Raw genomic sequence first — 67,714 nt, 5'->3', positions numbered from 1 at the left:
GTATGTGTATGTATATATGTGTATATGTGTGTATATGTGTATGTATGTATGTATGTATATATGTGTATATGTCACGGACGAGACTCGGGGGTGGACCCAAATGCACGACTCAGGTGAGAGGTAAGCAGTGCGGAATAAGCCTTTATTCGTTCCAATGTCGGTTACCAGGGAGTCAGTCCAAACAAGCAGCAAGATCAGTCACGGCAGGCTTACGGGGTAGGTCGGGAGACAGGCGTGTTGGTCGGTACACGGGAGGTAGACGTCAGGAGTACACGGTAGTGCGGGAACGAGGCATGAGAGGCAACGATCTAGCAGAGTCTCTGTCGTCCCCCGGGTCCTATATGTACTGGGTCTAATCGGAGGTCATGAGGCGCAGGTGTGACCCTTCCGATTAGACGGCCACGCCCAGCCCTGGCTGGAATCCAGGATCATGACAGTATATATGTATGTATATATGTGTGTAAATATACATATATATATATGTATATGCATATATATATATACACACATATATATATGTGTGTATATATGTTTATGTGTATATATAAATGTGTGTGGTGTGTGTATATATATATATGTGTGTATATATATATACATATGTGTTGTGTATATATGTGTATATATATGTGTATATATGTGTATATGTATATATGTGTATCTACATATATTTATGTATGTATTGTAAAGTATATATATATATGAGCTGGCTAAGAATGTCTTGGAAGTGAAAAGACTATCAGATCGAGTGATGAGACTAAAATTTGAAATTGAGGGTGTTATGTATAATGTGGTTAGCGGCTATGCCCCACAAGTAGGATATGACCTAGAGTTGAAAGAGAAATTCTGGAAGGAAAGAGATGAAGTAGTTCTGAGCATCCCAGACAGCGAGAGAGTTGTGATTGGTGCAATTTGTAATGGACATATTGGTAAAGGAAACAGGGACGATGAAGAAGTGATGGGTAAGTACGGCATCCAGGAAAGGAACTTTGAGGGACAGATGTTGGTGGACTTTGCAAAAAGGATGGAGATGGCTGTAGTGAACACTTATTTTCATAAGAGGGAGGAAGATATAGTGACCTACAAGAGCGGAGGCAGAAGCACGCAGGTGGGTTAAATTTTGTGCAGACGATGTAATCTGAAGGAGGTTACTGACTGTAAAGTAGTGGTAGGGGAGAGTGTAGCTCGACAGCATAGGATGGTAGTGTGTAGGATGACTCTGGTGGTGGGTAGGAAGATTAAGAAGACAAAGGTAGAGCAGAGATCCATGTGGTGGAATCTGAGAAAGGAAGAATGTTGTGCGGCCTTTCGGAAAGAGGTAAGACAGGCTCTCGATGGACAGCAGAAGCTCCTGGAAGACTGGACAACGACAGCCAAGGTAATCAGAGAGACAGGCAGGAGAGTACTTGGTGTGTCTTTTGGTACGAAAGGGGAGAAGGAGACTTGGTGGTGGAACCCCAAAATACAGGGAGTCATACAAGGAAAGAGATTCGCAAAGAAGAAGTAGGATACTGAGAGGACTGAGGAGAGGCAAAAGGAGTACATCGAGATGCGACGTAGGGCAAAGGTAGAGGTGGCAAAGGCTAAACAAGAGGCATATGAAGACATGTACACCAGGTTGGACACGAAACAAGGAGAAAAGGATCTCTACAGGTTGGCCAGACAGAGGGATAGAGATGGGAAGGATGTGCAGCAGATAGGTGATTAAGGATAGAGATGGAAATGTGTTGACTGGTGCCGGTAGTGTGCTAAATAGATGGAAAGAATACTTTGAGAAGTTGATGAATGAAGAAAATGAGAGAGAAGGAAGAATTGAAGAGGCAAGTGTGAAGGACCAGGAAGTGGCAATGATTACTAAGGGGGAAGTCAGAAAAGCACTACAAAGGATGAAAAATGGAAAGGCAGTTGATCCTGATGACATACCGGTAGAGGTATGGAAGCAATTTGGAGAGATGGCCATGGAGTTTTTGACCAACTTATTCAACAGAATACTAGCGGGCGAAAAGATGCCTGAAGAATTGAGGAAAAGTGTTCCATTTCCCATTTTTAAGAACAAAGGGGATGTTCAGAGCTGTGGGAACTATAGAGGAATAAAGTTGATGAGCCACACAAGGAAGTTATGGGAAAGAGTAGTGGAGGCTAGACTCAGGACAGAAGTAAGTATCTGCGAGCAACAGTATGGTTTCATGCCTAGAAAGAGTACCACAGATGCATTATTTGCCTTGAGGATGCTAGTGGAAAAGTACAGAGAAGTTCAGAAGGAGCTACATTGTGTCTTTGTGGATCTAGAGAAAGCCTATGACAGAGTTCCAAGAGAGGTACTGCCTGCGTAAGTCTGGTGTGGCAGAGAAGTATATTAAAATAGTACAGGACCTGTATGATGGCAGCAGAACAATGGTGAGGTGTGTCTTGGGTGTGACAGAGGAATTTAAGGTGGAGGTGGGACTGCATCAGGGATCAGCTCTGAGCCACTTCCTGTTTGCAGTGGTAATGGATAGGCTGAAAGATGAGGTTAGACTGGAATCCTCTAGGACCATGATGTTTGCAGATGATATTGTGATATGCAGTGAAACCAGGGAGCATCCAGAGGAACAATTAGAAAGATGGAGACATGCACTGGAAAGGAGAGGAATGAAGATTAGCCGAAGTAAAACAGAATATATGTGCGTGAATGAGAAAAGTGGCGGGGGAAGAGTGAGGCTACAGGGAGAAGAGATAGCGAGGGTGGAGGACTTCAAATATTTAGGGATGTACGGATTAGAGACGGTGGCACTGAAGAAACAACAGGAAGCAGAACTGGAGGTGGCAGAAATGAAGATGTTGAGGTTCTCGCTCGAAGTGAGCAGGTTGGGTAGGATTAGAAATGAGCTCATTAGAGGGACAGCCAAAGTTGGAACGCTTTGCTGACAAGGTTCGAGAGAGCAGACTTCGATGGTTTGGACATATTCAGAGGCGAGAGAGTGAGTATATTGGTGGTAGGGTGCTGAGGATGGAGCTGCCAGGCAAAAGGGTGAGAGGAAGACCAAAGAGAAGGTTTATGGATGTGGTGAGCGAAGACATGAGGGAAGTTGGGGTTAGAGAGGAAGAAGCAGGAGATAGGCTAAGATGGCTAAAGATGACACGCTGTGGCGACCCCTAACGGGACGAGCCGAAAGGAAAAGAAGAAGAATCACTTCAGATCGTGCTTGTCTCCATTACACGTTCCCCAGCCACAGAAAAGCACCATATTTCTGAATCGGATCTAAGCAGGGCTATACACTTGCCATTCAGAGGCTTAAAGCAACCACGCGCTCTCTTTGTTTGTCGGTAAAAGATTGCAGCTGTGGACAGCATGACCGGAGTTCAGAAAATAACGCTCACTGATTGGTTAAAAGGGAGCTGTCAATCATTCTCACCGATCCATCCATACCTGAGCCGAAACTCCAGAAACTTCATGATGGCCTTCCTTGGGTGACCAATTTTCTGGTTGACTCTTCAATACAGTCACCAGCTAATTACAAGCGCCAGATGTGCGAAGTGTTTAAGGATGCAAATGGTCCACTTCTTTCAGAAGTAGGTTATCATCTTTTATCCTATCTAACAAGTCAAGGGCTTGATCTTAACGTTGTACTCAGGCACAACAATTTGTCTTTTGACATCCACATATCTTTAGGGTTTTTCTTTCTTGGACCTGCATTGGCAACTGTCTAGTCTGCTCACCATGAACAGTGCAGAATGACAAAAGTGATTTACTGTCATAGCACTTGACAATGCATACTTTCACCATCTTTGCTGGTTACTGGGGCTGCAAAACACCTTTCTGTTTCAGGGTTTTTTCATTGATAGATTTTTCAATGCCTGAGGTAACCTGGTTTTTCCTCACTATACCAATAAAGTACAGCCCATTTCTTAGCATAGCTTGTATGCTGGTGAAGAAGTGATCACAATAGACTTTAATGGGACCAGTCACCGTTTCAGACAGACAATTTTATGACCAATGATCCTAAACTCAATCCTTCTTTGTCTTGCACCTCCAAACTGAGTGTCTTTGAATCTCGGTAGACTTCATAAAATTGAGCACTATTCAATCCGCTGATGCCAGCACAAAATTCTTCATACCCACTGGAATCCAGCTTTAGTGGTACAAGCTACTGGAATGGATTTAATCCATCCAACCATTTTCTTAGCCACTTATCCTCACGAGGGTCGCGGGGCATGCTGGAGCCTATCCTAGCTGTCCACAGGCAGGAGGCGGGGTACGCCCTGAACTGGTTGCCAGCCAATTGCAGGGCACATGGGAGACAAACATCCTCACTCACAATCACACCTAGGGGCAATTTAGAGTGTCCAATTAATGTTTCATGTTTTTGGGATGTGGGAGGAAACCGGAGTACCCAGAGGAACCCCATGCAGGCACGGGGAGAAGGTTATTTGGTATATAATTATTATATAATTATAAATGGCCACAAAATGTCTTTGACACCCCTGGATTATTCATTCATTCATTTTCAGGCATGCTGGAGCCTATCCCAGCTATCTTCAGACAAAAGGTTGGGTACACTCTAAACTGGTCACGCCAATCACATGGCACATATAAACAAACAACCATTTACACTAACATTCACACCTACGGACAACTTAGTCTTCAATTAACCTACCATGGATAATTTGGGGATGTGGAATGAAACCGGAGTATCCGAGAAAACGCATGGATGCATGGGGAGAACATCCAAATTTGACACAGACGAGGCCGGATTTGAACCCGGGTCCGCAGAACTGTGAGAAAGATGTGCTAGTCAGTCATCCACAATATCGTCTAGCCCTGAAATTGTTTAAATAAATTAAAAAAATATATATCCATCCATCCATCCATCCATCCATTTTCTTAGCCGTTTATTCTCACAAGGGTCGCGGGAGTGCTGGAGCCTATCCCAGCTGTCATCAGGCAGGAGGCAGGGTACACCCTAAACTGGTTGCCAGCCAATTGCAGGGCACACGGAGACAGACAACAGCATTCACAATCACACATAGGGGCAATTTAAAGTGTCCAATGAATGGATGTTTTGGGATGTGGGAGGAAACTAGAGTGCCCAGAGGAAACCGAAGCAGGCACAGGGAGAACATGCAAACTCCACACAGGCAGGCCTTGGTCCTCAGAACTGTAAAGTGAAGAAAATAAGTATTTGAACACCCTGCTATATTCCACTTTGAAATCATGGACGGGTCTGAAATTGTCATCGTAGGTGCATGTCCGCTTTGAGATAATCTAAAAAGAAATTCATTGTAATGGGAAAATGTGCTTCACTATATATATATATATGTACACATACAGTATATTACTGAGGCCCTGTAGCTCAGTGGTTAGAGCACTGGTTTGGTAAACCGGGGGTTGTGGGCTCGTATCCCACTGGGGCCTCCACTCCCTGAGAAGGGTTGGGTCAGGAAGGGCATCCGGCGTAAAAATTGTGCCAAACATATATATGCGTTCATCTGAGATGACACGCTGTGGCGACCCCGAAAGGGACAAGCCGAAAGAAACACACACACTATATTACTAATATTGATTGGACCAGCAGGATGTGAGTGAGTGTGCTAACATGGCAGAAAACAATAGGTTTGCTGGTTAAGAATATAATGACTTACAGTGAAGAAAATAAGTATTTGAACACACTGCAGTATTGCAAGTTATCGCACTTAGAAATCATGGAGGGGTCTGAAATTGTCACCGTAGGTGCATGTCCACTGTGATAGATGTAATCTAAAAAGAAAATCCAGAAATCCCAATGTATGATTTATTTGTGTGATACAGTTGCAAATAAGTATTTGAACACCTGAGAAAACCAATGTTAATATTTGGTACAGTAGCCTTTGTTTCCAATTACAGAGGTCAAATATTTCCTGTAGTTGTTCACCAGGTTTACACACACTGCAGGAGGGATTTTGGCCCACTCCTCCACAGACAGGTTACTGGGCTGTCGCTGAGAAACACAGAGTTTCAGATCCCTCCAAAGATTTTCTATTGGGTTCAGGTCTGGAGACTGGCTCGGTCACGCCAGTACCTTGATATGCTTCTCACAGAGCCACTCCTTGGTTTTGACGGACTGTGTGCTTCGGGTCATTGTCATGTTGAAAGACCCAGCCACGACCCATCTTCAATGCTCTGACTGCGGGAAAGAGGTTGTTCCCCAAAATCTCACAATACATGGCCGCGGTCATCCTTTCCTTAATAGAGTGCAGTCGTCTTGTCCCATGTCCCTTTCCAGCCGTGTAGAGTTGTACAATTATGTCTCTGGTGACTTTGGACAGCTCTTTGGTCTTGGCCATGTTACAAGTTTGAGTCTTACTGAGTCTTTATGCAGCTAACGACCTCACACTGGTCCATCTGATTCAGGATAATACATGGAGTGGAGGTGAACTTTTAAAGGCAGACTAGCAGGTCTTTGAGGGTCAGAATTCTGATAGACAGGTGTTCAAATACGTAGCTGTATCACACACACAAAAAAATCATTAAAAATCATACATTGTGATTTCTGGATTTTTCATTTCAGATTATCTGTCTCACAGTGGACATGCACATGCACCTACGATGAAACTTTCAGACCCCACCATGATTTCTAAGTGGGAGAACTTGCAATATAGCAGGGTGTTCAAATACTTATTTTCCTCACTGTGTATATATATATATCCATCCCTCCCATCCATTTTCTATGCTGCTTATACTCACTAGGGACGTGAGGAGTGCGGGAGCCTATCTCAGCTGTCATGGGCAGGAGGCAGGGTACACCCTGAACTGGTTGCAAGCCAATCGCAGGGCACAGTGAGACAAACAGCCACACGCAAAATCACACCTAGGGCAATTTAGAGTGTCCAATTAAATGTTGCATGTTTTTGGGATGTGGGAGGAAACCCACGCAGGCACGGGAAGAACATCCAAACTCCACACAGGCGAGGCTGGGATCAAACTCAGGTCCTCAGAACTATGAAGCCAACGCTTTACCAGCTGATCCACCATGCCGCCCATATATATATATATATATATATATATATATATATATAATATATAAACCTGCAATGTCATGGAATTGAGAATAAAATTTACAATCTGGTCATAACTAAATGTATTGTTTCAAATGATAAACATTCAAAACAAGTCGCACCCGTAAAGTAATAGTTCAGGAACTTGATTAGAGTGATTCTTTGAGTCTCTTTCAAATACTCAATTTATTCGGTGTTACAGCCATCTGTGATCAAGGCAGGTACTAATGAGCTCTGTTCATCTATGATCAATGCTTTGGTCTGATTGTCAGGTGGGAGCGGTTTCCCAAGATGGTGTCCTGTAGTGATCCCGTAGGCATTGGACATCTGTTCCTCCTTCACCTTTGGTTGGAGCAAGAACCCCTTTTCAAAGCTGAGGTCAAACCATTCACATCGGGCAAAAGTCAGAGACTTCTCAGCCAGCAATCCTTTGAGCCGCACACTCCACTCTTCGAGCATTGCAGCTCGAACTGCAGCAGGGCAATGAGCCGGACCCCAGAAAATCTGAGGAGCAAGGACCTGGAATCCACAGAAGTGCAAAGTGCCATTCTGGGGGGTGGGGGGTGGGGCGGGGGTATGGGGTTGAGAGACTTAAAATCAAGTGAAGCAGAAAAAGTTCAGTATATCATCAAACAGAATAATAGCTTGAAAGTTATTTTGAATTACATTTTCAATCAGCAATTGAATCTTAGATTGAACGGGGTGCATAGAGATTGAAAACAGCTAAACTGGAGAATAAACACACAGGTGCTGAAATAAGTATTATTTAAGTATTTAATTTATAAATACAAAGGAAGTTCAACAAAACTCACAAATTAAGTTGTGTGTAATGTGAAATGACACGGGCAAAAAATATTGAACACACTAACCGATTTTTATTTTATACTTTGTACAAAAGCCTTTGTTTGCAATGACCTCTTCAAATCCCTCCATTGTATGGAGAAACTAGTTGCACACATTTTAGTCTATTCCTCCACACAAGCAGTCTTCAAATCTTGAAGAATCCATGGGCTTCTTTTATGGACCTTGAGTTTCACTTCTTTTCATAGATTTTCATTTGGATTCAAGTCAAACGATTGGCTTTATTTTTTGTCTTTGAAACCAAATGAGAGTTTACTTGGGAGTATGTTTTGGATATTTGTCCTGGTTAAATAGGTGTTTCATTTTCATCATCCTTGTAGAAGCCAGTAGATTTTGCTCAGGAATGTTTTGCTCTTTCGTTCTTCCTTCAGTAAGGTAAAGTTTGCAAACTATTTGCTGAAAGCAGCTCCACATCATCATGTTCCCACTTTTGCATTTCACTGTGGGTATGGTGCTAAGCAAATTTATTTAGATTTAGATTTAGTGCATTTCATACACAAGGTAATGCAATGTGGTTTACATGATTAAAAGGACTTGAATACAAAGAAATAAAACATTTTAAAAGGGGGAAAAACAATAAAAAAACAACAAAATATATATACATTAAAAATAAAAAATAAAAGTATGATTAAAAACAGCCTAAAGTTCAAGAAATATTAAAAATGGAAATACTCTAAAAATCATGAGGAAAAAAGAAGAGTTTCCAACCTGGATTTAAAAATATTCATATCTAGGGCTGACATTACATCTGTCGGCAATTTATTAAATTTATAACTAAGTGCTGCTTCACCATATTTGCCTTAGACTCTGTGCTCCACTATTTGACTGTCGATTTGTGGAATTGTATTGCGGGAGCATTACTTTCATGTATTCAGGACCTAAACCATTTAATTATTTATAGCCCAGTCGCAGAACTTTTAAAGCTATTTTAAAGCTGACTGGAACCCACTGTAAGAACTAAAGAATTGGTTATATGCTCTGACCACTTTGTTCTTGTCAGAATCCGAGCTGGTTTTTAATGCTCTTTTTAGGGAGTCCAGTCAGAAGACCATTACCAGTCACTCACATTTGACGAGCTCGAACGCGCTCTCAACCCTCCGTGCTCGCAAATCTGCACAGTCGAGCACGAAAAATCACGCGCGAAAAATTAGTCACGAGTAGAAAAAATAGATATTGAAAGACGTCGCTTATTTTGTGTAGTCTTGACATTAATTTACGTGTTTATTTCATAGACGTTGTTTACTAAACAAGCTGCTCCAAAACAACCAGTATTCACATGGAAACAGGAAATGCAAGTTAACCGTACTGAGCATGTACGGAAGTTGGGGCGAAAATGCATGTTCAGAGCTGCTTCATGTACTGCGAGCGCATTTACGTCGAAAGTCATCAACATAATGAGCCATGTCAAAGGAAATTCAGTTACACCAGAGGTGCTCATCGAGAGGCAGTGTGACAGTGTGCCCTCCCCCTCCAAAAAAACGTTAGACTATCATCCACCTAGTCGCTTGATTCAACTGTGGCCAATACGTCGAGCGCACACACGTAAAGGCGCGTTCTAGCAAGCCAGCCTCCTTTTTATGGCAATCCCACGATGCGTGCCCCCCCACCCCCCACAATAATACGTCATGATTGCCGACAGGAATGTTTGTTACAATGTACAATGCAATCATTTAGCACTTTGAGTATCGCTTGCTTGTTGCTACTAACGCTGATTATGTTGAACTAAACCTTCAGCATCTTCATTACATTGCGGATATAGAGCGTTCATGTTTATTCCTTGACAGGCCAGTGAATTTAACTTTTCTTCTGATAAAGTTTGTCAGATCAAGAATTTTCATTGATGAAAAATTTTAAATACCTTTTTATATCATGTTCTACTAATGTCAGTTAAAGTTGGAAATGATCATTTCAGTTTAAAATTTTAGTTTTCTATTTTAGTTATTTGTTTATTTTATTTTTAATTTACAGTTATGCTATATGAATACAGTAAGTTATTTTAAGGTCTTGAGATTCCATCCCGAATCACACCCCCAACTTTATCTGTGAGCATGACTGACCACAACTGTACATTTTTCAAATGTGAGTGCCTGCATTACAGTAGTCTAGTCTACTTGAGACAAAAGCATGGCTGAGCTTTACCTGGTCTACATGACATACAAGCCTTCACTCTAGATTTATTCTTCAGATGTTAAAAGGCAGTTTTTGTGATTGATTTGATATGACTGTTGAAAATCAAGTCGGAATCTATCACAACACCAAAGTTTCAGACTTGGTCTTTCTTTTTTAAAGATAGTGAGTCCAGGTATTTACCATCAACAATTCTCTATTCTTTGTTGCCAAAAACAATTGTGACAGTTTTGTTGTAGTTTCGTTGAAGAACAGTTTGGCTCATTCAGTTATTTGTCTGCTTTAAACAGTGGGACTACACTTCAGTTGAACTGTAGTCATCTGGAGACACTGCCAAATATAACTGTGTGTCATTTTCATACCTAGGATAGTCAAAATTAAAGTTTTGAAGAATTTGACCCAAGGGTGGCATATACAGGCTGAACGAGGGGGTCAAAGAGCTGACTCCATAGGTCATTGCTATTTGTTGAGATTGAGCACTTCCAATGGTTACAAAGTAGCTCCTTTCCTCCAGGTATGACCTAAATCATTTAAGAACATTTTCATTTGCTCCTCCCCACATTTATAACCTGTTCAGCAGTGTATTGTCATTGACCATATCAAAAGCCGCCTTGAGATCCAACAAAACCAAAATTGACACCTTTGCTGTGTCAGTATTCAACCTTATATCATTGAGCACTTTGATAAGAGCAGATTCTGTACTATGATGATTTCGGAAACCTGATTGAAATTTGTCAAAAAGTAAATATAAATTAGAGAAATTGCTGAGTAAAAAATAAAATAAAATAAATAAAAAAATACTTTCTTAACAATCTTAGCTATGAAATGGAGATTTGAGATGGGTCTATAACTTTCTAACTTGGAATCGTCCAGCGCTCTGTTTTTTTTTTTTTGTTTTTTTTTCAGAAGAAGCTTAATGGCAGCTACTTTAAGAGCTTTAGAAAACTCACCAGACCGAAGTGAGCAATTGATTTTTTGCTGCAAATCACCAATCACTGACTTCACAATAGTTTTGAAAAAGTCAGATGGTATTGAGTCAAGACAGCTTGTTCATGTTTTCAACTGCTGAACAGTTTTCACTACAGTTTAATGCTCAACTGTGTAAAATTCTGACAAGGTAATACAGTTTTCCCTGGGTCGCTTCAGATGTAGAATCATTTTAACATTTTGTTGAGTTGTGCTGACATTTGACTTGATAAATTGTATTTTTTTTTAACAAAAATGAAAGGCAAATTCATTGCATTTATTGACTGTTACGAGTTCTGGAGCTTTCTGATTTGAGGGTTTTGTGAGCATGTCAGCCACAGCAAACAGAGTGTGAGTATTGTTGAGGTTCTTACTAATGATTTCAGAAAGGTGTTGTTGCGTTGCCCTGACTAACTGTTGGTTAAAATGACAAAGACCGTGTCTGTAGAGGTCATAGTCAATTTGGACTAGTTTTTCTCCACTTGTGCTCTGCTTTCCTACACTTTGATTTAGAGCTCTTGACCATCATTGTGGTTCTCCATGGCATTTAAGGTCACTTAAGGTTGGTCTTACTTTTAACAGGAGCTGTTATGACAAAATAGTTGTACTCAGTACAAATAACTGACAGCGGTTCTTAAAAATCCTAAATTTTCCATTGTATCTTGGGGGTTAATAAATTATTAAAACAATAACCTTGGTGTCACCTTCACCTAAAAAAATACATTCAAAATAGCAAAAATTAACAAGTATAATTTCTTTACATTGAAATAATAACTAATAATAGTAAATAATCATACAATAACACCAATACCACCGGCTTTTCCCCCTGTTCAGCATTTATTCATTGCTGGTATTGCCCCATTTCAAATGATGCTACAGCTACTATCTGTTAACCACGTTTCATTTAATTAAAAAAAAATACAGATCATAGGTTGTACTGATGTCATTAATCAGCACTGTTTTGTTACCCAGTGATCTGATATTAAAAATAACTAGTCTCACAGAGATAACTGGAGACAATGGTTTGAAGGAGCCACAATTTATCCTCACTAAATTAGTAGTTCTAGTTTTTTGTGCCATATCTCTTTGAGCAGCTTTCCCTCCCTTGTAATTACAGAGATGAAAAATGCCTGATCTCCATTAGGGTCTGAGTTACTCCGGAAAAGAAAATATAAGTCAGATCTATAGATAAGAGTTTTCATGGGTGGTGGAGGGGCCTTTTGCATCTTAGGGGACAGTGGTTTCAGGCGAGGGGGGATGCTAGGAAGATTTTGGCATGGTGTGGGCTGGACACCAACCTTGACAAGGCTATCCATCGGACTTAACATTGCATTTCTAGGAGAGGGGCAGCCAACATCTACTGCAGATTGTTTGGTTGTCTTAGTTGTAAAGGGGAAATTCTGTGGTGTGGATGGCTCCAATGGGGCAGGAAGAGGTGTGGGAGTGCTGGCTCATTATATTTGTCATTTGCTCTTCTGATTGTTTGGATCACCCAAATGAGTCTGTCTGCACCCTGTCTCGCCTTGTGTCTTGTTCCTCCATTTGTTTGGGAACAACTGCATCGTTTCGTCCTTGATTTTTGTGAACATTTTCTTTTTGGGGCGCTGAATGATCTACACTGTAAAACTTAACTCCTTGTCTATTTAGACAGAAACGGTCAGCTTTGCAAATACATCTAACCTCCCAAAAAATGCAGAAATTGTCAATGAAACTCACGGATAATGCAGTACACGCTTCGCTTAACCACTTCTTCAATTGACAGAGCCTCTAGAAGCATTCATCTCCAAATCGTGGAATTGGGAGATGTCCGCATATAAAAATCTCAGCGTTCAAACATTGCACTTTTGTTAGAACATCAATGAAATTTAGCTTCAGTACTTCTGAATGCTGTAGGGAACATCCAGGGCCCCTTTGTGTATAATGACAGATTTCACATCTGGGTGCTGATCAGTGATCGCTAGGATTCTTTGAGACAAATCAGACAAAACACAGTACTTTGGTGTTCTTGTCACTGCAAAAGCGTTTCACATCCTTGACGGCACCATCACCAACTATTAATGTTTGGGGTCGCAATTTTTTCTTAGTTGATTTAATTTCATACCTTTCAGTGGTGGTGGGGATGAGAATTCTTGGCCAGGGTCTTGTAAAAGTTGCTATCTATTTGTAATTTTGATGTCAATATTTTGCATGTTTCTTTTTTCTTGCGCTTCATTGTAACGGCTGTCCATGACTGCTCACTTGGGGTTGAGGCAGCTCGCAACGTACGCCAGCCGGATTCCTTGGTAATCTGCTGGTGTTGTTGTGTCCAAGGAGAACTTTTGGAGTATCCATTGTTGTTTCCACAGTCCACATCTGTCCTGGTTGTTGAGCTGAGTGGCTGCTGTTAGCAAATTTCTGCTCACCATTTTGAACTATCGGGAGAGTGGTTTCATTCCCCGACTGTCCATTCACATCCACATAGACTTCAAGACGGCAGATTTTCAATTTCAAAATAGACATCCTCTGCAGTAGTCAGTGTTAGTCTTCATTGGAGAAGGGAGGCATCTTGATGGCTGGTCTTGTTGCTAACACCAGGCTTGTGCTAATTTGTCAGCCATGCTAACGTAATGACAGATTTTCCACAAAACAGAAAAATACAGTCCCACACGTTTAAAAGTATCCAGGAGCAGCATCGCTGCTTCTAAAAGTTTTTTTTTTTTTTTTTTAACAAAAATGAACTTATTAGCAAGAAAACATGTCAACAGAAGCAATGCAAGCAGAGCAAGGAAAAAAGCATCTGCACTGTATGAGAAGGGTGATGTGCAGTGGCAATCTCCTCCAAATGTCTTTTATGACATCTAAACAGTTACATTTTGCTCCGATCAGATCAGACTTAAGATTGAGACCTTTTTGTAGGCCATCAATGAGGAGTGAGCCAGCTATGTAGTCATTTGCACTGAGAAGAGCCTGGATTGCTGTTTAATTTGGTACATCTGAAGTGTTGTCTTGGCTTTCTATGCGTTTTTGTGCCTCTATTTTTTCATGTGTGCTATACATTTTCTGTCAATTCACATTATTCCACACAACTTAATCCCTGATCTCATTTGCTGTACTTTCTTTGTATGTATGGATTACTTGGATTGTTCCCAACATCTGGTGAAATTTTCATGTCAATGGCTCTTTGGAAGTATATTCCGTGAAAAGAATAACATGTTAAATACTTACTTCAGCTTCTGAATACAGATAAATATTGACAATTTGATTCTGATAACATTTACAAATACTTTATTATTTCCTATTAACATAATTTATTGCATCTTCCAACATAGATATGGATATATAAACCAATACAATTAATATAACAACAAATGAAGTCCTTTGTGAAAGGTTTCAAGTAGTTTTGGTGACTATTTATTCATCTTCAGAGCATACAAGCTATTTGGATGCTTTCCAGAATATGTAGGGAATGGGAGGAGCATTATTACACAGGTGTTACTTACTTTGTAGGATTGCAGTGGATAATAATTGAGAGGACTCATGAAACATTTGTGTTTCTTGATTTCCTTCCTGGTGAATACACACTGTCAGGCTGCTCTGATCTCATACAAATTACAGCGCTACAGCATTTGCTATATGGCTCAGCTGTTAACTACAGACTTGCAATGTAGAGGCGTAACAATCAAATCAAGGTGTATTATACCCATGTCAACCCAATGGAATTGAACTGCTTTGGGGAAACACGACATTAAACATAAAATAAATTACATTTTGGGCAGAAGCATTTATTTTTTCAAGTGGACAAGGTGACATCTCCTTCAGTTCAGAGTTTCTTAACGTTTATTGAAACAAGACACCCATTAGAAATAGAAAAATATATGTTCATCACTAATATGGAATACTACTGCCAAGGTGATCAGAGAGACAGGCAGGAGAGTACTTGGGGTGTTTTCTGGGAGGAAAGGGGAGAAGGAGACTTGGTGGTGGAACCCCAAAATACAAGAAGTCATCCAAGGTAAAAGATTAGCGAAGAAGAAATGGGACACGAAGAGGACTGAGGAGAGGCATAAGGAATACATTGAGATACATCGTAGGGCAAAGGTAGAGGTGGCGAAGGCTAAACAGGAGGCGTATGACGACATGTACTCCAGGTTGGATATGAGAGAAGGAGAAAAGGAGCTCTACAGGTTGGCCAGATAGAGGGATAGGGATGGGAAGGATGTGCAGCAAGTAAAGGTAATTAAGGGTAGCGATGGAAATATGTTGACTGGTGGCAGTAGTGTGCCAAGTAGTTGGAAAGAGTACCTTGAGAAGTTAATGAATGAAATAAATGGGAGAGAAGGTAGAGTAGAAGAGGCAAGCGTGAATGACCGGGAAGTGGCTTTGATTAGTAAGGGAGAAGTTAAAAAGGCACTGAACAGAATGAAAAACGGAAAGACAGTTGCTCCCAATGACATACAAGTGGAGGTATGAAAGCAATTTGATGAGATGGCTATGGAGTTTTTGACCAACTTATTCAATAGAATACTAGCGGGAGAGAAAATGCCAGAAGAATGGAGGAAAAGTGTGCTAGCCCCCTGTTTAAGAACAAAGGCGATGTTCAGAACTGTGGAAACGACAGAGGAATAAAGATGATGAGCCACACAATTAAGTTATGGGAAAGAGTAGTGGAGGCTAGACTCAGGATTGAAGTAAGTATCTGCGAGCAACAGTATGGTTTCATGCCTAGAAAGAGTACCACAGATGCACTATTTGCCTTGAGGATGCTCGTGGAAAAGTACAAAGAAGGTCAGAAGGAGCTACATTGTATCTTTGTAAACCTAGAGAAAGCCTATGACTCAGTACCTAGAGAGGAACTGTGGTACTGCATACGCAAGTCTGGTGTGGCGTAGAAATATGTTAGAATAGTACAGGACATGTATGAGGCCAGTGGAACAGCGGTGAGATGTGCCGTAGGTATGTCAGAAGAATTTAAGATGGAGGTGGGGCTGCATCAGGGTTCCACGGTGAGCCCCTTCCTGTTTGTGGTAGTAATGGACTGACTGACGAGGTTATACTGGATTCCCCTTGGACTATGATGTTCGCAGATGATATTGTGATCTGCAGCGAAAGCAGGGAAGAGGCGGAGGAACAGTTAGAAAGATGGATGTACACTCTGGAAAGGAGAGGAATAAAGATTATCCAAAATAAAACAGAATATATGTGCGTGAGGAAGAGTGAAGCTCCAGGTACAAGAGATAGCGAAGGTCGATGACTTTAAATTCTTGGGGTCAACAATACAGAGCAATGGAGAATGTGGTAAGGAAGTGAAGAAACGGGTCCAAGTGGGGTGGAACAGTTGGCGGAAGGTGTCTGGTGTTCTATGTGACAGAGTATCCGCCAGGATGAAGGGCAAAGTTTATAAAACAGGGGTGAGGCCGGCCATGATGTACGGTTTAGAGACGGTGGCTCAGAAGAAACAACAGGAAGCAGAACTTGAGGTAGCAGAAATGAAAATGCTGAGGTTTTCGCTTTGTGTGAACAGGTTGGATAGGAATAGAAATGAGCTCATTCGAGGGACAGCCAAAGTTGGATATTTTGGAGACAAGGTTAGAGAGAGCAGACTTTGATGGTTTGGACATGTTCAGAGGCAAGAGAGTGAGTATGTCGGTAGAAGGGTGGTGAGGATGGAGCTGCCAGGGAAAAGAGCAAGAGCAAGAGGAAGACCAAAGAAAAGGTTGATTGATGTTGTGAGGGAGGAGAAGAGGACAGTGCGTGTTGAAGAGGAGGATGCACGAGATAGGCTTAGATGGAATAAGATGACACGCTGTGGCGACCCCTAACAGGACAAGACGAAAGGGGGAAAAAAAATGTTCATCACTAATAGTACATTTCAGAAAAATGTAATGAAATTTGCTAATTTTACTGTATGATGGCTTCTAAAGAGCAAACTACAACATTTACTATGTTGCGACGTGAGTAGCTTTACCAGCAATCCATCCTCACCTGTAGAGGCCACAGTGCGACATTAATGTCTCCGTTGATACCATCAGGGCGGAACATTGATTCTGTAGCTCCAGTTGTAAATGATAACATTGCTTTCTTGTTCTGAATGGAAACATCAAAACATATAGTATTTTAATCCTGGTAATTGTGCTAATGGCAAAGACTTTACATGGAATTTACATGTAAATAATTGTTTAGAATTTATAATATTAAACATGAACAAGTGGAGTACACGGATTTACAGATAATTAAATTTTTAGGCTTGAAAATCTGATCAAGATTGTATTGATCCTTAACATAAAGTTGACCACAGATTTTATAATGCATCATGTGATAAAAATAAGTATATACAGTATATTTAAGATACTGTTATGTGTTAACGTAGTATATTTGGTGCAATACTGCGCTATCAATGAGTTGCCCTGTATAAAAACTAATGCATTTTAAAGTCATTGTCAAAATTCAAAACACAGTAGTGAAGTAGCTCCTCCAAGACAGACCTTGAAAATACCGTTATTGTACATCTTTTCCAGTGAGAATGCAAAGCCCTGAGTCAGCACTCGGTCCATCCATCCCTTCATGATGGCAGGTACGCTAAACCAGTATAAAGGAAACTGCAGGAAGACATTAAAATATTTATTTTTAACTGAATAATTTCCCATTTATCCTGTTTTATGTATAATGCCCAAAGATGGATTTTTTTTCACTTTTTTACAACTCCAAAGTGTCTTAATAACATCTACTATATGTGACATGCTTTTGTTTCTGTTTTGAGTATGACCTGAAATAAACCTGTTTTTGTTTTTTTGTCAAATGTGTTGAATTGAAATATATTGAACAGCATGTAATAGCAACTCACAATTTACATTTTAATTTTACAAAAAGCAACATTTCAACAGTAATAAACACATTGTAAGCCCTCACATTTCCTCCCTCCCTTCTGCACAGTATAGTCTATAAAGGACGAAGAAGACATCGAGTATAGCTATAATGATGAGAAGTCACAAAACAAATATCTACTACAGGTTGTTTCACACGTAGCAGATGAGTGGCGAGCAAAGGTTGTCAAAATTCAATTTGCAGCTCCTCAGAGCAAACCTTATCTTTACAAGATGTAGAGTGTCAGTCATTTCAATAAGCAATAATATAAAGTTGCGGACCTCATTCTTTTTCCACAACAACAATATAAATTTCTAGGCTGTTGTTATCAAGCCATAGGAAATTTACTTGTGTTTTTTTCTAAAGTAGAAAGCGATTCTGGGATATTAAACACAATTAAGGTAGGATGAGGTTCCAGGTCAATTTTTAGAACATCAGAGAATGTTTTAAATCTACTCCTCTAAAATGCCTCTATCTTGAGAATCTATGCGAGAGATTGACCTCTGTTCGGCTGCATTTGTCACACTGTGGTGTTCTATCTGAAAATATGAAGTTTTGAGTTTGAGAAGTGGAGTCAATTAATCATACAAAATTGAATGAGACAATGCCTTGAGTTAATTGAACAAGTTTTGCCCTGTTTCAGGCTATACTCCAAGATCTTGTCCAAGATTTGTATCACGAGTTCATCTTCCTATGCTGCTTTGATTACAATCATAGAAGAAGGATTAATAGATAGCAAAGATTCATAAAGGTGCAGCACCATTCTTTCAAAACTTGCTGATTGGAGAAAGCTACTAACTACCAGGGGGTTTTATGCCTCCTGTCGCTCAGCAAAGGAAGCAAAGTTACCATTCAGAGAGAGGTGTAAATACCTGTCTCCCTATTTCATGAAGTAATTGACCCCTCCGTGGATATTGCGCAATCCGCGTCACTGACAAATCAGAGGCCAGAGATCTGCATAGACCAAAGCCTGTTTTTGCTCCCGCCATTTTCTCAGACAACATTGAATGGTCCAGTATAGGTTTAGTTAGCGTTTTATCGCGTATTTGGGTTATTTAACAAAAAATATGGTTAAGAGGTGTAGTCACGGACTTTGTAATAATGACGACAGGTATCCTGAAAGGCTAGTTGGTGGAGTTCGATTCGTACCCTTTCCAAAACCGAAGACCCAGTACGAAAAATGCCTTCGATGGATCAAACTTTGTGGAAGACCGCATCATCAACTAAATCCATCTAATATCAACCGGAACACATATGTTTGCACGAAGGTATGCCCTATATTTGATTTTTTAATAGATGTCTCGTATAAATGAATTAGAAGTTCTTCGCTAGCATAACACTGCTGCGTGTGAATGATTGACACACTTATTCTTTGTTGAGCGATATTTAGCGATTATCGGACTGCACAAACATGTCGCTTTCTTGCTGGCTCGCGGCCAGAAGCTTAACCAGACTGTGTTTACACGAAGATATGCCCTAAATTTGATTTTTAATACACGTCTCGTATAAATGAATGAGACGTTCTCCGCTAGCATAACACTGCTGCGTGTGAACGATTGACACACTTATTCTTTGTTGAGCGATATTTAGCGATGATCGGACTGCACAAACGTATTGATTTCTTGCTGGCTCGCGGCCAGAAGCTTAACCAGACTGTGTTTGCACGAAGATATGCCCTAAATTTGATTTTTAATACACGTCTCGTATAAATGAATGAGACGTTCTCCGCTAGCATAACATTGCTACGTGTGAATGATTGAATGAAATCAGAAGCATGGCATCTCTCTCAGTTAAGAATGTTTGTATTTAGCATCTATAATATATCGTTGATTTGAATGAAATCAGAAGTCTGTCTCAGTTCAGAATGTATTGTATTGTATTTGCCATTTTTACTGTTTGTCTTACGTGAGCGCACGTGGCGTGACATCACTTCAGTAGGCGTGGTTAAGTGCCCTGTACGGAGGGGTCAATTATCAAAGTGAGATGGTTGAAAGGAGGGGTTCCCAGCAATTGTAAAAAGGAAGGAGAGCGAGATGGTCCAGAAGTGCATTATTATTTGCTTCCAAATTTGTACCATGCTATGTATGACAGTGCTTTCACCATATACAGAACTATCTAAACTGACTTGGGACAGGATCATAGCACCCAAACAATATGGATGACATTGCGCCGCCTCTCCAGTTGAAGCCAACATGGTGGTTTAGCAGAGTGATTCAGGAAAATTGAAAATACCTTTAAAAAAAAAAAAAACATGACCTGAAAAGAGCTGGGACCACCGTTTCCAAGGTGACTGTTGGTAATACACTAAGACGTCATGGTTTGAAATCCTCCATGGCACGGAAGGTTCCCCTGCCTAACCCAGTCAAGGCCCGTTGAAAGTTTGCCAATGACCATTTGGATGATATAGAGGAGTCATAGGAGAAGGTTTTGTGGTCAGATGAGACCAAAATGGACGAATTTGACGAATGATGAGTTCCATCCCAAGAACACCATACCTTAAGTGAAGCATGGGGGTGGTAACATCATGCTTTGGGGGTGTTTTTCTGCACGTGGGACAGAACGACTGCACTGTATTAAGGAGAGGATGACCGCGGCCATGTATTGTGAGATTTTGGGGAACAACCTCTTTCCCTCAGTGAGAGCATTGAAGCTGGGCCGTGGCTGGGTCAGCCTAGCCAGTCTCCAGACCTAAACCCAATAGAAAATCTTTCGAGGGAGCTGAAACTCCGTGTTTCTCAGCGACAGACCAGAAACCTGTCTGATCTACAGATCTGTGTGGAGGAGTTGGTCAAAATCCCTCCTGCAGTGTGTGCAAACCTGGTGAACAAATATACAGGAAACGTTTGACTTCTGTAATTGCAAACAAAGGCTACTGGACCAAATTTTAATATTGGTTTTCTCAGGTGTTCAAATACTTATTTGCAACTGTATGACACAAATAAAGCGTGGAAAAAAAATCATACATTGTGATCTGTGGTTTTTTCTTTTTAGATTATCTCTCTCACAGTGGACATGCACCTATGATGAAAATTTCAGACCCTTCCATGATTTCTACGTGGGAAAACTTGCAATACAGCAGGGTGTTCAAATACGTATTTTCTTCAGTGTGTGTGTGTGTGTGTGTGTGTGTGTGTGGTGTGTGTGTGTGTGTATGTGTGTATATATATATATATATATATATATATATATATATATATATATATATATAGAGAGAGAGAGAGAGAGAGAGATAGATAATATACATACACACAAAAGTCACGGAGACCAAGCCCGCCAGCATGTTTCAGTTTACAAAGGGGTGCTTTGCCCCACAAGGTGGATGTCTTTCGAAAAAGTGATAGAGGGAACTTTAAGTGAGCACAATACATTCAAAAATTATTTAACAATCCATGCAGATGTCAAAAAGTCTGGCAAAGTACAAAGTACTGTGGAACCTTGGAATTCGTATATAATTCATTCTTGTGAAATGTTTAAAGTCTGAGTTGTTCAACGTCCGAAACATATTTTCCCATAGGAAATAATGTAAATGAGTTTTATCCGTTACTAACATCCGAATAGTAAATTTCCATTTTAATTCCTACTTATGTAAAAACATCTCAACCCTAAATTTAAATGGTAAAAATATGGAAAAATAACAAAAAAAAAAAAACAATCTTGGGAAGTACTCATGAAGGTGCATGCACATGCTATGACCATGAACCCGTGACCTATGAGCACCCACTAGTTTGAACATTAGTGACTGCTTGAATCGAAATGGGCAGCGGCTTGTCTCGGCTCCACCCCATGTGCATTCGCCAACACTTGTCTCGAGTTGGCTATCCAGTCAACATGGAGTTAGGTTTGCCCGCTGTTCCAACACATAGAATTGGGTCGGAAACCAAGGGATTTTTTTTAATGTAGATGTTTTGGTCGAAAACCAATTTGTACAACCACCAAGACGTTCAAATTCCAAGGTTCCACTGACTGACCAAAAGACTAAAGATCCAATAACAGAGCTGGTGCTGAACTTTCTTGACTTCATTATACCGCACCTGGATGCATTTAGCACAATTTTCCAGGGTGAGAAGTGCATGATGGGAGAACTAGTTCCAGAAATGAACAGGATTTTCAAACTAGTCCATGTGAAGTTTGTTCAGATGAAAGACATAGTGGAAGTAAAGGACAGGTTTTGAGAGAGTACACAAGCAGAGAGTATCAACATGACAATAACAATCTTGGTGTGGGAATGGCTACAAGAAGAGTTTTAACTGAAGACAGTTAGTCCAGCTCTAGAGGAGAAATTTTCCAAATCAGTAAGAGATTTCTATCAAGCAGAAGTATAAAAAATAGTGGCTGAGTTTCTTTTTCAACATCTTGGATTGGAGTATTTGATAGTTTTAGATTGAAGTAACCAGCTGGATTACACACATGCTGTAAATGTAACATAAATTTGAGGCAGAAATTGATGAGAAACTAAAAGAACAATGGGGACCAATTCCACCAAACATCTTGGTGGTTGTACAAATTGGTGTTTGATCCAAAAATCTGCGTAAAACATGCCTCGGTTTTTAACCCAAATCTCGGTGTCCGAACACCCAAGCAAAGCTAAATCCACGTCGATTAGGTAACCGACTCAAGAGGAGCAATGTGGTGTCAAGACGAGCTGCTGCGCACTTCGAGTCAAGCAAACACTCATACACAAGCCACAGTGTGCTCATAGTATGACCATGCACATTCGCGAGTACTTCTCAACATTGTTTTATTTTTACAATATTTTTCCATCCCATGGGCCCAAAGAAAGACAGGGGCTACAAGTTACAAGCAGCAAAGGAAAGGGAAGTTGAGCAAACCACAGTGGATCTAAGGAAGGTGATAATCGCTAAGTATGAAAATGGACTGCGCGTTTGTTATGGATCTTGCTAGCATTATATGGCAAAGTTGACTATTTAAACTTTCCTAAATAATAAAAATGTAATAAAAGGCAGAAGGTGTTCACAAAAGAGTGACTAGAAATACAAAACAAAGGCCACAGATAATAGAAGAAATGGAGACACTACTGGAGAATTACACAGTCATATCATGATGATGTGATGATTAAGAGAAAGGCTGATATATTGTGCATCCAAGACAACAGGTGGAACAGAACAAAGTTGAAAGATTTGTGTTCATGGAATTCGTGGAAATTCTTTGAATTACTTGATATAGACACTGATTTTCTTCATGAAGATCCTGAACAATGGCAGTCAATGGAAAACTACTGAAAACATCAATCTGTCGTCCGAAACCTGAGGGTGACTAACGACAATGACGACAGAGGTGTAAAACTAGCTGCCGAATTTCTAAAATCCACTAAAATAGAAAAGAAATACCAAAATATTTTGCAAGTTGTGGAAATGACAGGAAAGGTGTACCAAACCAACAGAAGAAAATGAAAACCGAAATTGAAAAAGGGTTCATTTGTAGACTGTAGACAAACTGAGAAAAATGTAACATTTTACTTTTGGAGCGTTCTGTCGGTACATTTCAGGATGTATGTTTTGAATGATGGATGTTCCTTTGAATGAATATTTTACAAATACATTTGAATCTTTCCTTTTGGGTATTTTTTTTATGAAATCAGAGATATTTTATTGGTTGCAGTCCACTGATGCGAGTAGAAATATAGGCTTTAATGTGTCCATTTGACTGATGCAATGGTGAGATTTCCATCGCGATGAGGAACCCCTAAACATTGAAATATTTCATCTCGAATTTCACCATTTTACTTTTAATGTCTAGCCTCACGCTACAAAAATAGTTAAGTTCAAAAGACTCAAGTTTTCAAAATCGAGGGGGACCAGATTCACACTATCGTACACGTTATGAAGTTATTCACGTTCGATGTTTCTTCAACAGCACGGTTTGATCACAAACGTGACTCGCCAGCTAAGCTAAGGTGGCCTGGGCCTATAAGCAAGTTTAAATTGACGTTTCCACTCACCCCACTTCCTACTAAGTACCCACGGTCCTCGTTGTATACAAAACATAGGTTTTGCAAGTCGTGTAAGTACTCACGATTGATGTTTACTTCCTCAGTAAATATTTGATTACATAAGTTACTTGATGTTCCCGAGTTAGGCTAGGCTAAGCCGCGCAGCTTCAACGCAAACGAATATGGTTCCAATATGGGTACTAAGAATATACAGATGATGATTTTAGTCCACTGAAGTGTTCACCAGGGGCGTCCCACATTGAGTATTCACAGCATTGGGCCCAAATTCAGCAGGATTTAGTTATTGAATGGTCGTGCAGGTCGGAGCCTACTCGATTTGTTGTTACCACTTCGGGAACCGGAAATGTGGTTATTGTAAGTGTACTGAGTGTTTTGAATAAAACTGAATGATTGGTTCAAACGAAAAACATAGGGAGACCAATAGTCGCACCATACATATCCAAAATGATTGGCATAACACTCGTAACTTATATCTTCATGTTTTGACCTAGTTTTTTTTTTTTCCCCTGTTCTGTGAAGCACTAGTGTTCCACGACTGGTGGATTGTTTTGGGGGAACATATTCAAAGGTGTCGGTGGCGAGCAGTGATCTAATCTTGGAACATTGCTTTCAAGGATATCCAGAATTAGCAATGTGCGAAGATTGGAAAATAAAGTCTCATTTGGAGGGTAAAATTAGGTTTAATTTAGGGCGATGTGTGTCAAGCGGGAAAGCTGGGGAAATGACGGAATACATGAAGTCCCACAAGCATGTCCCATTCTACCCGTTGACAGCTGGGATAGGCTCCAGCACTCCCCGCGACCCTCGGGAGGATATGTGGCAAAGAAAATTGATGGATGGATCGATAAATATCTAAACGTGATGGCACGGTGGAGCAGCTGGAAAGCGTTGTTCTTGCAGTTCTGAGGACTCGGGTTCAATCCCAGCCCTCCTGGTGTGGAGCTTGCATGTTCTCCCCGCGTGCGTAGGTTTTCTCCGGGCACTCCGGTTTCCTCCCACATCCCAAAAACATGCAGTATTAATTGGACACTCTAAATTGCCGCTAGGTGTGATTGTGAGTGCGTCTGTTTATCTCGATGTGCCCTGCGATTGGCTGGGAACCAGTTCAGGATATACCCTGCTTCCTGCCTGTTGACAGGTGGGATAGGCTCCAGCACTCCCATGACACTTTTGAGGATAAGTGGCTAAGAAAATGGATGGATATCTAAACATCACTCAATCCATTTTCCTATAAAGGTTTTCCTTTAAAAACAAAAATATTATATATTTTTTAAATAACACCTTTTTATTTTAATAGTCACTCTATGAGGTTGGACACACACACAAAAAATATTAATAGCAACTGGCCATTGCCTTTTCCCCATCTGCTGTAGTCTTTTTCCACTGAAACACCTTGTTGCAGGTGTGCGGCTGTGAGTGAAAAACAACTCTGGGTTGTTGGTGGTGATCTTTTCTCTTCTGAGAGAGAATATTCTCATTAACTCTCTCGCAGCCCCGGTACATGGAAGTTAAAATAGTAAGTTTCTTTCGGCGTCGCCACAGCGTGTCATCTCGGATGAACGCACACATTTGTCTGGCACAAGTTTTACGCCGGATACCCTTCCTGACCCTTCCTGACGCAACCCTTCTCAGGGAGTGGATACAAACCCACAACCCTTGGTTTACCAAACCAATGCTCTAACCACTGAGCTTCAGGGCCTCCTATATGGAAGTTATAATAAGTAGATAAAAGCAACATGTTTTGATGCAAGATTTGTACAACTTATCAAAATTCTGCAGCCTTAGTCAACATGTCCAATGGCTGCATATATATGACGATAGTAATACGCAATGCTATATTTTATGGAATGTCAACACACGTGCATCATGTACTGTACGCTGTCACATTTGTATTTGCATTTTTGGGCAAATGCTTCCGTAATACCAAGCTGATGTGAAACGTGAAATGTCCCACAATGTTTTATTTATTTTTTGTTTGTTCTCAACTGAGAATATTGGATGATTAGGTTTAAAATTGATTTATTTACATTGAGGTTTGAAGTTTTCAACCAACTGGTCTTTGCTGCGATCTAAAAAAACAATTTGACTCGTCATCTTGCATCATCAGCGTGAACAGGAGGGCTGCGTTCATCAGGCATTAAACCAAAATGTTCCTACATCATGGTGGCATTACGCTTTGGAACTAATTCCATTAATGTCACAAAAAAATGCTTGCCCAAACACACACACATATACATTCATGTGGATTTTTTTTCCCTCAAGGGCACCCTCTTTTATTTTTATTTTATTTTTTAAGTTTTTTTTTTTTTTTTTGCCTCGATCGGACAATCTGACGAAGGGTCCGTGCCCGTTCACTGACTCTGCTTGTCTTATGGACAATAATGTGTTTCATACGTGCTTTTACCATTGCGCACGTTTTTTTGTTCTGCGATAGTGGTTCACCAGCCATCTTTATTCTGCAACTATATGCGTGTATTATTTGTAACCTAACCTAACCTAACCTAACCTAACCTAACCTAACCCTGTGTATGTGTTGTGAGGAAATGTTATATTAGTATCAATATGAACTGTTCACATTGATAGTTCTGGAGGGTGATGGGCAAGGTTAATTATTTGATGTTTCATTCATATTACCTCTTTAATGACCCCTACTGCACAGTAAACAGTGTTTCAGATGTAGTATTTGAGAGTAAATCTTGTAAAGTCGCTTTCAAGGATATCCAGTCGTATCAAAAAATGTTTATAACAGTTAATATTGCGACATCCCCCATCTCCCTAAACAATACACACATATAGTTGCACAATAAAGATAGTTGGTGCAATACTGTCATATTTTGTTGGTATTTGTTTGATAAAAAAAATTCTCAAATGCTGTGGGACAGACAATGTATACCATATTCAACAAGGTCAGTTTGGATCAACTAGTAAAAGCGGGATAACATTAGACATTTTCAATCAAGAAGATTAAAATCTTCACAATGAGCGATAGTCATATTGTAAAAGTGTCATGATGTCATCATGACATTATAAAGTCAGCATGAAGTTAGTCTCATCCCAACATTAAATCAACCAGGATGACATTGGTTACGACACCAGGACTCACTTAAACATCAAGTCACAAGTCAACATAGGGCGATTTATGATTGGGAAGGTACACTTGTTTGTTTTTCTAAATTGCCATTTTGTTCAAGTTTATTCTAAATACTATTCTATATATATATATATGTATTTTTGTATGTCTTGAGAAGTACTACATAAGTTTAATAAGACTGAAAAATGCTCTATTTCTTTCTTTCTTTCTTTCTTTTTCTTTCTTTCTTTATTTATTTTTAAAGCTCTTTCAGCAATAACTGTGCCTTGATTGTGAGTATTTTTTTATCTGTTATTTTACCTCATATCGAAGATGTTCGTCTAATTTTATCCTATTTTATTTGAGGAAGGATCTTTTGGAGAAGTGCTTGTTATTTTGTTGAATCCACAGTCAAATAATGACAAAGGTGTTTGATTTTACCTTGATTTTGAAGTTTAATGTATTATCATTAATATGAACTAAAAAAACTTGAATAATCCCATTGGATAGATAGAGATGATATGTATATGCACAGATATACATTTATTATTAACTTACATTTTAGTTGTGTAACGAATTAATCACTTGTCTAATTGATCGTGAACAATAAATTCTATGAATGAATCACTCTGCAGTTCTTCAGTTCCTTATTACAGCAGTACTGAAGAAATCACTGAGTTCACTTCGGTCCCTCCCCGCACCTACAATGTGCTCCGTGATGCTGGCTGCTCATTGGTCATTTGACGAAGATTCAGAAGTGAGTGACAGAAAGTTACAGCAGTTCTGTTCCCGATGTGGCGGGTGATGACGAAGATAAAAGAATGAACCTTTTCATACAGTTCTGTTCATTCACTAATAAAATACATTCTTCCGAATGAAACATTGTCAAAGGAAAGACTATATTATCAATTTTGTAAAAACAAAAATAACTGTAGTCTCCTCTAATATAAAAAGTAATACATTAGATTACTTGTGTCATCATTGGACCACATATTTTGAGTAACCCGTGCATTACCGGCACCACTGTTTAAGATTACAGATTTTTGAATAAATCTGCAAACAGAAACACAACAACGTTAACCTGAATCAAGCAACCACAATTCCTCCTTGATCAGTATTTTACATTAACTTTGACGTAGTTTGTTGATGAGTCATCGGGGTTTCTGTGTTAATACATTGTAGATAACACATGCCATTACAAGTGGCCTCTGACCTGGAAGATGATGAGCTCAGCCTCTTCAACTTTCCGTTGTTCAGCCACAATGTCTTCACTTAGGCGACCCTCCTTCCAGGCGTGCATTGTCTCCTCTCCATACTGGAAAAGCTCTGGATTCTTTAAATCACCTGGACAATACCCACATTGTCAGCACTGAAGAGATACTTTGATGAAGGTGCCAGTTTTCATTTTTAATTACTGGAATTATTGTATTCCAATATCTATGTACAATTTTTACAGGCAGTTTCATTTAGGGTGGAAATGGAACAGGGTAGGTGTTGCTCAATTTGTAAGAACTTTCTCTTTGAGACCAGAGGGTCATTTTTTAAATCTTGCTACAGAATTATTAGTTGTTGGGCAGATGGACTTCCAGACTTCCTGGTTTCTGTCGAGGTACTGTCAAGCAAGGATCGGAAGCCCCCTGCCCCACAACCTCATCTCAATGATGCAGAAAAATTTCAGTCACTTTGACATCACACAATGCATGTGTGTGCTGCTTTTTTTGTGTGGTGTAAAACAGTGTAATGCTACACAATATATTGGTTATGCTCACATAATTTGAGCAATTTGTTTTGTACTGGCTTGGTTTTATAAGGGAATGTGAAACAGCTACACTAAAAGTACTGCGCAAACGGTAGGTAACTTCAGAAATTTGTGTGTGTGTGTGTGTGTGTGTGTGTGTGTGAGTGTGAGCACGCACGGTGCATGAGTAAGACATAGCACATACCCCAAAAATGCATGTTTTACAGTTACTTATGACCATAAAATAAGGCTAATATATTTTCTCACGTTGGAGTGGGCTGTAATATCAACATTTGTACAGACAATGCAAGACAAATACAATAGAGGACAGATTTTGTTTTTCATCATCTGAAATGTAAGCGCAGTTATGCGCCGTTGCCTTCAATGGGATCGACAACCTTTCCAACATGGCTACCGTGTAGGGACGTTGCCCCTCCGGCATATGTAGTTTTTATATTTATGTTGCCAACGCCCAATAGAAAACATTGTATGTGGTCATGCCTTGTGTCGTTTGACACAAACGTCAGTCGCAGTTAGGTTGGATTGGAGCTCACAGGACCCAATTTGGAAACAGTAATCTAAAAAACGTGAAAAAAATATAAATATAAACTGGAATTAATAAATGAAAGTAGCACTCAGGATTGAAGTCAATAGAGTAAAAGCAGCATTTCTTCCAAATATAAATACTGGAGTAAAAGTCAAATGTATATTGCATTAAAATGACTCCCAGGAGTACAATTTATTCAAAATACTACTTGATTAAATGCAACAGTAGAATATAATATGTTCCAACCTACCCCTGCCCATTTCACCCTTGTCCTTATATAATACTAATAAAGGTGAAGACGTGCAATTATGCAGAAATTTTCACAAAATAATACATATTCATCCATATCTCAGAAATAACATTTATTTTGGCGTCTACTACTACAAAAATCCAAACTGGCTGCCACATCCTGGCACTTCAGATCACAAATCCCTCTTATGTATTGCAACAACATAATCAGGCGCTATCCAGTGGCATTAAGGGTAAAGACAGCTTGAGTAAAAAAGATGGGCAATTACAAAAGACTTTATTGAAAACATACCAATGAAATTAAATACTTGTCAACAAGGGAATTTACTGGGTCATGTCTTTAACCTTATAAACTAAATGAAAATGATACTAATACTGTGTTTGTGCGATAGAAATTAATATGATAAAAATAGAAAAATCACCAATTATGTCATCTTGTGTGGAGTTGGCTTTGAAGTTCATAGCATAAAGGTCTGACACGATGATCCGATATCCTTGCATTGATAGCTCCTTAGCAGCAATATCCCGGAGTGCTTCATTGAATGAGCCCATGCTCTGGTGGGCATACACAATCAGAACTGTTTTCTGAGCTGTGACACACAAAAACAGGTTTTAATTGTAAACATCCTTCCAACCATCTATTTTGTAAAACACTTTTCCTGTTCATGTTGAGCTGGAGTCTTTGCCAGCTGATCCGGAGTGAAAAACTACACCCTGCACTGGTAGCCTTTCAATCACAGAGGACATTACAGATGGACAACCATTCACTCCCACATTCAGATTGACAACTGAACCAACACCGCCTCCACAGAGGTCTAGTGGGACCACCATTACACCATCAGTGAACTATAGTAAGCCATCCAACAAATGTCAAGAAAAATGAAAAATGAAAAACACTGGTGGGAATCTATTAATGTAATTCTGCATGTTGTTTGTGGTGCTCCTTGTGGCAGAACTGCAGTTTATGGAGAAGTATTTAAAAATGGCTAAATATTTTTTGAAGACCCCTTATTATATATACCATTATACCATTTCAATTGTGCGCCACTGCAAAGTACAACCTCAATAATAAATATATTGTTACATCCTAACTGTCTCTAAATTTGCAGGTAACATTTTGGTGACCATTAAGTTTACAAGAATGAAAACTACAGTAACTAAGCCACATTTCCAAGGTAGTAACCCTTGCAGTCCATTTTTATCTTGAGTGCTTCCATATCATGACGTACACCAAAAGTATAGTTCTATAATATCAATTTCATCATTTTAAAAAGGTCATTTAAGTAAGATATTTTAAAATATCAGTGCTTGGAAGAAAAAGTTCACATACTGAAAAGACTTTATTCCAAACAATTATGGGCTAATGTAGACTTACATTCAACATCTTCTGTTTCAAAGAGCTGAGAGTCTTCAGCTACTTGGTGCTGTTCATCCCCCGAATTCTCCTCCTTAGGCGCCGCTTCCATGTTCTGTCTGCTGAATTAGTGTGCGTTGTCGGTCAGATTATTGTGCCTTTTATACACCCTGTAGCCCTCCTCGCATGAGGAACACTGTTAGATTGGACATGAGATGGGGCAAACGTATTGCAGGCTTATTGAACTGCACACAAGCGGAAGAAAAAAAAAGTGTTGGCACACTGCAGAACCGGTTTAGTGTAGGATTTTTTTTTTCAAAGGGAGCAGGCTAAAGTGTGTATATGTGTGTGTGCAATTAGTTTGTCTGTAGAGCCACAGAGGCAGGTGAATAAGATTGGTTTCACTTGGCCTGGAAAAGAATGTATGACACTTTCAAGGGATTATCCGGCAGGCATCATGTGGCCCAAAACACTTTAATCCAACTTTATTTCTCTTTGTTAGAAGTAAGAGTGAACGAAGGCGTTCATTTGCTAAAGTTTAGGTAATTCAATCAAGTCCCTTCTACAATGTCACCTGTCATCAGTTTCTGTGAATAGACGAGTGACAGCTTTTAGTTAAGCCATACTTCAGCTTCCTATTGTATCAAGTGTTTGCTGTTATCCGTATTCTAAAGGTCCACATTTCATATTTCTGAGGATTTCATGTCCTCTATTTCACCCCAAGCTAATTTGCTCTTGGAACCCCTTGACCGACAATCCTGTATATCGTCATAAATACATTGGGCACACCCAAAAGCCCCTGACTTGCACTATGGGACTGCTCAATCAACTAATTTGTTGCACTTCTCTCAGGCAGCGCTGCCCAATCTTTTTTTCACCACAATTCAATTTCAGAAATAGACCTGTTTTGATGGACTGGCGTAGCTGCTGTGCATCAAGACCGAGACACCCATGCTCGCTGGTGGCCCTGTCGCGACGTGTGCGCGAAATTTCTTGTGCACTTCAGGGTCACAGCTGAGCTCAAGTAAACTGAGAAAGGAATTAATCTATTTATGAAGAGATTCTGTTCAGTATGTCCACTCAAATTATTTGTTCATTCGAATGACTTGTTCGTAAATGGCAACATGTACTACTCGAGGGCCATTGACTGCTGCGGCTCCAGTGCATGCTGAACGTGAACTAGGTCCAGAGCAGGCAGGATCCTTTCTGACCCTCCACATCCTGGCCATTCTTTGAGGTCCTTCTGTCGGGAAAGCGCTCCAGATCAATGAAAGTCAAAAGTAACAGGCATTGGAACAGTTTTTTTCCCTCTGGCAATTAAGTCATTAAATTCTTGATCAGTGAACCTACTATTTTTCTGCCTTGTCCCATGTGAGGACACTCCCTCACATCCATATACAAATATATATAAAACATTTAAAAATATTTTAATATATGTATACAGTACAGCCTCGGTTCTCGAATGTCCCCGTTCTCGAACAAAGAAATTTTCAAACGAAAATGTAGAAATTTTTTTGCTTGTTTTCGAATGAAAATCGGTACTCGAACGTCCCCAACAAAACCAATAAATAACAACACGCGCAGCCAGACCAGCTGACCCACGACGCGCTTAATTGTGCATTCCCACAGCGCCGAAAAAAAACAGAAATATAACGCACACGGCCCGACCAGCTTACTCACCCACGACACGCTTTGTTATTGTGAATTCGAACGAACCCCTGAGAAAAACCTGGAAATAACATAACGCGCGAAGTGCAACCAGCTGACCCACCCACGACCCGCTTTGTTATTCTGTATAACGCAGGCTCTGTACAAATGTCCCGGTAGAGACACTTTTTTTGTCTTTCGTTTGAGGACTATTAACCCCAATTATGGGTCCAAAGAAGGCAAGTGGAAACTCACTCCTGCACCCTCAAGTGGAGCAGAAAAATATGGAGGAGGAGATGTTGTCTGAGGAGGCTGAAGGGAGGAAGGATGTCCCAAGTACTGATATCAAAACTATCTATGCCAAATGGAACGAAATACACAATTTTGGAGAACATCATCACCCCAAAAAAGCCCAATGTAGCACAGTACTGCAAAATTCTAATGATGTTGTAATGAACCACTTCAGAAAAGTGCTTAAAAGTTGGCAGAAACAAGTGACACTAGATTCATTCTTTGTGAAAAGGAGGCGAGTCAGTTAATAGTTTTGCATTGCTTTTTTCTTGTGAACTTTAATAATGCTCTGTTCCATGAGCATTTCTGCATTTTTTTTTTTTGCTTTGTTTCAAAGATTCCGTTAACTGGAGTTACGAGTTAAAGTTTTTGGGTGTTACTTTTTGTAAAAATAAATTTTAAAAATTGTTTACTCCCTCCTTCTCAATATTGCTTGTTTAAAGTTATTCTGCACTTTTGTTGTAAAAAAAAAAAAAGTTTACAAGGCTGAGGGCCGAGTCGCTACAGATACGGCAATGCCCTCCCAGCCGAGCCTACTCTACTTCTAAAGCATACATTTTAAGGAAAAAATAAATATTTTTATTAAATTAATTTAGTATTTAAACTATACATTGAAAACTATTTTACTTTTATTGTACTTTCATTATCTGCTTAAATATGACCTTATATATTTAATCAACAGATTAACTATTGTCCATTTGCTAGTCAGACAAGGATGTGTTGTTGAGCGAGATGGGTGTCTTTGATCTTTGTATGCACAAAACCAGCTGGTGGCACCCTCCTCTCCCAGGCGTTGCCATGGAGACGAACGACGCCAGTTAAGGAGCAGAAAGTTACTATCCCGGCCCAGGACCAGACTGCGGGGGCTTTATCCACTTTTACCATGGACCCATACATATAAAAATGTGTTACTGGGCAGCTCTTGTCTTATTCTTTGGGTTATTCGGCCAGACAACACGTCTCGTGTGCAGCAGATATCTAGATAAGAAGATAAAACCGGATATCTGTATTGCACATTCCTTTGTAATAAATCCATTTGCTGTTAACTTTGTGTAATCATTGGTCATCTCTTCCTCAATTATTGAACACATGTAGGGTCCAAACTCGTAAATCCCTACAACATGTATTCCTACTATAAAGTTTATTATCAGCAAAAGTTGAAAAAAAGCCTTTTCTTAGGCTTGGAATGCATTATTTCTTTTTCAATTCCTTGTAATGGGAAATATCAATTCAGTTTTCGAACAAATCAGTTCTCGAACCGCCTTCTAGAATGGATTGTCGTCGAAAACCAAGGCTGTGCTGTATATTTTTTTAATATATTTTGTAGACCGCACAATACGTTACTTAAAATGCTCTATTTGCACAAGTGACATTGTTAACACACTTATCTATATAGATTTTATATCTTGCACATCTTATAAGGAATAGGTCCTATAAATACAAAAGTTTCTTGATCTTTGTTCTTGTTGCTATGTTGTTCCTTGTTCTTTGTTCTGAATGTCGTACCAGGGCAGCACCGACTCCCAGAGAAAAATTCCTCGTGTCTTTTTACACACTTGGCCATTGAAGCTGATTCTGATTCTGATATAATCGAATTAGGTTCACATTTAACATTTTCAATCTGCACATGCTAGAAAGTAAACCATATAAACCATGACATCTATGCTTTTATATTTATGTATTAATGTATATTCATAACCATCCATTTTCTGATCCGCTTATCCTCATGAGGGTCGCAGGAGTGCTGGAGCTAATCTCACCTGTCATCTGTCAGGAGGCAGGTTACAGCCTGAACTGGTTGCCAGCCAATCACAGGGCACATGGAAACAGACAACAGTCACTCTCACAATCACATCTAGGGGCAATTGTGTGTGAATGTGAACCACCTTCACTCTCCTGTGCGCTCATTCATTCCTCCAATCAACTGGGCAGAGGAGGAGCCGTGAATCCGCTGACTCTGATTATCTGTGCAGACACCTGTGAACACTGAAACTTGAACACGGCACTGACTCCAAGTGGAATTATTACACAGCCCCAAACATGTCTTTTTCAAAGCCCGCAGTGAAGAGAAAGGTGGGTGATGAGCGCAGACAATTTCAGGAAAAGTGCGGAGTGCAATATTTCTTTGTTGAGCACAGGGGCACCTCTACGTGTCTTGTTTGGACTGAGAAAGTCATTACACAACTAGACATGCTGAGGAGGATGAAAAATACCAGTGTGATGAGAGAGCCAACCAGGTTGACAATCTTAAAATTGGTATACTGAGGTAACAAGATTTCTTTAAGAAAGCAATGAAAGAGATTAATGCAGCAGTTGAAGCAAGCTACGTCGTCAGTGAGATGACTGCTAAAGCAGGAAAGGCATTTACAGAAGGTAAATTTGTCAAAAAGTGCATGTTACAGGCTGCAAATATTGTCTGTCCAGAAAAGAATGGACAGTTTAGTAACATCAGCCTTTCTGCCAACATTGTGGCAGAGCATATTTCTGACATGTCAAGTGACATTCATGATCAATTGTGTGAGAAAGCAAGATGTTTCAGTGTATATTCAGTTGCAGTCACTGATGGTGTACTGGTATACATGCCTGACTTTGGTGTGGGCAGCTTGGGATCGATTGCTGTTCAGTGATGGTGTCAATATCTGCCCTGTGACTGATTGGCGACCAGTTCAGGGTGTAGTCTGCCTTTTGCCCGAAGCAAGCTGGGATAGGCTCCGGCTCTCCCGTGACCCTTGTTAGGATAAGTGGCTTGGATAATGGATGGATGGATATTCAGTTGCTCTTGATGAAATCACAGACACTGCCCAGCTCGCTATACAGTATATGTCCAGGGAGTTGATAACAATTTTGAAGCAATGGAGGAGTTACTCACAGTAATTCCAATGCATGGTCAGACCACCGCTCAGGAGATATTTCACCGGCTGTGTGATGCCATTGAGGATGCCGGTTTTCCATGGAAGAGTTTTGTTAGAATAACAACTGATGACAGGGAAGAAAAATGGACTGGTGGCATGTGTTGAAAAGAAAGTGGAAGAGGAGGATGTGGAGGAGGCCATAGCTATGCACTGCATTATCCATCAGCAGGCCCTTTGCAGCAGATGCCTGAAGTTTGACAATGTGATGTCTGTCGCTATGATATGCATCAACTGTATCAGATCCAGGGGCTTAAAGCACAGAAGGTTCTGTACTTTTTTCAAGGAAATTGAGTCAGAATATAGCAATGTGGTTTACTTCGCCGAGGTACGTTGGCTCATCAGCGAAAATGTACTGAAGAGATTTTTTGAGTTGAGAGCAGAAGTGAAAGCCTCCATGTAGAAGGATGGGGTGGCTGTTCCTGTGCTAAGTGGAACCGGCACATGGACTTAGCTTTTCTCGTTGATATCACATATGAGCTGAATTCGTGGGCAGAGTCCCATTTTTGGGACATCATGATTTTCAAGGATTATATCCTTCAGTATATCAAAATATTTAAGTGTTTTAATCTGAAGCCATAATTTGGTATCAGGAGAGGATAACTCATCAAAGTTAGCACAGAGTTAGTTCCCTTTCCTTCCTGAACCAACATGGCTGCCTCAAGTACACATGGAGATTCCAAGATAAGAAAGGGAGGAAGGTCAGTATGCAACTAAGTTTGTCTTCAAAATGCTAATCCATCAGTATTATTAATGCGTAAGTGTCGTTTGAGACTAAGAATTAATTAATAAACATATCTCTAGTATGTACCACATTACAGAACTGACAACATACCCGTCCTACTTTTGGGACACTGCCCGGGAGTGGGTACATCTTTTTTGCCCTTTGTTATATGTGTTAAATGAAAAAAAAGTGTTATTTCCTTGATTGTGTTCTGTTAGGAGATTTTTATCTCAATAAGGCAAAACATTGCCACCATGCCCATGAATGGGTTAAATTAATGTACTGAACAAGAAGTTAGAATGCCAAGGGAAACTTGTCAGCGCTGCCGATGACAATGTGAGGGTGTTCTGCACAAAACTTTCGTTATTATAAGACCAGTTCTCTCAGAGAGACTTTGCAATTTCTCAGCATGCAAGGCACTCGTGGGTGCAGGCAGACTATTCAGTACTGAGAAGTATGTTGAGGCCATTTTGAAGCTGCAGGGGGAATTTGATAACAGATTTGCAGACTTCAAAATGCACTGAGCTACATTTCAAATTTTTGCAGACCCCTTCTCCTTCGATGTGCAAGATCCCCCTTCTGTTCTTCAATGGAGCTCGTTGACCTGCACTGCAACTGTGAACTCAAAGCCAAGTTCAGGAAGGGGAGTGGAGAAACAGACAAACTTGGGCAATTTTTAAGAGAACAGATACTTTTCACAATTTTTTCACAATGGTGAGTGTGGGAAGGAAGTGAAGATACGGGTCCAAGCAGGTTGGAACAGCTGGCGAAAGGTGTCTGGTGTTCTATATGACAGAAGAGTATCCACTCGGATGAAGGGTAAAGTCAGTGGTGAGGCCGGCCATGATGTACGGATGAGAGATGGTCGCTCTGTAGAAACAACAGGAAGCAGAACTGGAGGTAGCAGATATCAAGGTGCTGAGGTTCTTGCTTGGTGTGAACAGGGTGGATAGGATTTGAAATGAGCTCATGAGAGGGACAGCCAAAGTTGAATGTTTTGGAGACAAGGTTAGAGAGAGCAGACTACGATGGTTTTGACATGTTCAGAGGTGAGAGTGAGTATATTGGTGGAAGGGTGCTGAGGATGGAGTTCCCAGGGAAAAGAGCGAGAGGAATACCAAAGAAAAGGTTGATGGATGTTGTGACAGAGGACATGAGGACAGTGGGTGTTAGAGAGGAGGATGCACGAGATATGCTTAGATGGAAAAAGATGACATGCTGTGGCGACCCCTAATTGGGACAAGCCAAAAGAAAAAGAAGAAGAAGACAGCCCATGAAAGAATGCATCAAGGAACGCCTTGTTGTTACTCTGGCTTTCGGCTGAAAGAATGCGGAAGTCAATGGCGTAGTTGGACACCCGGTGCTTGTCTTTCCGCAGCGTGATCAAGGAGTTGGCCACTTCGCATTCAGGGGATGCAAACTGGAACACACATATCTAACAAGTGTGGAGGATACCACAGTAAATTAGCTGAATGCCCAGTAAAATTTAAACAAAACCTGAAGTGTCAGACCCCTTTTTCTGTCTGTTCTTACAACCATAAGCTACACAATGAAATACCATGATGGAAAGGCCATAACACGCTTAGAACCAAGTAAATATTCACAAAAAGAGCACTAAAAAACACGAGTTGTATTGTAGTTTTAGCGTCCAGTGGACGTCATATACAAAAATCATGTGACTCCTGACGTCACATGAAAAGTATCTTCTTCTTCTTTTCCTTTTGGCTTGTCCCGTTAGGGGTCGCCACAGCATGTCATCTTTTGCCATCTTAGCCTATCTTCTGCATCTTCCTCTCTAACCCCAACTGCCCTCATGTCTTCCCTCACCACATCCATAAACCTTCTCTTTGGTCTTCCTCTCGCTCTTTTGCCTGGCAGCTCCATCCTATGTCGAGCCATTCATCACACAGTGTGAGCTCCACTTCGCGCTACAGCCAGCCGCCTTTCCCTTTGACACAGCCAAGATCACGTTCGTTATTTCCCACCTGACGGGATGCACGGAAGCATGGGCGACTACTGAGTGGACACGCAGCGTGGACATGTGTCGGACGTAGGCGTCCTTCGAGAAGTCTATGGCGTAAGTGTTCCAGTTTGCATCCCCTGAATGCGAAGTGGCCAACTCCTTGATCACGCTGCGGAAAGACAAGCGTCGGGTGTTCAACTACACCATTGACTTCCGCATTCTTGCAGCCGAAAGCCAGAATAACAACAAGGCGCTCCTTGATGCATTCTTTCATGGGCTGTCTTCTTCTTCTTTTTCTTTTGGCTTGTCCCAATTAGGGGTCGCCACAGCATGTCTTCGTTTTCCATCTAAGCATATCTCGTGCATCCTCCTCTCTAACACCCACTGTCCTCATGTCCTCCGTCACAACATCCATCAACCTTTTCTTTGGTATTCCTCTCGCTCTTTTCCCTGGGAACTCCATCCTCAGCACCCTTCCACCAATATACTCACTCTCACCTCTGAACATGTCAAAACCATCGTAGTCTGCTCTCTCTAACCTTGTCTCCAAAACATTCAACTTTGGCTGTCCCTCTCATGAGCTCATTTCAAATCCTATCCACCCTGTTCACACCAAGCAAGAACCTCAGCACCTTGATATCTGCTACCTCCAGTTCTGCTTCCTGTTGTTTCTACAGAGCGACCATCTCTCATCCGTACATCATGGCCGGCCTCACCACTGACTTTACCCTTCATCCGAGTGGATACTCTTCTGTCATATAGAACACCAGACACCTTCCGTCAACTGTTCCATCCTGCTTGGACCCCTTTCTTCACTTCCTTACCATACTCATGAATTCTCTGTATTGTTGACCCCAAGTATTAGGTAAGTAAGTCGTCCACCCTCGCTATCTCTTCTCCCTGTAGCTTCACCCTTCCTTCTCTGCCCCTCTCATTCACGCACATATATTCTGTTTTACTTCAGCTAATCTTCATTCCTCTCCGTTCCTCCATCCGTCTCATTGTTCCTGCGCCTGTTCCCTGCTTTCACTACAGATCACAATATCATCTGCGAACATCATGGTCCAAGGGGATTCCAGTCTAACCTCATCTCTCAGCCTATCCATTACTACTGCAAACAGGAAGGGTCTCAACGCGGAACCCTGATGCAGTCCTATCTCCTCCTTAAATTCTTCTGACACACCAACGGCACATCTCACCACTGTTCTGCTGCCCTCATACATGTCCTGTACTATTCTAACATATTTCTCCGCCACACCAGATTTGTGCATACAGTACCACAGTTCCTCTCTTGGTATTATGTCATAGGCTTTCCCTAGGTCTACAAAGATACAATGGAGCTCCTACTGACCTTGTCTGTACTTAGGGTTAGGGTAACCCTAACCCTAACCACGAGCATCCTCAAGACAAATAATGCATCTGTGGTACTCTTTCTAGGCATGAAACCATACTGTTGATTGCAGATACTTACTTCTGTCCTGAGTCTAGCTTCCACTACTCTTTCCCATAACTTCATTGTGTGGCTCATCATCTTTATTCTTCTTTAGTTTCCACATTTTTCCTCCATTCTTCTGGAATCTTCTCTCCCGCTAGTATTCTATTAAATAAGTTAGTCAAAAACCTCACAGCCACCTCACCAAATTGCTTTCATACCTCCACTTGTATGTCATTGAGACCAACTGTCTTTCCATTTTTCATTCTGTTCAGTGCCTTTTTAACTTCACCCTTACTAATCATTGCCACTTCCCGGTCATTCACACTTATCTCTTCTACTCTACCTTCTCTCCCATTTTCTTCATTCATTAACTTCTCAAAGTCCTCTTTCCATCTATTCTGCACACTACTGGCACCGGTCAAAACATTTCCATCGCTATCCTTAGTCACCATTACTTGGTGCACATCCTTCCCATCTCTATCCCTCTGTCTGGTCAACCTGTATAGGTCCTTTTCTCCTTATTTCGTATCCAACCTGGAGTACATATCGTCATAAGCCACTTGTTTAGCCTTCGCCACCTCTATCTTTGCCCTACGACGTATCTCAATGTATTCCTTTCGCCTCTCCTCAGTCTCTCTGTGTCCCACTTCTTCGGTAATCTCTTTTGTTAGAATAACAACTGATGACAGGGAAGAAAAATGGACTGGTGGCATGTGTTGAAAAGAAAGTGGAAGAGGAGGACTTCCTGTATTTTGGGGTTCCACCGTCAAGTCTCCTTCTCCCCTTTCCTACCAGAACACACCCCAAGTACTCTCTTGCCTGCCTCTCTGAATACCTTGGCACTAGTATTCCAGTCTTATGGGAGTTCTTCCTGACCATCTACAGACTGTCTCACCTCTTTTTGAAAGGCAACATTCTTCCTTTCTCAACTTCCACCACCTGATTCTCTGCTCTACCTTTGTCTGCTTAATCTTCCTACCCGCTACCAGATTCATCCTACACACCACCATCCTATGCTGTTGAGCCACACTTTTCCCCACCACCACCTTACAGTCGGTAACCTCCTTCAGATTACATCGTCTGCACAAAATATAATCCACCTGCGTGGTTCTCGCTCCACTCTTGTAGGTCACTCTATGTTCCTGTCTCTTCTGGAAAAAAGTGTTCACCACTGCCAATTCCATCCTTTTTGCGAAGTCCACCACCATCTGCCCTCAAAGTTCCTTTACTGAATGCCGTACTTACCCATCACATCTTCATCTCCCCTGTTTCCTTCCCCAACATGTCCATTGCAATCTGCACCAATCTGTCCCCCGTGGTAAGGGACCATCTGATCCTGCTGGACTTACTGACAGACCTGGACGCACTCTTTGCTCTCATTTTAAAGATAGACAAGAAACTAATGGATCAGGACCTGGACAACGGCGGGTGGAGGAACACACCTGCACGTATCAAGGACACTGACACTCTTCAAGGTGTGGCAGAGAAGCCCAGGCAGCTGGGCCGCCACCGCCAGTCACCCAAGGAACACCTACGCTGGCAGAGGGAGGGCCTCTGGTCATACTGTGGGCAGTCAGGGCACACAGTGACCTACTGCCCAGTCAAAACAGCTTGTACCTCACCCCGAACCCTGACTCGGGTGCATTGCAACCTCATTCAGTACACTCCAGGCTAAGCACCCTATATTCAGGAGGATAGCCACTCAGGACAACTGCGTTCATAGACATGGGTTCGGACGCCAATCTTTTAAAATCACAGCTGGTCAAAAGCGTGGGTTAAAGGACCGTCAAAGTAGAGCACCCCCGTAATGCATACGTGGCAAATGGCAGTTTCCTCTGCAAAATAACCCACCACACTCAGTCACTACCCTGACATTCCGGATTCACATTCGGAACACATCAGCTCTCATGTTTTTGACACCAAGGCCCATAACATAATCCTGGTGGGTCCCTGGCTGAGATTACATAAACCCCATTTTGACTGGTTGGCCGGACAAATCAGGTCCCACAAGGCGGAGAGGGAGGAAGCCGCTCAAACCCCGCGAGATGATCCAGACCTGTCCTCAGTCCCCTCCTGTTACCATGACATGAAGGAAGTATTTTCCAAGTGTAAGGCCAAGTCGCTTCCTCCTCACAGGCCATACGACTACACCACTGACCTGCTGCCTGGCTCCTCACCCCCTCGCGGGAGACTATACTCTCTTTCAGGTTTGAAGCATCAAGCCATGAAGACATATGGAGTCGTTGGCTGCGGTAGAGCGTTGGCCTCACAGTTCTGAGGACCAGACCATATCCCAAAAACATGCATTAATTGGAGACTCTAAATTGCCCCTAGGTACTATTGTGAGTGTGACTGTTGTCTGTCTCCATCTACCCTGCAATTTGCTGGCAACCAGGTGCTTGTCTCCTGACTGCTGACAGCTGGGCCAGTCTGCAGCACTTCCGTGATGGGGAAAGAAAATGGATAGATGGATGGATGGATTTATTATTGTTATAACATAATACATGCATCCCTATGGGACACAAACCACTGCAATCTGGAGGCCGGTTCCAAGCCCAGATGAATGCAGAGGTTTGCGTCACGAAGGGCGTCCGGTTTGAAACTTTGCCAAACAAATATAAGCATTCATCTAAAGAATCTCATACAGCAGGGTTCCGGAACCTATGGGTCGTGAGCCACGACTGGCTCTTTTGGTGATTGCATATGGCTTCCATAGCCCTCATAAAGACATACTATATACAGCAGGGCTGCTCAATGTGTGTCGATCGTGAGGAAGTTCTGGTAGATCGCGTAACTGCATGGCCCAAAACAAACAAACAAACAAAAAAAAAACGTCAGCCTGATGTCTTTTTTTTTCTTTTGAACATTTTGGCAGCACTTTCTCTCATGGCCACACCATTGAGCCACACAGTTTACCTTGCACCGCCCCCTTCTTGGCTCTTAAAGGGGTACCTTCATAATTACAAATGTTACAGTCCTTACACAACCTATCAATGTGGCTTATGACAGAGTGCTTATGAGCCCACCACCGGATTTTTTTTTTTTTTTTACATAAAGACATGTCTCTGTCGGCAAGCATTGTTAGCAACAGTCTGATTTTATTTAAATGAATTTAGAGATTTATTGTACTCTTAAAGTGTTGGTCTTACATAAAATGCACGGATACACTTGTATTGAGTTTTAAAAATACTGGATGGCTCTTTTGGAATTACATTTTAAAATATTTTCTGTTTATGGCTCTCTCAGGTTCCCGACCCCTTTCATACGGCATTTGTCATGGCCTGGGTTAACAGTGCCCACCCCCAGCACCGTTAACCTGCAGGAGGTTAGTAGAAATTCAGCTACTGTGTGTCAAAGAAGAGGAGGACAGCGGATGTGGTTTTTGGTATTCCCTGGCTCCAAATTCACAACCCCACAATAGACTGGACTCATTTATGTGTCGCTGGATGGAGTCCTCATTTTCATTCCCACTGCCTGCTTTCTACGTTACACCCTTCAAAGACGCTGTACCTACTTCTGCTTTAATAGACCTCTCACTCTTTCCACAAGATTATCATGACCTCTCACCAGTATTCAGTAAGGATTTTGCAAATTCTCTATCCCCACATCGCCCGTATGACTGTGCCATCTTGCTAGGGGGCACACTTCCCTTCAACCGACTGTACAATCTCATCCGTCCTGAAAAGAACGCATCCGTGACTCTGGCAGCTGGCCTCATACAGCCTTCCAGCCATGACGCACATCCTGTCTCTTGGTATGTGTGGTGGAATAGAGCAGCTCCCCTATTGGCTATCACGTAGCGTCTTCCTGGCATCACATCCCTCCATTGGAGCGACGTCATTTTTTTGGGGGGGATGTCCATCTTTACCTGTGACGTACTTCCTGTATCTTCGTCACTGAATCGATTGTCATACACTTAAACACACTCACACTGCACAACTTCTTTGCGGATTTATTCTTTTTTTTCAACATGGGCCCCAAGGAATTGATGTCCAGTGCCAGTGAGAAAAAGAAGTTATTTTGTCCATCAAAACAAAACAAGAAATTGTCGTGAAATATGAATACGACAGGCATGCATGTTGCCTATTGCTGCTCTTTGATGGGGTTTTGAGAAGATTAAAGTGGAGGTTGAACCTGTAGTTTGAGGAAATTGTTTCGCTGGGAAAGACTGAGGACATCAACAAGTTGATTCAGTAGCATCACAAGGATCTTTTGATGGATAACCTTAAGGCTGGAGGCGATGCAAGGATGCAATTCGGGAGCAGTTTGCGACATTGAGCTGACTAGCTCGGGCTATCACTCACTTTGATGATGTTTGCCTTGCACACTTTCCCAAGATTATTAAAAGCCGTCAAAGGCAAACATTCTTTGATTGGTACTTAATGAAATATTGAAAGTCACTTTGTTTGTTTTTAAGTCATAGTTTCTGGAATTTATTCATTTTAATGGAATTATGTTGTGTGCGTGCCTCCTCCCCACGGTGCTTTGTTACTCACCCTTCTCTTCGCATCGTTGCTCAACGTGAAAGGTAAATTAACAGAATTTTTTACTATTCTTTACATTATGTAGACTTTGAATGCTTATTTTCAAGGTAAATTAACATCCTTTTGTTTTAGTCTTTACATTATGTAAACTTTGAATGGTTATTTTTGGCACCGGGTGTGGGGTGTGCTGGGGTCAGGAGGCTTAGAACGGATGAGCCTATTTACATGTAAAATGCATTTCTACTTATGAAAGTTTCAAGTAACAAAACAACTTCCGGTACGGATTAATTTCATAAGTAGAGGTACCACTGTACTTTCCTTCTGTGGATTGAGTCCACAGAAGCCCATGAGCCTGCTCATGGGTTTCTGTGGATTGAGTCCACAGAAGCACATGAGCCTGCTCATGGGTTCTGCTTCTGTGGTTTCTGTGGTGCTTGTGTGGTTTGTTGATGAAATAATAATAACATTGACAATAATCAACTGGTATAAATTATATTGCAGTAGATGGGTGTTTAAAATATGATTTCCTTTTCATCACAAAACTACTTTGTTGATGTAGACACAGTTAAGCCACTTTGGCTTACTGTCACTGCCTTTGACCTGACAAGCTGGAATGTGGCAGGAATGTTGCTTGGCAGGCCAATACCTTCTGTCCCTATCATGCTTCAAAGTCTGCACAGACCAGCTCACTCATGAGGTACCATCCTATTTCAAACACTCCACCATCAATCCAGTTCCCAAGAAACCTGCAATGTCGGGTCTGAATGACGACAGGCCTGTCACACCCACATCTGTGGTCATGATCACCCTTCCCAACAAAATAGGCAAGCTTCATCTCCTGATAACTACCAGCAAAGACTTAAAACATTCCACTGCCTTGTGCTTCACCAAGACTTGGCTGTGGAAACGCATTCTCGATGGAGCTATAGCACTCACCGGCTTCCATATTCACCTGAGGGATTGTATTGCAATAGTGACTGGAAAAGGCCGTGGGATATCATTCTACATCAATGAGAAATGGTGGATGGACTTCACATGGCTCATCACACACTACAGCCCGTTTTTGGAGTCGTTGTTCTTGAACTAAGCATTTTACTTGCTGCATGAGTGGCATCCTTGTTGTTGTCTACATTCTGTATCAGGCTAGCATGAACGGAACACTGCTAACATTCAAGTAAGTCACCAGATAAGTAAACGAGATTGACAAACAACACCTAGACTTACCCTTCCTTATCCGAGTACATTTTTACAAAGCTAAATTTAACCACAAACTCCCAAAATACAAACAGCACCTAAGCAGGGGTTTCAAACTGGTGGACCGGGGGACATTTCAGCCCACAAAACGATAATTTTTGCCTCCCACCTTAATATGAAAGTTTAATGTTCATGCAACCCTCGAGTTTTTTTTTATGAATGGCACTTTTACAGTGTTGTGTGTCGAGCTGACAAACCTACCAATCACGGTGGGGCATATGGCTCTCGGGGATGAGACATAGACCGGTGGCTTGATACAAGCAGAGAAACATTTTTCAGTGAGTTAAATTTACAACAATGATCCCATGGAGAGTTGTAATAGTAGTTTTTCACACGTTTACACCAGTGTCCTTTTTCTTTTTCTCATTTTGTGTTAAAAAAATAAGATATGTTTAAGATTAATTGTGTGCACCTGCATGTGCATCTGTGACCCAGCCTCTGCCAGATTCTGCCTCCAGCAGCTCCAAGGTAAACTGAATTTGAGACCCCTGATGTAGACTGTCCAATGAGGTAAAATAACACATTGGACCACTGCTATGCGACAATAAAAAAATGCATTGTATCACTGCTTAATCCACTTGATACCTACAGTTGTGTTCAAAATAATAGCACTCCAATGTGACAAGCTAAATCCACCTTTTCAGTATATTTTGATTGTTACATGTCAAATAAATACCAGTAGATGCAATAGATTCTCAGAAAAACAACAACTCCCAGCAGAAATGATATACATACTCTTAAGGCTGGGCATTTGGGCAATTTGTTGAAAGAGGTGTTTTCATAACTCTATAGACTCAAAAACTATTTTGTAAAAAAAATTTCTTATATGATTTACCAATCCTTTGAATCTCTAAACTTAAACTTGAAAATGTTTAGTTGTATTAACACTGTTTTTTCTGCTTTACATTTGTTTTGGATGGAGTTAACCAACTTGTGGCACCTTTCAGCTGTTATTCCACTGCAAGATTCCTGAACGACATTCCACAATCCACTTACATCTTTTGGTTTTGCTTCAGAATCAGCATTTTTGATGTAACCCCTCAACTTCTCAAGGAAGGGCTAGCCATCCATGACATGAAATTTGTTGGTTGGGAACTAAGACTTTGCATGTTTACGCGTACATTTGGGATCATTGTCTTGTTGAAAGGGTATGCCCTCTTTAAACTAAGTTAACATGACCTCTTCAAGTATTTTGACATATACAAAACGATTTATGCGCTCTGGTATGCAATAAATAGGAGGAGAAACATGCTCATATCATGATACTTGCACATCACCATGCTCCATTGTCTTCACTGTGTACTCTGGCTTGAGTTCAGAGTTTGGGGGTCCTCTCACAAATTCTTGGCGGCCCCTGGACAATTTTTTTTTTTTTTTTACTCTCAGCGGCCCATTTTTCTTAAGGCCCAATGATATGAACTGTAGCCTCATCTTCGCATCCTTTTTTCCATTTTATTATTTGTGGAGAGTGAATTGCGGGGGATTATTGTGAAGAGATTAGCTTCACCTGGACGTCTTCTCACTGTCACAGTAATTACAGGTAACTCCAGACTGTCTTTGGTCAACCTGGACCTGATCATTGCCTAAGCCTTTGTCCTTCTGGTTATTCTGCAATCCATTTTGATGGTTGTCTTCCATTTTCTTCCACGTCTCTGGTTTTGCTCTCCATCTTAAGGCATTCGAGATCATTTTAGCTGAACAGCCTATAACGTTTTGCACTTCTTTATAAAGTTTCCCATCTACAATCAAACTTTTAATCAATGTACGCTGTTATTGTTCTGCCCCAAGTGTTTAATATGTCAAGAAGATCGATTTTATTAGAAAAGATCTGTTTGTGTTGTTAATTTGAGAGTGCATTGCTGAGCTTTTATTTTGAAACTGTAGAATACAGGAAGTAGGAAGCGCTGAGCAGAGCGAAAAACGGTAAAAAAGCATGTCAACAGTTGAAAGATGTAGCACGTTGAAATCAGCTTATTCCTGTGCATGAATCCGTCAGAAAGCAATGGCTGTGAGTAATTTATGTTCTTTACATGTTTCAGAAGTATTGTTAGTAACTTTAACAGTATCTTCATGCATATTTGTGAGCTGCACTGATTTAGTAACTTTACATGTTGTGTTCATTGTCATGAGATAGCTAGCAGCAGTATGTGTATCTGCTACTCACTTCACTAGAATGCTGTTGCTGTTTGTGCTTAGACTTACTGAATGTGAATGTTTAATTCATATACTAATGGAAGATGTTTATACTCCATACTGATTTGACATTGCAGTCTATTTAGTATGTTTTGTATTTCTTTTTCTAGTTTCACTCCATTTTCATTGTGTCACCCGACTTGACCTGTTAAGAAGTCAAAGGAGCAAGCACGCTCATTTCCTGGCTCTTGAAAAGGAGTTTGGCTGGCTGTTTATTCATGTTAGCACTTTGGAAGTAAAACACATGAAGAGAACAGTACAGTTATGCTGAACAGTGTGTTGAGCGACTCATTTTCCTCAAGCTTTCAAGGAGAAATGCATGTTCAATAGGTGCTGGATTCATCCTTAATTAATGGCCACCTGATTCACACCTGTTTTTCACCAAATTGATTACCTCACTGATTGAATGCCACACAGTAGTTTTTTAACACACCCCTTTCAAAAAATTGCCCAATTGCACTGTCATGGCCCTGCCATTCCAGCCCTGGCTGGGGGGGTCCCAGCAGACTGGCGCTAATTAGGAGGCGCACACCTGCACCTCATCCCCGCTGATTAACTCCTCTTCTTATAGGACCCTGGGGACGACTGGTCTTCACTAGATCGTCGCCTCGCATGCCTCGTTCCCGCACTTCCGCATTCCTGACACCAACCCCCAGTGGACCGACCAACGCCTGTCTTCCGACCTACCCTGTAAGCCTGTCGCTACTGTTCCTGCTGTTTGTGCTGACTGACTCCCCAGTTACCGACTCTGGAACGAATAAAGACCTTCTCCTTACTACTTGCCTGTCGCCCGAGTCATGCATTTGGGTCCGCCCACAAGTCCTGGTTATGACATGCACAGAATCATGAATGCTGAGTCTTGTTGGTTTTCTGAGAAACTACTGTACCTACTGGTAACTTGTTTGACATATAGCAATAAAACATATCCTCAAAACATGGCTTAATTCGGTTTGTCACATTGGAGTGCTATTATTTTGAACACGACTGTAGATACAGGCAAGAATTTAGGTGTGCTAAGCCTTTATTAAAATCAGTGAAGACGTGGACCAACGAGGGAAAAGAAGAACTTCAAAATTGTTTTGACTGTACAGACTTGAGTGTCATTGAAAATTCAGCAAGCAGCTTAGATGAATATATAGATGCTATTGTGTCGTATTTCAATTTCTGCGAGGAGGTGTGTGTACCAACAAAATGTTTACGCATGTTCAATAACAACAAGCCGTGGTTTGCAGCCAAACTTAGGCAAGCCAAAGAAGCCACACAATGTAGTGGGGATAGGCCCCTGTACAATCGCACTAGAAATCAGTTTATTAAAGAAATTTACATTACAAAGTCTGATCATCCAGCCATGCTGGAAATACAGTTTGGTGCTAACGACTCCAAATCTGGCATCTGGCATGCATTACAATTGCGAGCTAATCACAAATGGCGATCCCCCCTTCCCACAGTTAACAATGACAGAGGGGCTAGCCGATGACCTGAACAGCTTTTACTGGAGATTTGAAAAGGACACTTTCACTCCACAAACCCACCACATTGTATCGTCAACCACATCAACATCTCCGACTCCTCTGTTGACTGTCCAGGAGCAGAATGTGAGACACATCTTCAAACAACAAAAGATTAACAAATTGGTTGGCCCAGCCCTTGTGAACCAATCCTGCCTCAAAATCTGCACAGATCAACTTGCTCCGGTTTTCACAATGATCAGCAGGTCTCTAGAAGTGTGTGAAGTACCAACCTGCTTCAAATGCTCCACCATCATCCCGGTCCCCAAGAAACCTACAATCTTGCGTCTAAATGACCACAGGCCTGTTGCCTAGACATCTATGGTCATGAAGTCCCTTGAACGCCTCGTGCTGGGCCAACCCCAAGAATATTGCGAGTCCACAGCTGGATCCACTGCAATTTGCCCACCAAGCTAACAGGTCAGCAGAATGATGCAGTGAACGTGTACTTCATTTCATTTCAAACATTTTAATTTATTTATTTTTATGTTTTTTTTCTTTATTCTAGTGGGTTGGGAGAGAGATAGAGAGATAAAGAGAAATGACAAGGACAAAGCACCAAACTGTAAACAGAACGAGGGAAAAAAAACATTCAAGAGTCCACAACAAAGAAACAAATATGGATGTTACGTGCAACTGTACCACTACACCATGTGAAAGAAGAACAACAAGATAGGAAAAGACAAGGAAAGGAGAAGAAGCATGCAAGACAATGATCATGAACTCTGCTTTACAACTGGAATGTGGTGCGACTCACAGTGAATTACAGAGGTCTACAGAACAAGAATATGACTGGGGTGATACATATGGACTTCGTGTATTATATTTTGCAATAATGAGTTGACCCACAGCCCATGAAAGAAACCCAGTGGTGTGTGCCTATGGACACATGTATGTGAATTCACACCATTGTCCATGCAAAAAAACCTGACAGAAATGTTCAATAATTGCCGTGTCCATATAATGCAGAGCCGATGGACCTCACCCAATCAATCGAGGACGGAAACCAGGACCTGAGGTCCACCCGAGAGCAACCGTGTGGACAGGACACGTCCCACACCCAGGGAGCCAGGGGGGCCTGCCGCCCCCCTGAGGAACCATGACAACTGGCCAGTGGCTGCAGGAACACAATGCCACCTCCGAGCCCCTCCCCCTATCACCGCCACCACACATGCCTCCACAGGAGAACAGGAAGCTCCCCACAAATTGCAGGGACCGAGATGCAGCCTATCCCAGCCCAGCCCGAAGATGGGAGAAAGTTCCTTATGTGTTGAAAAGAGGGGGTTGGGGGCAGATAGGGACACCTGACATAAGGACGATGAAGGCAGGAACCCTGGGAAGGGAGCCCACACACCAAGCAGCCATCCAGCCCAGTGGGCCCAGCATCATGAGCACTGTAATGTAGCCAGATATAAACCTGTTACTCTGACTGCCTGGTCCCCGACTAGGAGTCATTGGCCGCAGGAGTTCTTGAGGCATTTCTACACAGCAGTCGTAAAATCAGTGCTATGTTCATCCAATGCTGGTTTGGTGCTGCCACAAAAAAGGATACAATCGGATTGCAACACTCAAAACTGCTGAAATAAATTGTTGGTTTCCCCCTACCCACCCTTGAAGACACTACCAGAACTACTATGAAACAATGCAAACTAAAAGAATAAGATAGTCCAACAGCTCGTTGCCTCTTGCCATTAACGTCTTCAACAATTAAGTTACAATTACTTCGAAACAAAGTGTGAATTTTGTCTTGAGATTGTTGTCACATCTCTCTTGCGCTAATTATATATGATTTATGCCCTGACTTTAGTAGTCTTGCCACTCTGCACGACTTGCATATCTGTTGATCATACTGGCCAATCATGTACTTGAGTTGAGTATTTGCACCATTTGCACAATTGACATTGTTCCAGATGACTGCGCTACTACTCATTTTAAACTACATACATTTTTGAAGACCATTTGCACAATGGTCACCGCACCAGACTATTGTTCCTTTAGTCATTTCAATCTGCTGTAATTGCTCAAGGACTGGGCATCATTTTGCACAATTGTAAAAGAAAAACAAAAGAAATATTGGCATTACCACATTCCTGACAAAGCGGAAAATGGAAGAATGGGATGTATTGAATATAAGAAAATTCAAATCTATCCTCGCCTGTGGGGAGTTTGCATGTGCTTTTTGTACCTGCGTGAGATTTCTCTGGGTTCTCTGGTTTCCTCCCACATCCGAATAACATGCATGCTAGGTTCGTTGAAGACTCTAAATTGCCCGTACTAAATGTGAGTGTGTTTGGCAGTTTGTTTAAATGGGAACCCTGTCAATTTTCCAAGCCGCTAATCCTCCCGAAGATCACGGGAGTGCTGAAAGTTATCCCAGCTAACTTTGGGCAAAAGGGAGGACAGCATCACTGTGAGGTAATCAATCCCATGCTGCCTGCACCAAAGTCAGGCATGTGTACCACTACAACATCAGTGATGCTTTGTGGTTATGTAGTGTATTTTGGCATTATATAAGATAAAACCTGAGTGAGGAAAATTAAGGTCTGAGCTTAGAAAGTAAGATGGACAAACTCCCTGAGTAAGTTTAATTCAAAGGAACTCCAAAGTCTACTTCAAAGGAATTATATGGCCCCTTTGGTGCTGACACAGTCTTATGAGACCTTACGGGTGACCACCTGGGGTTATCATCAGGTATTCTGGTTCCAAATTTTCACTCATTTGTTTTTTGCACCCAAGTATGCAAGGGCCACACACATCCCAGGGCCAGGAAGGGGGAAGGATGCGATAATGGTGAGGTGGAAGAGGAAAACTCCTCGGCAGGAATGGGAAGAGTGGAACCTCCTGTCCACACGCATGGAGGCACGGGGGAATATTTTAAGAAGGGGACAAAGGAACAAGGGAGAACTTTTTGGTGTGCTCGGGGAAGGTAGCAGACAACTGGTTGCTCGCAGCTGTGACACCCCTTAAAGCCCCACTGACATCCCTATATACATTGTAAAATGTATATTGTAATGAAAAATACATATAACCTTATTCACTTCAATGTCTTTACGAAAAAATAAACATGAGCAGAGAGCGTGTCATCCATGCGCAAAGTTGCGGAACTGTCATTTGACATCCAAGTGGTAGCCATATTGCCTGGAATGTCATCAGCAGACCTCACACTGGGACATTTGCCATTGAAGACACACAGTGGCACATGCTCTGGGACACGGAAGCTCTTTTCGAAGAAGAAAACATGTCACAATCGAGTGAAGTGACCGGGGCAAAATTACCCTATCGTTTCGAGCCATATTTAGATCATATGCGGATCAGTTCTAACTAACAACAGACTCCTCCACAGTATGTCCCCCCCCACCATCGGAGCCAACTCATCACCAGGTGGTGATCAGTTGACAGATCCGCCCCTCTCTTCACCCGAGTGTCCAAGACATGCGGTCGCAAGTCCGATGACACGACCACAAAGTCGATCATCGAACTGCAACCTAGGGTGTCCTGGTGCCAAGTGAACATGTGAACACCCTTATGCTTGAACATTGTGTTTGTTATGGACAATCCGTGATGAGCACAGAAGTCCAGTCACAGAACACCACTCGAGTACTGATCGGGGAGCGTTCTTCCCAATCACACCCTTCCAGGTCTCACTGTCATTGCCCACGTGGGCATTGAAGTCCCCCAGCAGAATGATGGAGTCGCCAGAGGGTGCGCTCTCCAGCATTCCTCTCCTTTCCTGTGCATGCCTCCATTTTTATCATTGTCACTCCACCTTTCATTGCAGATCACAATGTCATCTGCGAACATCATGGTCCATGGGGATTCGAGTCTAACCTCATCTGTCAGCCTATCCGTTACCACTGGAAACAGGAGGGGATCAGAGCTGATCCCTGATGCCTACTGCCCTCGTACATGTCCTGTGCTATTCTGACATATTTCTCTGCCACCGCAGACTAACCCATGCAGTACCACAGTTCCTCTCTTGGTACTCTGTCATAGGCTTTCTCTAGATCCACAAAGACACAATGTAGCTCCTCCTACTTTTTCACTTACATCCTCAAGACAAATAATGCATCTGTGGTACTCTTTCTAGACATGAAACCATACTGTTGCTCGCAGATACTTACTTCTGTCCTGAGTCTACCCTCCACTACTCTCCCATAACTTCATTGTGAGGCTCATCAACTTTATTCCTCTATAGTTTGCACAGCTCTGCAAATTCCCTTTAATTCTGAAAATGGGAACGAGTGTATTTTTCCTCCATAGTTCACACATCTTCTCATCTGCTAGTATTCTGTTTAATAAGTTGGTCAAAAACTCCACAGCCACCTCTCCAAATGGCTTCCATACCTCCACAAGTAATCAGGACCAACTGCTTTTCCATTTTTTCATCTTCTTTAGTGCCTTTCTAACTTCATTGTGAGGCTCATCAACTTTATTCCTCTATAGTTCGCACAGCTCTGCAAATTGCCTTTAATTCTGAAAATGGGAAAGAGTGTATTTTTCCTCCATAGTTCACACATCTTCTCATCTGCTAGTATTCTGTTTAATAAGTTGGTCAAAAACTCCACAGCCACCTCTCCAAATGGCTTCCATACCTCCACAAGTAATCAGGACCAACTGCTTTTCCATTTTTCATCTTCTTTAGTGCCTTTCTAACGCCCCCCCTTACTAATCATTCCCACTTCCGGGCCCATTATACTTGGCTCTTCTACACCCCCCTTCTCTCATTTTCTTCATTCATCAACTTCTCAAAGCATTCTTTCCATCTATTTAGCACACTACGGGCACTAGTCAACACATTTCCATCTCTATCCTTAATCACCCTTACCTGCTGCACATCCTTCCCATCTCTATCCCTCTGTCTGGCCAACCTGTAGAGATCCTTTTCTCCTTCTTTCGTGTCCAACCTGTTTTACATGTCATCTTACGCCTCTTGTTTAGCCGTTGCCGCCTCTACCTTTGCCCTACATTGCATCTCAGTGTATTCCTTTGGCCTCTCCTCAGTCCTCTCAGTGTCCCACTAACCTTTTTCCTTGTATAATTTCCTGTATTTTGGGGTTCCATCATCAAGTCTCCTTCTCCACTGTCCTATCAGCAGACACACCAAGTACTCTCCTACTTGTCTCGCTGATCTCTTTGGCTGGACTAGTCCAGTCTTCCAGGAGTTCCTCCTGCCCGACGAGAGCCCGTCTGACATCTTTCTATAAGGCCGCACAACATTCTTCCTTTCTCAGCTTCCACCACATGGTTCTCTGCCCTACCTTTTTCTTCTTAATCTTCCTTCCCACCACCAGACTCATCCTACGCACCGCCAACCTATGCTGTCCAGCTACACACTCCCCTGCCACTACCTTACAGTCAGTAACCTCCTTCAGATTACATCGTCTGCACAAAATGTAATCCACCTGGTGCTTCTACCTCCGTACTTGGTCACCCCATGTTTCTGCTTCTTGAAAAAAAAAGCGTTCACTACCACCATTTCTATCATTTTTCCAAAGTCCACCACCACCTCCATTCATTTTATTTTCTGAGCCGCTTATCCTCATGAGGGTCATGGGAGTGCTAGAGCCTATCCCAGCTGGCATCGTGCAGGAGGCAGTAGACACCTTGAACTGGTTGGCAGTCAATCGGAGAACAGTCGCACTAACAATCACACCCTGGGGCAATTTAGAGTCTTTAATTAATGCATGTTTTTGGTATGTGAGAGGAAACCGGAGTGCCCGGAGAAAACCCACGCAGGCACAGGGAGAAAATGCAAACTCCACACAGGTGGGGCCGGTATTTGAACCCTGTTACTCAGAACTGTGAGGCCAACACTTTACAGCTGAGCCACCGTGCCACCCATCAATTAAATAAAATAAGTTCTTCTTCACGACTAAGGAAAAAACGATACTCTGGCTTGGAGATTGAACTATCTTCTCGAGGCAATAGTTTTTAGGCATTTGGAAAAGGAGAGAATTTTAGACAAAGATGGAGACATATTCTGTGGGTTAGAATCATTTAATAGAGCTGCGTGATTGAGCACCAGCCATGGAGGAAATCCTTTGCTCATAAATGTTAGGTTATCATAGGAGTATAAACACTGACCAATAGCACCGGAACCTTGGAAGAGAGCGCAATAAAGTGCATGTTGCATTTAACTCTTGACAGGTCATGTGTTGTCAGTGGCGGCTTTACCTTTTGACCTTTAGAGACCTTTTTTTGATCATGTAACATCACAATGGGTCCCTCTCAGAGGCACACAGGGGTCAAGTGTGGTCATCCTGCACTTCAAATGGTTACTAAAGAATATAACCGGTATTTCAAAAGGGTATTTATTCATTTTATGTCAGATACATTCTCACTAGGATCACGAGCATGCTGAAGCCTATCCTAGCTGACTCTGGATGAGAATCTGGGTCTGACACCCAGTTTAAAAAGCTTTAGACTCTATTAAAAGAAGGCGAACAGACAAATCTTCAAGTTTTACTTGCTGGCCACGAATTCAAGTCCCACCAGGGCTTTTCTTCAGGAACAGCTGAATGCTCCTGGCTGTCGACAGACTTCGGTGTGTCCTCTCCCTCCTCGATGGGCGGTGGTGTGTTGGGATCCAGCTCAAAGGACCAAATGTCAAGTTCAAAAAGCTTGAGACTCTATTAAAATAAGGCAAACAGACAAGGCTTCAAGTTTTACTTCCTGCAAGGGGAGCGACAGTACCTCTCCCTGCTTCCAACCAACTCCAATTCGTATCCCCTTGCAGCTTCTTTTTCTTCACATAAATCACATGAGTGTATGTGTGTGCATGTACGTGTGTGTGTGTGTGTGTGTTACTGTTTGATTGACTACATCTGTCTGATTGATTCCATCTGTTCAATTGATGACATCTGTTTTCAAGACAATGAGTTCAAAGGTAGAAGTTAGGCTGTGATGTGTAACCAACGACAGTATGTACAAAATGAGAACATATGAATGATTTCTCCAACATTTCCCTCCTGTTTATCATTTTGGAAATACGAGTGGGGACATCAGAATGCTGTTGCATTTTCAAGCAAGCCAGGTGTAGATGTTCTTGGTACTGGAGTCGGGAAACATGTAGGAGAAAGGCAATGGTTGATGTCGAGATAAGCACACACCCTCCACTGACAGTGGAAGCTGTGATTAGAGATGAAACTCTCGCTGGTGACTGGGACAGTCATGTAGTCTTTGGCGCCCCACGGCATGTAAGGGTAAACACAGAAGAGATTCTTCAGCTCAGCTGGTGACAGTGAAGAGTCTATGTCCATTTAAAGTCAGGCCATTGTCCTGCACTCCATCGCTTGTATTTTTCCAAACAACAGTCTTTACATCTTCTAAGGCCTGTGGTGCCAGTGGAATTCCAAAACAAAATTGTTGAAAACAGTTGAGCTCAACGTCGCTGAGGACGTGGTCGTTGTCCTGGTTGGAAATTCGATTGAGCGCTTTGACACACTGAGGTTTGAGCTGTTTGTTCTTGGGACTTGCTTTTCCTCCGGGTCACATTGACGAATAAGACATAAGGACTGCAATGATGAGGGGGACAACGAGGCGAAAGGGATGAGGCCGAGGGTGGCCATGTCATCTTTATTTTCCCCTCCAACCTTTCCTCTCAATTTGTCCTTCTTTTTTCCGACACTTTCCTCATTTTCACCTTCAGTGGTGGAGTCCCGCTCACTGCCCTTAAGGCCCGAGTGCTTGGGCCAGTCGTACTTGAACTTGACTTTGTCATTGTGGGTGATGATGGTCATCTCCTGGCCAGAGTGGAGGCCGCAAGTCATGTGGAAGGCAATGCGGAAGTTTTTGGCAGAGCACTGGATGCAGGCTCCCATTTTTTCTTTACACAGGCAGCAGTTGAGCACCCACCTGTTGCTGGGAATGTGCGACACGTTGGTGACAGGCTCTATCTTCTACGGGTTCTCATTGCTCATCTCTGGGATCCACGAGGCACAGCTGACAGAGACCCACTTGGTTCCACTACAGGTGGGCTTCATAGGATCGCCCTTCTTCGGGCATAACTGTCACTTTGGCAGGATACCTAGTGGACGCAGACTTGTTGCAGAACCCCATCTCTTTGTTGTCCTCTCCGTTGGGGAACTGGCACATCGCTCACCACATTCTCGTTGTACTCGATGCCAAGGCTCTAATGTGTCTCGTGGTGTGTGTCATGTTGTTATGACAACGACACTCAAACTCCTCCAAGGAGCACTCCATGACGAATTCATCCAGTGGCAGAAGGGCTAACCTTGCAAATTCCTCATTGACGACCTGCAGCCAGGTGAAGTCTTCCTCGTTGAGGTCGTAGTGACACATGCCCTTCGCCAAAGTTGTGATGTTTACATAACTGAGGCCCAGTGTGGCCGACCTGTGGATCAACTTCTTGGGCCTGACAAACTTGACTTCGTGCTTTTGTTGGTTAGCGCCCGGGCCACCCAGTTTTCGGCCAGTAATCCTCTGCGTTGAGCTGGTACGAGTTGTGCACCTTCATAGTGGTGATCAGGTCCGTCCTGAAGACCTCAGATGGTTTCTGTCTGCATGCTTTCCTGGCCTGGCATGATGTCTGGGACCAGCAAGTGGAACTGGTGGCATTGTCGGACTCTTTCTTTTCATGGTGGGGCGTCTGAGTAGTACCACACTTGTTGATCTGTCATTGGTTGTGCACAGAGGGACACAATCTTCACATACGAGTACCAGGCATTGGCGTCCATTGGAGAGGTGGGATTGACCTTGCTCCATGATGAATCATGTCCATAGATCCAGTGACAAACACGTACGCCATGCTCCGACCAGCACTGAGGCCAGCAGTCCCAATAGTGGCTTTCCTTTACCTAACATGCTCAAGCGCGGATCAGCTGAATTCTTCACCGGTTTGAGACCAGGGCAGCCTATTGCTACCCCACCCTTTGTAGCCGGACTTCCACCGCTACTCGTCATTGAATGAAAAGGGAGCCACAGGCTTGCAGTGGAACAAGTGTATCCATGTGGGATGTTCTGCTATCTTTATCACCGTGGGAGTGGTCAGCAGACTTGGCAGGGACCTTCCCAGTGAGGTGAGGACTAACACTTCCTCTTGATGACTTTTCCCAGGACCCAATCACCAATGGACACCAACAGCACCTGTGAATTAAGGTACAGTAGGCGGCAGATCATTTACTTCTTTCAAAGTTTTATTGAGCAGCATCTCTTTCATCCAATCACTTAAAGTATTTTCTTCTTCTGACTGCTGCACTGGCTGCTCTACCATGGGCAGTCTAATATAATCTAATCTACTAGATATTATTTCAAACGGTAACAATCCTTTATCTGTTGGGGTTATTTTCATATACAGTTTTACTTAATGTAAACATTCTCTTCAAGTTCTCCCTGTATGTTCCATAGTTTTCCTTAATCAAGACTTCACTGTCCCATTGCTTCGTTCCACTAATCCTGCACAATGAAGTTATTTCTAGATTTGCAGCCACTTTAGTTATTATTTCAGTCACAAAATGTGGCCCATTGTCGCTGTTTAGTTTTTCTGGGATGCCATGAGAAGGAATAATATATTTACACAAGAACTTTGCCACAGTAATAGCATCAGCACTTGTACATGGAAAAATCGCCACCCATTTAGATAAGGGCCAGATCAATACTAAACAACATTTGTAATGCTGGACTTTGTTTAATTCAATAAAATTAATGTGTAAAAACTGGAAAGGATGACTAGCTTGGGCAAACTGCCCTCTCTTAGGTCTACAGTTCTCTTTAGTATTGTGTTTGCAGCAATTAAGACATGATCTACAAAAATGTTTTTAGTAATAATTGAATCCAAAGGTGGGAAAATGTCTGTGTATAATAGCTACCATTACCATCCCTCCTGTTGAGACATGACAAGGCCCATGACTCAAAATTGTTTTAAACAGATTTCTTTTTAGTAATACAGGTTTTCCACTGATTATGTATATCAGTGGTCTCAAAAGTCAATTCACCTCGGGGCCGCTGGAGGCACATTCTGGCTGAGGCTGGGACGCAGCCTCATGTTACACATGCACACAATTTCTCATATCATGTCATTATCCAAGCCGCTTATCCTCACAAGAGTTGCGTGAAAGCTGGAGCCTATCCCAGCTAACTTTGGGCGAAAGGCGGACTACACCCTGAACTGGTCGCCAGTCAGTCACAGGGCAGATATCGACACCATCACTGAGCGAGAATCGATCCCACACTGCCCACGTCGAAGGCAGGCATATGTACCACGACACCCTCGGTGATTCGAGTTGCACACAATTTAAAAGAGAAAATTTAAAAAACAGTTTTGGTTTTTTTTTGCACAAAATAAGATAATCAAGGAAGCTGGTGTAAACAGGTTGTGTGCAAAACCAATAAAACTCTCCATGCAAAACCACTGTAACTTTCACTCAGTGAAAAATGTTTCTCTGCTTGTATCAAGCCTTGTCACTGTCACAACCCGAGAGCCACAACCCCACCGTGATTGGTATGTTCACCAGCTCCGCACACAACCCCCGTAAAGTGGCATTCATATAAATCGTCAGGGCCACACCATCATTTAAATTTCATGGTAAGTAAGGTGGGGCTGCAAAATATCATCTTGGGGGCCACAAATGTCCATGGACCGCGAGTTTGAGACCCCTAATGTATATTATCTAATAATTTTTTTGTAAGCCATCACTGGGTTTCACTTTGAGGGGCATGTTTTGCACATCTTTTAGAAGTGTTAAATCAATAGGAGGGTGATTGTGTCAATATGTGTGTGCCATATTTTCCGGTTGCTGCCTCCTTGGCGCTTTTATCAGCTAAAGTATTTCCCAGGGAGACAGCATTTTTTTTTCCTTTTTCCTTTTTCTTACAGCTCTCTTTCTGCCTCTCACTTTCTTTACTCTGTTCTAAAACTGTTGTAGCTGGTTTTAATATAGCCACTGCTTGCATTACTTCAGCTGACTCTCCTGTCTTTCTCTTTCTTGCCTAAGATAACCAACCTCTCGCCATCCCAAGATGTAAGTCTTAATCTTGGCTTTTCGTTACTTCCCTGTAACACTTGCCATCAATCTTTCTACCAGCCTGCTGCATCATTCAACTGTTAACTTGCCATTCAAGCCCTGTTTTTTTTTTCTTTTTTTAATTTTTATTTTTTTAAGAAACATCATGCTGCCCGGTAAACATTGTTCCATAAAGTTTACATCCCCTTTAGGGCAGACTTACTGTTCCCGCTCACCATTATAGTTTTCTACATTTGTCCCTTAGAGTCTACTTGTCCTTTTTAGGACCTTAGTCCTAATCCACTACCTTGTGTACTTCACTGGAACACAGACTTCTGTTCGCATCATTAGGTTTCCATCCAAGACCCATGATTCCACAAGTACATAATGGCATTCACACTCGCATTCACCCACTCACACATTTATGGATCCTTATAAATACCTTCTTTAAAGGTGGAGTAATCTTAAAACCTCCTTCTGGCAGGGTAGCCTTGAAACCTCCTTCTGGTGGAGTAGCCTTGAAACCTCCTTCTGGTGGAGTAGCCTTCAACCTCCTTCTGGTGGAGTATCCTTCAACCTCCTTCTGGTGGAGTAGCCTTACTTACCGGTTCAAGCGTTGTCTGGACGCCAGTTGTTTGTGATCCCGTCAACCTTCGTCCACCGAGGGGAGATTGGACTCTGGCACTGGCCTGGCCACGAATTCACGTCCCACCAGGGCTTTTCTTCAGGAACAGCTGAATGCTCCTGGCTGTCGACAGACTTCGGTGTGTCTTCTCCCTCCTCGATGGGCGGTGGTGTGTTGGGATCCGGCTCGAAGGACCAAATGTCAAGTTCAAAAAGCTTGAGACTATTAAAAGAAGGCAAACAGACAAGGCTTCAAGTTTTACTTGCTGCAAGGGGAGCGACAGGACCTCTCCCTGCTTCCAACCAAGTCCAACTCGTGTCCCCTTGCAGCTTCTTTTTCTTCACATAAATCACATGAGTGTATATGTGTGCATGTACGTGTGTGTGTGTCTGTGTGTGTTATTGTTTGATTGACTACATCTGTCTGATTGATTCCATCTGTCCAATTGATGAAATCTGTTTTCAAGACAATGAGTTCAAAGGTAGAAGTCAGGTGGTGATGTGTAACCAACGACAGTATGTACAAAATGAGAACATATGAATGATTTCTCCAACATTTCCCTCCTGTTTATCATTTTGGAAATACGAGTGGGGACATCAGAATGCTGTTGCATTTTCAAGCAAGCCAGGTGTAGATGTTCTTGGTACTGGAGTCGGGAAACATGTAGGAGAAAGGCAATGGTTGATGTCGAGATAAGCACACACCCTCCACTGACAGTGGAAGCTGTGATTAGAGATGTAACTCTCGCTGGTGACTGGGACAGTCATGTAGTCTTTGGCGCCCCACGGCATGTAAGGGCAAACACAGAAGAGATTCTTCAGCTCAGCTGGTGACAGTGAAGAGTCCATGTCAATTTAAAGTCAGGCCATTGTCCTGCACTCCATCATATGTACAAAATGAGAACATATGAATGATTTCTTTAACACTGGGTACAATCTAAACTGCTCTCCAGCCAATAGCAGGGCACACATAAATAAACAACCATTCCACTTACAGTCACAGCAATGGACAATTTAGAGTATTTGTAGGAATAATTGTGAATATAATTATCATACATATGCTTACAGTAAAGAAATGCATTGCTCTGCTCAAGATAACGTGGCAGCCCCTTAACAGGAGATAGCACAAGAACAATAACATCTTGTCACGACCCATCGATACGGAGGGAAGAACCAAATGCAGGACTCAGGAGACGCAGAGGTAACTCGGGAAAAAATGTTTATGGTTCCAAGGTCGGGGATTAGGCAGACAGCAGGGTGCAGCAGCGGTATTCAGGACGTCGGGCGTAGGGAGCAGGTCCGCGGGCAGGCAGGAGTCAGTACACGGGAGATCGATCAAAGAAGGCACGAGTGTCAAAGGAGTCAGGCTTACGGGGTCGGTCGGAGAACACACGGAGGTCGGTACACACGGGTTTACGGTCAGAGATACGGGAGTGCAGGAACGGGGCACGAGTTGCAATGATCTGGCGCCGGACCAGTCGTCCCCAGGGTCCTATATACACCGTGGCCAATCAGCCAGCATAAGGCGCAGGTGTGCACCTCCCAATCAACGCGGCTGCGCGGGAACCCGCACAACCAGGGCTGGACCGGCAGGACCATGACAGAACCCCCCCTCTAAGGCACGGCTCCCAGACGTGCCTAAACGAAAGAAACACAGACAAAAATTAACAAATCCAGGGGCGGGTGGAAGGGGGTCCGGGAGAGGCCTCCCCCACCCCCCAACCCCAGTCTGTCTGGTGGCCGTCCAGGCCACCAAATACGAGGCGTCCGGCTGGACAGGTCAGGAGGACGACCCGCACGGCAAGCACCAGGAACGGGGTGATTTGGGTGGACGCCCTCAGGGAGGACCCCAACGGCAAAGCAGGAACCAGACCAAGGCATGCAACTGCTCCGGACGAAGACCTCCCATGCCGTGGTTGCGAGACGACCAGGAATTTGTCACCGCCGAAGTGGTCGGCCACGAGGCGGCCAGGGAGCGGTCGCCGCTGCCGAGGCCAGGTCATGAAGCGGCTGGGAACCATCAGGAGCGAAGAGGATGACGGAGTGAAGGACCAAAGCCATGACCGCCACAATCACCATCACAGCCATCCCGAAGCCTTTCCAGTTTCGGGGTGGCCCATCAGAACTCCCCAAAGCAGAAGCGTTGGACAGCCGCGGATTGGTCGCCATCAGAGCAGAAGCGTGGGGCGGCCACAGGCCTGTCGCCGCTGAGGCAGGGTGAGGGTCGGCCGTGGGCCTGTCACCATCAAAGCAGGAACGGGGGATGACCGTGGACCGGTCACGGACGAAGCAGGAGCGTGGGGCGACCGGAGACCGGTCGCCGACAAAGCAGGGGTGTGTTGCGGCCTCGGACCATTCGCTGCCGAAGCAGGAGCGTGGAGTGGACTGGTCGCCTCCGGTACTCCTGGACACGGACGAGAGGCGGCTGCGGGGCCGTCGCCACCATCTGGACGGCAACGTGAGCCGGCTGCGGAGCCATCGCCACCTCCTGGACGGGAACGTGAGGCGGCGCCCTCGCCACCTCCTGGACAGCAACGTGAGGCGGCTGTGGAGCCCTCGGCACCTCTTGGACAGGAACATGAGGCGGCTGCGGAGCCCTCGCCACCTCCTGGACAGGAACGTGAGGAAGCTCCGGTGCCGCTACATCCTGGACAGCAATGTGGGGCTTGGAAAGTGGCTCCTGAATCCCCACCGGCGGCACAACGCTGCATTGTTGCGCCTTCGGTGTTCACCTTGGCACTACAGAACTGGGCGCTTGTTCACGAACGAGCATGAACAGATCATCATTGGGAACATACTGGAGCGACAGGGATGATAAGGTCCTCGCCCTCTTAGCTGGAGGAAAACAGTTTGCCTCATCTTGATCTTAATTCCCTCTATCCCTGAAACTTAAGCCCTCTGAAACTCGTTTCTGAATCCTGTTTTTTGGGAAATCACACATTTCCGATGCTCTGGCAGGCCCATCTTCGATAGCAAATTCCAACCTTCTCCTTAGAATGTCGCCCGGAAGTCTGTCGCCTCAGCGACGTGGGTGTGACGCGGTAGTGAATCTGCTGCCAGCTGCGACGTGGGCTCGGCAGGGGGGTGCCGTGACGTGAGAATGGCGAGGCAGTGGATCTGTTTCCCCTGCCACGTGAGCTTGCAGTGAATTCGTTGATACACCGACGTGGGAATGGCGCGGCGGTGGATCCGTTGCCACAGTGACGTGGGAATGGCGCGGCGGTGGCTCTGTTGTCACAGGGTTAGCTCAACTTGCTCTGTAGCGGGTCCGTTGCCACTGCAGCGTGAACGAGAGTAAGCAGAGAGTCAGATGAAACCGCGATGTGGGCATGTCTCGGGAGCGGATCCGTCGCCACAGCGACATGAGCCTTGCTTGGTAGCGGGTCCGTTGCTACTGCGGTCTGCCCGTGACTTGTCCGGGAGGCCGTTGCCACAGCGACGTGGACCTTGCTCGGTAGCGGATCCGTAGCTACTGCAGCGTGAACTTGAGTCAGCAGCGAGTCTGTTGCAACCGTAACGTCAGCGTAGCTCGGCTGGTTCTCTAATCCTTGCCGGACCTGGGCCGTGAGGACCGCCAGTTAGGCGCTCTGCCGCTCTATTTCCGCCCGCATTTCACAATAGAAGACCTCGTGATTTAACGACCCCTCCTCCCTCTGGGCTGGAAGCTTCGCCACCAGCTGCAGGTCTCCTGGTTTGACCGTTGCCGGTGAGGAGTGGATGGACGAGGACGGCGTCCTTGGAGGCACAAGGGAGCGCCCGGCCTGGGCGTCTCCTCTGGCCGCCACGCGAAGGACCCGGGTAGATGGCCAAGCGGGTTCCCACAAACGGATTAGAGGGCTCGGACCTACCGGGCGAAGACACTCGGGTGCTGGAAACGCGGGGAGGTGAAACAAACTGACTGGGATTAAAGATCGGGCAAAGAGATTCATAGTCGAAATAATCTGAGTTGTAGTCAGGCAGCCGGTCATATAACTCAAGGTCCTCCTCATAGTCCGAAAAATCAGAGTCCAAAAGAATATGAGGTGCTGGACGGTCGTGGTCGAGACGTATTCATAGTTCGCTAGCGGAACGTGTGACACGGAAGCGGAGGACATCATGGAGCCTAACCAGATCGAACAGGCTTTGTCCTTCGGCAGTCGGTCTACCTTGCGTCGGTCCCGGCGACGCCGGTTCTTTCCTGCTGGGTCCTGTTTTGGCCAGATCGTTCTGTCACGACCCATCAATACGGACGGAGGACCCAAACGCAGGACTCGGGAGACGCAGAGGTAATTCGGGAAAAACGTTTATTGTTCCAAGGTCGGGGATCAGGCAGACAGTCAGGTGCAGCAGCGGTAGTCAGGACGTCGGGCGTAGAGAGCAGGTCCGCGGGCAGGCAAGAGTCGGTACACGGGAGATCGATCAAAGGATGCAGGCATGTCAAAGGAGTCAGGCTTACGGTCGGAGAACAGGCGGAGGTCGGTACACACGGGTTCACGATTAGAGATATGGGAATGGAGGAACGGGGCATGAGTTGCAACGATCAGGCGCTGGACCAGTCGTCCCCAGACTCCTATATACACCGGGGCCAATCAGCCAGCATGAGGTGCAGGTGTGCACCTCCCAATCAGCGCGGCCGCGCAGGAACCTGCACAGCCAGGGCTGGACCAGCAGGACCATGACACATCTAATCATCAGAACTGTTAGAACCAGGAGCACCTGTTTTCTGTGAAAGGTATGATTACCAATGAACGATTGGACACCATCTTGGGGCACATCTGAATTCGCTAGACACCAGCAACAGACTTTACAGTTATACCTAATGAGGGAAGGCCTCCAAATTATTTTGAACACCGCCAAAGTCCCTTTAAAACCTCCATCCTATGATGGAGAAATACATGTTGGGGCTTTTTCCTCTGAGCCTACATCTCCAGTCATCCACATTTCACTTGGATGCTTTGCGAAGGGACAGAGGTAACAGCTAGCACCCTGTCTCCTAGAGCAAAACTGGAAAGAGTAAGGGTGATCCAAAAGCTCAAAGTTGATGAATGGTTTCATGTGACAACGGGCATTTCAGGACACAATCATAATTGGCTTCTTATGGTGGAACAAGCAGCAAAGGCTTCATGAATGATTGCATGGTATGCATGGGTCACAGACCACTTTTACAGATTATACCGGCCTATTACCAGATAATTGCACTTTGGAAGTAATGTGGCAGTTTTACCGATTAGACATTCATTAAACACGACCAAAAATGAAGCAAAGACACCAGTTGAAGTTTGACAGCTCGCGAGGAAAGAGGAGAGGCACTGTCTTGTACAATTCACCACTTCATTCTTTGATTATCCTCTCCTCAGCACCTCTATTTATTTGGTTTCAAAACACCCCTTATTTACATGGATGTTACAAAAAGGAGACGGGGGAGCAAAACATAGTTGAAAATAAAGTGTACTTGTTTGTTTATGTGCGTGTGTGTTGAAGATTGCTGAGTACTTGTGTGGTCATCATTTCTTTAACAGAGTGCTCCTGGTTTTAACAGTTCTGATGATTAGTTGTTCTTGTTCTTATGCTTTCTCCTGTTAAGCGGCTGCCACATTCTCTAAACCAGAGCATTCTTCATTGCAGGCCGAAGCATTTTTTTTAATTGGAGCAGACCAAAGCATTCAACATTGCAAGCAGAAACAGTTTCTTAATCAGAGCAGAGCAAAGTTACACTCGGAGGAAAATACAGTATAGCACTAATCACTTGTAATCTTTTGGTGCAAAGAACAGGTCTAGAAGAGAAGTTATAACGTCATCATCGTAGTCAACAATATCACTGTCATTACCCTGGAGTGCCAATAGTGGATATATTTCTGACAATTTTGAATTCATCAAGGCAATAGCAGTGGTTATAAATCGGTTAAGTGATGCCCTTATGCAGGCAATACAACAACATCCACACAATGTAAGAATAGCTGCAAACAGAGCTATAGAAACTAGGATAGAGAACACAAAGTTTTTAAATTTGCCAAACTTTTTCTCCCATCACTCAGACCAGGCTGAATCTTGTGGTTCAAGGTACGGAGGCCTTGAATGGCCGTTGTGAGTGACCCAACAGGCGCTGTGTTATTTGGAATAAATGTACAACAGTAGTCATCAAAGATTGCGCTGACGCCACCCTTCTCGGCCAGGAGCATGTCGACCGCTATGTGGGAGGTCAAAAGATGGAAGCGGCCAATTGTATATCCTCTGTATACATGAAAAAAATGCTTCCGGAATACAAACCCAGTAGAGCTCTGAGATCGACTGGCTCAGCTCAAATAGTGGAGCACAGAGTCCAAACCAAACATGGTGAAGCAACCTTTAGCTATTATGCTGCACACAAATGGAATAAGTTGCCAACAGAAGTGAGGTCAGCCCCAAGTGTGAATCTTTTTAAAACCAGGTTGAAAACTTTCTTTTTTCTCATTCTTTTTAGAATATATCCACTTTTTGATCATACAGTGAAGGAAATAAGTATTTGAACACCCTGCTATATTGCAAGTTTTCCCACTTAAAAATCAATGAGGGGTCTGAAATTTTCATCGTAGGTGCGTGTCCACTGTGAGAGGGATAATCTAAAAAGAGAAATCCAGAACTCACAATGTTTTTTTTCCCATCCATCCATCCATCCATCCATCCATCCATTTTCTTTGCCGCTTATCCTCACAAGGGTCACAGGGAGTGCTGGAGCTTATCCCAGCTGTCAACGGGCAGGAGGCAGGGTACGCTGAACTGGTTGCCAGCCAATCACAGGGCACATAGAGACAAACAGCCACACTCACAATCACACCTAGGGGCAAGTTAGAGTGTCCAATTAATGTTGAATGTTTTTGGAATGTGGGAGAAAATCGGAGTACCCAGAGAAAATGTGTTTTTTTTAATGATTTATTTGTGTGATATAGCTGCAAATAAGTATTTAAACACCTGAGAAAACCAATATTATTTGGTACAGTAGCCTTTGTTTGTAATTACAGAGGTCAAACA

At 42.8% G+C, this 67,714-nt stretch overlaps 1 protein-coding gene and 1 long non-coding RNA gene across 6 annotated transcripts; one reads left to right on the top strand and one right to left on the bottom strand.

Annotated features, from left to right (window-relative positions):
- Positions 1–7,139: 7,139 nt before the first annotated feature.
- nqo1 (NAD(P)H dehydrogenase, quinone 1) lies at positions 7,140–30,874 on the bottom strand. 3 transcript variants are annotated; one of them, XM_061815811.1, is made up of 6 exons: positions 30,756–30,874; positions 29,803–29,970; positions 28,060–28,190; positions 17,427–17,540; positions 16,927–17,028; positions 7,140–7,560 (listed from the first exon to the last, which is right to left on the bottom strand). In XM_061815811.1, exons 1-6 carry the CDS (start codon positions 30,844–30,846, stop codon positions 7,198–7,200), a joined length of 969 nt encoding a protein of 322 aa, XP_061671795.1. In that variant the 5' UTR covers positions 30,847–30,874; the 3' UTR covers positions 7,140–7,197. The 3 variants fall into 3 exon arrangements, with proteins under 3 accessions (XP_061671795.1, XP_061671796.1, XP_061671797.1); XM_061815813.1 differs by having other exon boundaries at positions 7,282–7,601; XM_061815812.1 differs by lacking the exon at positions 17,427–17,540.
- On the top strand, positions 28,099–48,550 carry LOC133498661 (uncharacterized). 3 transcript variants are annotated; one of them, XR_009794426.1, is made up of 4 exons: positions 28,099–28,237; positions 36,852–37,019; positions 42,950–47,449; positions 47,745–48,550. It is a non-coding gene; the product is annotated as an uncharacterized LOC133498661 (long non-coding RNA). The 3 variants fall into 3 exon arrangements; XR_009794425.1 differs by having other exon boundaries at positions 42,950–48,550; XR_009794427.1 differs by lacking the exon at positions 28,099–28,237 and adding an exon at positions 34,653–34,745 and having other exon boundaries at positions 42,950–48,550.
- The last annotated feature ends 19,164 nt before the right edge of the window (positions 48,551–67,714 follow it).

The sequence above is a fragment of the Syngnathoides biaculeatus genome, chromosome 3 (genome assembly GCF_019802595.1).
Source record: "Syngnathoides biaculeatus isolate LvHL_M chromosome 3, ASM1980259v1, whole genome shotgun sequence".
Classification (NCBI taxonomy): domain Eukaryota; kingdom Metazoa; phylum Chordata; class Actinopteri; order Syngnathiformes; family Syngnathidae; genus Syngnathoides; species Syngnathoides biaculeatus.
Note: the sequence above shows the minus strand (reverse complement) of the source record. Positions and strands in the feature narration are given on the sequence as shown.

Bases quoted from the DNA above. Each gene is read 5' to 3' on its own strand.
- nqo1 (XM_061815811.1), bottom strand. From the start codon at position 30,846: ATGGAAGCGGCGCCTAAGGAGGAGAATTCGGGGGATGAACAGCACCAA. The intron at 17,541-28,059 runs GTCAGAGGCCAC...GTCTTCCTGCAG, and splicing joins CTGAGCTCATCATCTTCCAG to TTTCCTTTATACTGGTTTAG. The intron at 7,561-16,926 runs GTGAGGATGGAT...CCCACCCCCCAG, and splicing joins TCGCACTGTGGCCTCTACAG to AATGGCACTTTGCACTTCTG.